Below are 72089 nucleotides of genomic sequence, written 5' to 3'. Positions count from 1 at the left end.
CAATTAATGAGTAAATTTAAACCGTAAAATGGCAGTTGAATATGTAATAAATCATTGGGAATGGTATTTCGAAAATCCCCCCCGTTCTCAGATACTCACTAATAAATTTATTGTCCCGCCAACCCTGTATAAAATTGTGGACCATAATCAAGGCCATAAATGCATGAGAATTATGCTTTTCATTGTATAGTAACAACAACCAGTGCCTGAGAATTAATTGCATCATAATGGTGAATAATGGTAACAAAATGCCGGCTTTTAGGAATCTAGCTTGCAATCTTTGACAATTAACTATCGATAAGCCATCCTGACAAATTACTTGAAAATCGAAAATATATTTTAGACTCTTTTTCTAAGGCTGATTGAAACAAACATTTGGCAAAGAATTTCAATCACAAAATCACATACCAATGTTTTTTCATTAATCACTACATTTTAGAATTATTAATTTGACACGCATACGAGCCGGCGACCTTGCAAAGGGGTAGTGCGTCTTCCAAGTGATCTTGGCACCCTGGGTTCGAGTATGGTTGTTCTTCCTTTGTGCTCTATCTGTGAGGTGTGTGAATGCGCCCCCCTCGGTGTAAAGGGGTTGTGCAAGCGAGTGTGACACATGAAGTGGCTAAGTCGTACTGTTGGCCCTAGTTGGCGCTACTGAAAAAACAAGAGGCGCGCCCTCGGCTTAATCAGCTGACAGATAACTGTCAGCGGGCTTGTAAACTGCCATAAGTCACAACACAACAACATACGTCCGAGTGTAATATTCTGTAGAGTCTGACAAAAAGACTGTCAGATATCCACAGAATTGTTTCAAAATTTCTTAAGAATCTAACATTATGTATTAAAACTTTGAACCAGTCTTTCTTTTCGTAAGATATTTAACTATCACGTTTACATTCTTGCAAAAGTGCAAATAGACAGACGGCAATCATCTTCAGGTATTTGACTCTAAATTTAATGCAGATTTCAGATGAGAAATATATGTACCAAATTTGATCCAACTAGCTTTTTACATTTTGTAGAGATCGTGTTCACTTGCACTCGGACAGCTGGACAAATAGACTTATTCTATGTTGATTTCTTCCCAAATCTAATTGAAATGTACAAATATGGTGTAAACGATATATGCCAAATTTCAACTATCTAGCTCAAAGAGTTTTTTAATTTATCATGTTCAAAAATAGACAATCAGATTTCTTAAAATGTGTTATTCTGATTCAGAGAAGTCTGAAACGTAGCCATTCATCAAATCCTCGAGTTCAATATTTCTAACATTTATTATACTTTCTATATATATAGAATATAATTAGTATTATATTCTATATATATCAAAAGTAGTATCAAAGTAGAAATTGCTTCTCCACAAATCTAAATTAGAGATTGCTCTTCCAGAAAGTCGAAATTGGAAATTAGCCTCCAGCAATCGAAATTAAAAATTACTATCCTAGGTATCAAAATTCTGGAATTAAAACATGAAACAAGGAATTCTGATTTGAAGTATAAGGAACTTCTGGAAAATTACTGTCTTTTACAATCTATACTTTGTTATACAATAAAAAAGGCACCTGCCTTAACTATATTTTTTTCATAAATATTCTTTGAATTAGAAATAAAAGAAAACCTTGAAAACTCTTATCATTACAATCACAACCTATTTTGAAATATTTAGTACAAAGAAACTAACCAGTTTTTTTTTCAGTCCTTTTGACTATTTACCATCGATATTGGGTGGAGATAGTTTACAAATCTCGGTGATTGACCCCTCCTACTGCTTTGTGCTTCTGTACGCTTTTCATGTTTTCATGCTTCACAACAGCTGTTAATTACTTTTTCTTTATTTGCAGTTTTCCAAGAACTATAAAATCCACAGCTCTAAGCTACTTTTCCATTAGCATCACTAGCTAACATTCTGAAAACTCCTTCAATATGTTCACTAAGGTAAGTAGCTACACTATTTTAGCAAAGTTTTCTACTAAAAATAAAGATCTACTAAAAATAATCTCTACTGATTTCTACTAAAAATAATCTCTACTGATTTCTACTAAAAATAATCTCTACTAAAAATAAAGGTGACTGTATGTATGCGAATGTTGATGCTCTATAGGCCAGATAATTTGATCTAGAGTTAATAAAATAGAGTCCTGTATAAATAAAATTTTCATACGCAGAGAAATAATTTAATCATACACTTAAATTTTTAATTGCATTTTCTATTTTCGAAATGCTGTAACATAAAAAAATATATATAACGGGGGGAGGGGTGAAAAACTCACTATTCCAACCCGCCTGAAAGCACACGTAAAAAATTGAATAACACGAGCGCCGCTATAGCAACATTGGTGGGAACTCTAGTTGAGTGTAAAGTGCCATCATGGCTGTGGTGCAACCCTTCCCTTAGCAAGTACGCCCCGTTATCGATAGGAGAAGCCGCACCCCCACCTTTTCGTGTACCCACAGGGGTGACGAGAACCAACCACCATATCGGAAGCTTCTTATCCTAAATTACGAAGTGTCCCCATGGGACATAATCAGGGGGAGGGAACGAAATAGATGTGAAATTTTTATTTACAGTTTTATTTTATTTTATTTTCATTTATATGTGAGTCACTAAGCGAATCGAGACGCATTAACATGCTTCAAATGACTAAAAAAAAATTTATTGTTTAGTGAGCGCTAGAGTGGCCAATTTAAGGTAGAAATATTTTATGCTTTTCCAAATGTCTCCAGACCTAACACCTCAATTTCTAATTTTGGCAATTATATTAAGGGGACTGTGGAATTTGAAAAAAGCAAAAATTATAAAGTGTTTAAATTCAACTAACATAGAATCATTAAATATATTGTTCAATAATATGAATATTTGAAATGCCTGGGGAAAAATACATTTTAATGACTTTCTTTATCATGATGTTGCAGTTCGATTTAAATATCTTTGAATTTTTAATTTTTCTTTATATTTTTCCTTAATTTTTCTTTACATCTTACTTTATATTCTCCGTAACTTTTATATAAATATATTTTAATGTTTTTTAAATAATATATTTCGTTTCAAATAGTTTTTTTAAAGAAATTTGATATATTTTTATTTTAATACGTACGCATAAAAAATTTCAGAATCCTAAAAGAATAATTCACAAAAGTGCCTTATAGAATCCACCGCCCCCTTAAAACCCTTTCAGGAAGGGAGGTCTGTATCCTAAATGCACGGGAAAGGAATCATCCCACAGGAAGAGGGCTTAGCGCTACTAAGTCTAACTACGAATCAAAAAAAAAAAAAAAAAAAAAAAACAGAGATACGTTAAGTTTTTAAAAATATTTCGTTTCCTTTAATTACTTTTATGAAATTTAATTTAAATAATACAAATTAAAGCTATTCAAAAGAAATTCATTGATTATTTTTATCTAAGCGTAATTTTGAGCTGAATTTGAGATCGCCGCTTGAGAAGACAATCTTTTCACTAAACTTACAAGGGGGGGGGAATCAAAAAGTGGAAAAATTGAAATGTAGCCCTTGATTTTAATCTGCTTATGTTCAATACGAAAAGTATTTTATTGCAATTTTCATTCACAAAGAACATGACAAGCAAGGAAATATTAACTTGCTTGAAAGAATATCCAAGATTAAAATATTCTTTCAACAAGATATATTCTTGATTAATATATCTTGATTAATATCCAAGATTAATATATTCTTGAAATCAAAGAATCATATGTTTTTGCATTTATATCAAAAATAAAAGAAAATGCAATAATTAATGAGTTTCCATATATTTATGGCAACCAATTGTTTTATTTCAGATTGCCATCTTCTGCGCTGCCCTCGCAGTAGCACATGCTTCTCTCGTTGGTCCCTACGGATGGGGCGCTCCCGTCTATGGTAAAACTGTTGTTGCTGCACCTGCATTAGTCGCTCCCGTCTATGGTAAAGCACTCGTTGCCGCCCCTGCCGTAGCCACCGTCTCAACCCAGAAGACTGCCATCAACCATATCGCCCCAGCTGCACCTGTTGTTGCCGCTGCTCCTCTTGCCGTCGCCGCTCCTTACGCCGCTGTACCCTATGCCTACGGTGCAGGACTTGTTGCAGGACACGGTTTGGCTGCACCTCTTGTAGGAGCTCATTACGGTCTCGGAATTGGGAAACTCGGTTATGGTTACGGTCTCGATCATGGAAAGGCCATCTGGTAATTTTGTATGTCCAATGTATCATCGATTTATAGTTTTAGCTAAATAAAATTAATTATCAGAACCTGATTTTTTTTCTACGATTTGCAACAACCTTCATTGAGTTAAGGATTTATTCATTTTTAACACGATTTATTGATTGTGGGTTCTTTGAAAATTGCTATAAAAGAAAGAAAAAAATGGCAAGAGAATATCAGTTTTTTAAATAATATTTCGAAATTGTATCATCTACTAATAAATAAAAAGAATGTATGAGAGAAGGGGAAGAGCTTTAACCATAGCAGAACTTAGAATGTCTTATTATTATCACAATTTAACGCTTAAATACTTTTTTGAAAGCTTTATGAATAACATGAAAGTTATGTAAGCAACTATAATTGAGCTCTAACACAATCAATATTCTCGGTAATTCATCTAGTAATATATAACTAATTTGAAATCAAATTGAATGTAGTTTTTGGTATTAAAATAGAAAAAAAAACAGAATTGAAATTCAATTTTTAAAAAACATTTATTAATGTAAAATGATGATAAGGATCAATGATCTATTAATGATGATAACAAACAAAGAAACTGCAGTAGATCTAGCTAAACTAAAAAATTCTGTACCCCGAAACGTTTGGAAAAAGTTCATCATATCAGCAAGATTTATGTAAGATTAAATCCGATTATTTTCTTGAATATCAATCTAAATAGAAATATTGATTAAACACCATTCAATTATAAACTTCTTACATGCAGTTAAAAAATTTATAATTTTTTTCTTACACTTATATACATTTATTGTTTTAAGTACTCATTAAAAAAGAATTAAACGGACTAACAAATTTAAAAAAATCTCAAAAAACTATTTATCTCTTTTTGTTTTAATGCAATGACTTGCAAAAAAAAGGTAAACAGGAATTTCAAAAGACTATTTAAATTGTATTATCAATCTATTGTAAAAGGCGCTTTCATTCAAATTCTACTTTATAATAAATTCTTTGGCTGGTCATCACAAATGAATTCTAACACTGAATAAATTACTGTTCGTTGTTTAAACACCTGCAAATGATAATTTTAGCATTTTTATGATTCTTTGGAAAAGTTGTTACTCCAATACTAAAATTATTTCCATAATCCTCTGCAAAATTGAAAAACAACAGGAAAAACAGATAAAGAGTTTGAATAGCTAAGTCCTAAAAAGGATTTCGTTTGCTTTGTATTTTCCGTTTCCTTTCTTTTTCAATATAAAGTTTAAAAGAGAAAATAAAATCGTCTGAAAAATGGATTTCAAACTTAAACATTCTAAAATACAAAGGTTTTTGTTTTTAAATTTGGAAAAATTTTATTTTTAAGTATGTCTCTGCCAATCAGTTTGTGAACAACATAACGAAAACACAGTAGATATAAATGAAAAAATAAGGTATGATATCTGTTGTAAGTTGTACTATATATAATCTGACAAATTTTGACAACATTCTTCAGTGAAATGTTAGTCTGTCTCTTCAAATCTGTACATTTCAATATTATAATATAGAAACACCTCTCTATATAAAAAAACTTTACATATGTATTTTTATTAACAAAAATGTGGGTTTATATAAAAATTTGTAACAAACATCCGTAAAGTAAAAGCCATCTATTTACCTACATGTGTATTAAAACTCTGTATCTAAAAAAATCGCATTAGATTTATTAATTTTATTATATCATCTTGACACAAACACACAGTGTCCATCAGTTATTCAACGGATAAAAAAATTAAACCACAACATAAATTTGCAAATATGAGTAGATTATTTATATATGTTACCGTTAAAGTATATAATGCAGTTATTTCATAGGATACCTAGTTATTCCATGAAATAACTGATCGTGAAGTGTGTAATATGTTATTAATTTGACACTTTAACTAGTTATTCTATGAAATAACTAGGTATTCTATAGATTAACTAATGAGAGACAGTTAAAGTGCAAAATAAACAATTTATCTAAAATGAAATTAAACTATTAATAGACAATTAAAATGAAAAAGAAGCCATTTATCTAATTTATGCAGCGTTTAAATGGTATTTATTTAAACGTACCGTAAAATCATTTGTTACAACAAGGATTACTAAAATGACACTTGGAATTACAAAGAACATTATTTCTAAAATAAACATTTTTTATTTCTAAAACAAACAAACAAAAACATAAATGCAGTAGGGGAGGAAGGTAAATGTATTTGTCGTGCGAGATATATGATATAGATTATTTTACACTTTAACGGGCTGCAGATCGTTATTCTATGAAATAACTAGTTAAACCATGAAATACAAGAGAGTTTTACACTTTAACGGACACGATCAGTTATTTCATGGAATAACTAGGTATTCTATGAAATAACGGATTTCATACTTTAACGGTAACATATACATTATTTTAGATTCAAAAAATTTCCTTTAATCTCATTCTTAAGATTAATAACAAATTGGCGTGTTTGTTTTTAGATAAAAAAGACATCGTGCGATAAAAAATTATTGTTCATTTTCCGGTTTTTGGAAATGCTGAGTATGCACATCATTTTCATGATGGAACAATCTCAGATTAGGGGATCGGTAGAAATGGGCCATTTCCTTCGCCTCTATATTCTTCCTATAATATACAAACACATTTGACTTCTTTTCATGAGAATGAATGAAAAACCGAGACTATACTGTAGGGTTTCTCACCGTTTAAGAATCTCCGCAGAAATTACTGCTGTGATTTTGCAATTGCTTAGCATTATTTGGAAGGAAATCAAGAACGGCTTGATATTCTACGAATAGCTAATAATGCTTATGTAGCATCATATTAATGAAGAATTTTTTGAATGGATTAATAAAATTAATTAATTTTTTCTATCTCTCTTATTATACAATGTTTATAAAAAATCTACGCTATTCTTATGCAATACTATTGTATAAGTATACAAGAAATCAAAAGGGAGAATACACTCAAAACGTCAATGTTTCCTAAAATTACTTGATTCAATATATAAACACATCATCATAGCGCGTGTAGCATCATATAAAGAATTACGAAACAAACAAAATGAATTTAACCTTTACAGATTAGTACTGTTTCTATCACTATGAAATACATCATGCTTAAAAAAAAGTGTAATAAAAATAAAGCGGATTAGGCAAGAGCAGAACTTAAAAAAGCAGGGGGGAAAAAATTGTACTCAAACATTGTGGATTAAAATTCTAGAATAAATAAGTTTCCTTGTTTACAATATTTCTAAGACAAATAGAATAAAATTATTTCAGATTTTTTGATATCCGGCTATTATTTCGCAATTTTAATTTAAAAATTTATAATTTGTAAAATAATTTGTATGTGATTAATTTTTTACTAAAACCCTGAAGAAAATAAGTTCAGTAAGGTTCAGTAATTTTAAAGGAATGAAAGAAACAAGTTCCAAGTTTATTTCAGTATATCCAGTATTTTAAACCTAAGTAGTGCTTATCTTGCTTTAAACTCTAGGAACTGTCTCCCTGAATTTACGGCCAGTTCTGTTTTCAGTCTAGTCAAACGTTACAATACTTATGTCAATGGCACCATCTGCCAAAGTGTTTTTCAAATACTTAAGTTTGCACTTTGTGCCTCGATGCGGCTTGAATCAAACATTTAGACCAACCTTTGAGTCAAATGATTCGCAAATTGTAGGGACTAGTATTTCTACTACGTGGTACAATGAATAGTTAACTATTTAAAATAGCCAATTGATTGCAGAGGAAAAGTTAAAATTGTTAGTGTAACAGTGATGGTATAGTCTCGTTCCAGCTGGATAATTCAACATATTGAGACAAAAAATGATTATTTGCCTGCTTAATTTTGGCAAATTTATTCTTATTGTACAGATATATGCCCACATCAACAAACAGTTTGTTGTGTATGTTCCTTTGACTCGTGTAAAAGAATGTTGGCAAATTTATTCTTACCACACAGACATATGCCCATATAAATAAAAAGTATGTTATGCATTTTCCGAACTTCCTTTGACTCGTGTAAAAGAATGTTGGCAAATTTATTCTTACCACACAGACATATGCCCATATAAATAAAAAGTATGTTATGCATTTTCCGAACTTCCTTTGACTCGTGTAAAAGACCAACAGTAGTTTTAACATCTTGCAATTAGAATGTTCGAAACGATATTAAAGGCTCATCGGGTAAAAGATATTAAGGAGTAAGATAATAACTTTGATTTGTTAAATTTATGTGATGTTCATGAGAATTGTTTTGATTCATCACTGATAATTTTGAACTTCCAAGATTACCAGATGAGGAAGCACTTCAGAGTTTTTTTAATTACAAATTTCTAAAGCTAAAAGATATTAAAGGCTCATCGGGTAAAAAAAAATGTTAAGGCGTAAGATAATAACTTTGATTTGTTAAATTTATGTAAGTTCATGAGAATTGTTTTGATGCATCGCTGGTAATTTTGATGTTCCAAGATTACCATATAAGTAAGCACTTCAGAGTTTTTTTAATTACAAATTTCTAAAGCTAAAAAGATATTAAAAGTTCATCGGGTAAAAAAATGTTAAAGAGTAAGATAATAACTTTGATTTGTTAAATTTATGTGATGTTCATGAGAATTGTTTTGATTCATAGCAGGTAATTTTGAATTTCCAAGATTACTAAATGAGTAAGCACTTCAGATTTTTTTTATTTACAAGTTTATAAAGGTAAAAAATATTAAAGGCTCATCGGGTAAAAAATGTTAAAGGATAAGATAATAACTTTTATTTGTTAAATTTATGTGATGTTCATTAAAATTGTTTTGATTCATCTCTGGTAATTTTGAACTTCCAGGATTATCGGATGAGTAAGCACTGCAGATTTTTTTAATTACAAATTTATATAGCTAAAAAATATTAAAGGCTCATCGGGTAAAAAATGTTAAAGGATAAGATAATAACATTTATTTGTTAAATTTATGTGATGTTCATGAGAATTGTTTTGATTCATCTCTGGTAATTTTGAACTTCCAAGATTACCGGATGAGTAAGCACTTCAGATTTTTTTTTAATTACAAATTTAAACTCTATAGAGTTTATTTGAATATTTTATATCATTAAAATTATAATTTTGGCTAAAAATCCGGAATTTATTTATTTTTCTCTAAAACGTTTCAATGTAATAAAAAACGTAAATCCTTCGGCTCAAGAAATGTTTATAATATCTTTATACAAAATTTATCAATATAAACCTATACTGCACAGGATAAATATTTGAAAAGAGTAGCTAAAAGTGTTGTAAGCATGCAATAGTATGTATTTTTACTAGCAAGTAAAACTTCATTTAAATTGTAATAAATAATTAGTTCATATATTTAGAAAAATGATACAATGTCAATTATATTATTTAGCCAATCTATAAAGGATACAATGCCAATAAAATATGTCCATAGTGATAAAAAAATAAAGACATCTGAAAAACTCGTTTCCCATTCGGTTGTAGGTACTCATTTTGTTAAAAAGTTTAAACTGAAAAAATCATAATTATGATAAATTTTTCATAATTTCAATGTCCAATCTGCCATAAGATACGAACAAGAAATAAGCCATGGTAAATCTTGTTGTATCGAAATATTTTTCATGCTATTTTATAATATGAGACATAGTTGGAACATCTTAGGCATGAAATAATATATTATCTGCCTCTTCCTTTTCTTATGTGTATCCTCTTTTTTATATTGATATCTTAGGCATGAAATAATATATTATCTGCCTCTTCCTCTTCTTATGTGTATCCTCTTTTTTATATATGTATATTAATTGTTACCTTTATAATTGATATTTTACCTGAGTTGATGTCCCTCTATTTTTACATATTTTCAAAAAAGAAAATGAATGTATAAGAAGAACACCTGAAATCCAAATACTAAAAGCTTTTTTTTTTTTTTTTTTTTTGCAATAGCCAGTAATATTTCCTTCAAGAAGATATAACAAATAAAGTGACGGATAACGATAATATTGAAAGAGTGCAGAACGAATTTATTAGTTTTCAAAACATGCTAGGATAATAAAAAGAAAATATTTGGAGAGCTTGGGGAATTTATATTAAGAAGAAAAGGATCAAGAAAATAGATTTTGTAACAGTTACATTTATTCTACTACTTCCTCTTTTGATAGAGCAGATGGTGTTATCTCATTAACATTAAGTTATATTACCCATGATCCTTCTTGCAGATCATCATTAGATTGCATTTCTAAGTGAGTGTCATAAATTTTTCGTGTCCATGTTAGTTTTGTCCTGTGAAATGTGGAACTTAGAAAATAATTAAATAACTGTTCCTTAAAGTCATCAGTTATTTTCATTTATCCCATAATTTATAAAGAGTCTTGTCCCTCTACAGTTTTATGCTAATTCAGAAATTAATTATCACCCATAAATAGTTATATTTCAAGAAAGTAATATTTATCTTGAGTTCAAACTAATTGTTGATATGGATTTTTTAAATATTATTAAAATTTTATATATCTCTAATAAATAACTGATAAAATCTCCTTATTTGTCTTGTATTTTTTTCACAGAAGCATTAAAATTTGTAAAAATGGAGAATTATTCCATCATTGAAAGTATGCCAAATCCTAATTGGTATAAAAAAGGATTATGAAATGAAAAAGACCAAAATAAATATCAATAAAAAATTTCCTTTAATTTTTATTTCATATTTTGACGAAACTATTAATAAACTCATTTATCAGATGGCCTTTCCAAGACTATAACCGAGCTTTCCAACTCCCAAACCATAGGGAGCTCCAACAAGGGGTGCAGCCAGACTTGGTCTTGCAACCAATCCTGTACTGTAGGCATAGGGAGCAGCAACATAAGGCGTGGCGACAGGAAATGGAACAGCAGCGACAACAGGTGGAGCGGAGACAACTGGGCCGAGGGCTGTCTTTTGAGCTGAAATGGTGGCTACAGCAGGTGCGGCAACGAATGCTTTACCATAGACTGGAGCGGCTACTGCAGGTGCAGCAACGAGTGCTTTACCATAGACTGGAGCGGCGGCTACTGCAGGTGCAGCAACTCCCCATACATAAGATCCTGCGAGGGAAGCATGTGCTGCTGCAAGAACAGCGCAGAAGATGGCAATCTGAAATGAATAATGAATGAGTTGCGGAGAATAAATAGAATATCACTCTCTGTCATTTTTTAATCGATTAGCCTTCATTATTGTTAATATCTCTCTTTTATTCCAAAATTGCTGTGTTTTATTGTTAATTTGAATTTGGATGAAAAGTTAAGAAAAATTATTTTAATTTTTAGCAATTGATTTTAATTTTATATATTCTTTCTAACAAAAAAAATTATATGTATGAATGAAAATAGAAATAAATTACTTAAATGCTGTTGAAACTGTTATTAAAGGCTTCCGGCTTCCATTTCCTTTCCCACGCTTTCTGAAATTGCATTTTGTTGTTATTGTTGTTGCTTTGACATAAATGGTTAAAGAGGGAATTGATTAATTTATTCTTATATGAAAAATTTCAAAGTTTATTCTGCTGAAATAAAAAAATAAATTTCAAAATAACAAATTGTTTATCCTAAATCGTAGTTTCCGAAATGAAAAATCTCGGGTGCGGATAATTATTTTTAAATACAACTATACTAATAAATGGCTAGTTATGAAATCAAACATACATCATTTGTTAGAGATTCACAGAACATTTTGATTTTAAATCAGCTTGATGCTTTATGCTTCTTTTAAATACTAATTCCATTAAAAAATATTTATTCATTTCTCTTATTTATAAAAGAAAATGTTCGAGATATCAATACTACGAATTGAATTTTTTAATTTCACATATACTTTCATATTTTCTAAAAAAAAGTAAAACGTAAATTTAAGAATCTATAGTATTTAGACATTGGGTCGTTTTCTTAATATTTAAATTCATGAAACGTATTTTTTGTTGCTGTTGTTGCTGCAAAAATAAATATTAGTGGATTATTGCAAAGCAATTTACAATAAAAAATTAACACGGAATATATATTTTTAAGCGTTCTGCAATTTTAGTTATAAAAAGAAAAGAAAAACATCAAAGGCAATTTTTTATTAAATCGTTTTAATAAGATCAAAAGATTAAGCACAATTTTAAAATCTCAGGATACTGACTATTTCCTCATACACGAAAAGAAAATACTCAAATTATCAGAAAAAAATTATTAACACTGAATCCTTACATTCAAACTCAGAAATATAATAACTAAGAAGGGAGGAAATATGGTGTATAATCTTTAGATCAAAATCATGCATTTCTATCTAATTATGGAAACACTTTGTTTGTTGGAAAGATCATATTTAACCATTCCTTTATACTCAAGCATGAAAACAAATAAGAATGTAACAAAAACGAGATTTGGCAAGAGATCTTAAATTAAAATTTCAGATCTGATGAAGTATTGGATACAAATTAGTAGGTATTCAATAGGAAGGGGCCAAAAATCCATACACGATTTTTTTTTTCAATAATAAAAGAATTAAACGAAAAATGTGCAATATGGTGAACATTGCAGCAAAAGTAGAATAAGGAGCGCTTCCGCTGGTTAATATTAATGCTAATATTTTTAAATGAATGTTTTAAAGCATGTGATTGCATTGAAAAGTCAGTATGTCAATATTTAATTCAATATGCTTTATTCCCATCTTTTCTATTCATCTGTTCCTTATTTCTTTTTTTATAATGAAGTTAAACAAAAAGCGTGCGATATTGTTCCAATTTTGCCACTGTTAACTTTGCTTTCTTTTTTTGGAAATAAAATATTTGTTATATTTGCTTAACTTACGTTTTAACGCTATTTTATACTTTAAAAAATATTTTTTACATATTCTAAATTTTAGGAAAATATTTTTAACAAATTAAACCCACTTATAAATTAAAATCATCTCAATATTTCGTATAGTAATTCCTCAATACACTCTGCAATCTACAGAATAAATGATCAATTCAGTGAAAAATATTTTTATGGTTATTTGAAGGCCTAATAATGCAAAAAATTAGATTTTCACTTTATTTGTCCCAGTTTTAAATACCGAACTCCAATATTTAAAGACGTGATCGAAACACAATTTATTGCGTAGCACAGAATCAAAGTAATATATTTCTAAAGATACATTTGAACATTTACAATTGAAATAAACATTTAATTTACATTTTGAACTAATCATTTAATAAATTCTGCTTTATACCTCTTTATAGTAAAAACAAAGCCATACTTTCTAAAATTAACCAAACACTTGACTTTTAACTGACATATTACAGTTTCATACGTTGTTTCTCCTATTTATTTTAGCAGACATTCAAACATTTATGTATTTTATAATATTTTTCAAAACTATATGCATATTACAAGAGATATTCAAATGAAAAGGTACGAAACGACATGTGGGTGTAAATGAAGACTTTATCCAAAGTATACACCAGGCCTGAGCACAACGAACCCATTGATTAACGAGTCGAATGATTCCTTATTCCCAGAATTCCTGTGGCCATGACGAGACCCAGTCTTTCACAGCATCCTTGAGTTCGCCGTCGGAGTTGAAGCGCTTCCCTTTCAGATGTTTTTTCAGGGAACCAAACACATGAAAATCGCAGGGCGTCATGTTGTCCAGGCTGTAGGGTAAATGTCGAGCTGCTCCCACTTGAACTTGGCCAGTTCCATGTGTGTGACGCTGGAGAAGTGTGGATGCGCGTTATCATGTAGCAAAACCACACCCTCCGTAATTAGCCTGGTCATTTTTTCTTGATGGACCTGTGTAGTCTTCGGAGTGTCTCACAGTACACATCGGAATTAATTATTCTTCTGTGCTCTAGGAATTCAACAATTAGCGGACCTGCCAGATCAATTGGACGCACTCTTTATAAGAGTTTCAGCTCTCTCCTGCGCATGCTCCGATCTACGCCGGAGACTCCAATCGCATCCCTAGACGTCTCGCTAAGTTCTCCCATAGCGGCATAGATAAATATGTTAACGATTATGTTGTTACGACATTTCGTACCTTTTCATTTGAACACCCCTTGCATATATAATAGGTAGTCACAAGTCTTTAATGTTTAGGTAGAGAGAGGAAAAAATAGGCGCTTTTCCCATTTCAATCATAAATAATGATTGCTTCTCTCGCTCAAACGGCTTTTTTTTTTTTTTTTTTTTTTTTTTTTGTAAAATCGGGAGGGGTTTTTTTTTTTTTTTGAGAAAATATTTAAATACGAATCACAAACTAATTACACACGAATATTTTTCAATCTTACCTTCATATGAACTGTCCATTTAAATAATAAAATCATGAATGCATTTAGTTTGACATATTATTCGAAACAGTCTGGTATATTGCAATATTCATTTTACAGCTTATATTACTTATATTTGAGCATGCACTCAGTTTTTACCAAGGTGAAATCGGGTCCAAAATGACTCTATATGACATTGTCAGCATAAGAGCAGTTTGAAAAAGGTTCTAATAATCAGTAATAAAATAATGCTTTTTCTTTGTGTGTAAAATTGCATTTTTTTCGAGAAAGAAATATTTATAGATAAACTTTAAAATCAAAAATATTAATTATAAATACATAAGAGAGAAAATGAGACTCGAACCGAGGATCCACAACACACGCATCATTCTTGTTATTCTAACCACAATACTGCACTGCACGGATTTCGACGTGGAAATTGAATATACGTATTCTAACAGTTACTTACAAAAACTGTGTGTGTGTGTGTGTGTGTGTGTGTGTGTAAAATCGCTTTTTTTTCAGATAAGTCAGTTATTTCGATAAACATAAAGAGTAAAGCCATATCTAAATGTAAAATTTGTTCCAAATCGTTAGAGCCGATTCAAAAATAAATAAAGAAATTTATATAAACACAAAAATTGCCTATTTGAAGTTATAAGATGTATATATTCAACCGAGCACAAAGCAACACTAATTATTTTTAAAGTAATCTTTTCTTATTAGAGTCCAAAATTTATCCCTGATCAAGTTTAAAATTAGAAAAATCTTTATTGTTTAATTTGAAAAAAAAGTATCAGAAAAGTTCATAAACATTCGTAATATTTTACTACAACTTTAAAACATTAATATCTATTATTTTTATACTACATAAAACTACTAAAATAACATATGTAGCATTAATAAAATTACAAAGAAGCAAATTTTATTTTAAATTTTGCCATTAAATGATAGGATAAAGAAATTAATCAACAGGTATTCGCCAAGAAAAGTTGAAACCTTCTCTAACCTTAACTAAACCTAAGTAATTTTCTTCTTATAAATTGAAAAATCTAAAAGTAGCTGAAACTCAATTAAAGAGAAAAAAAAACCCACAAAACTAATTAACCCTTTCTAGGGCCGTGGGAAGTATGCTTCCCACCAAATTCACCAATCTTTGTATGAAATTATGTAGGTTGGCATAAGTTCTGACAAATTTTTTTGTAAGTCAGAAACTTAGATGCTTCAGTTCTTTATCTCAGACAAAACGATGTCTCTTGATTTGTTACTTAATTATTAATTAACCAAATTAATTAATTAATCAAATTAAATTTATCTAATAAGTTAAATGAATCCTTTTTCTTATTCTAATTTCAAGCCTAAAAATATTTTAACATAATATGACTAGAAAAAAATGGCCCTTTAAAGGGTTAAAATAGATTCGAATATTAGAAAAGAAACAATTACTACTTAAGGCTTAAAAAAACAGCTTAGCACTTACCTTAGGGAACATGTTTAAGGAGGATTTAAGTTTCTTAGCAGATGTCACTGATACAAAAGTGAATCGAAAGCATTGCTTTTATACTAGTCTGGAAAAAATAAATAAATAAAATAATATACATTTGTTTGGACACGAAATCTTGAAACAGCAAAATAGTTCTCGGAAGAAAAGGGGGTCAATCACCGACATTTTTATACCCCCTCAACATTGAGAGTGAAGTGACAATGGGCCAGAGGTGAAAAATATCCGATTTGTTTCTTTGCACCAAATGTATTTATGCATAAAAAGCTACGTCCTATTGTTTACAAATAATGGAGAAAGGGCGAAATCTTAGCTATTTTTCTAAATCAGTATGAGCATATTTATCTGAAAGCGAAAATTTCTCGACAATCCTAAAACATGTTTCAGATCCGTTTGTTTTACTACCCCCCCCCCGCCAAAAAAAAAACCTATTTTCATAAAACAAAATGTTTTTATTTTATTGAGGCTATCATACATTTAATGAACTAACTTTTGATTTTCAGTAAAAGAAACAAAATGTTGGAGTAACAAGATTTGGAGTTTGTAAGTACCAAGATATATATTTCTACTTTTAAATAATCATTTACGACAAAATTTTAGAATTTTTAGCATGAGAAATATCTTCCAAATCATTCACTAATGCTAAAAATTAGATTATATCAAACATTCATGACGTTTTCATACGTGTTTAATCAGAGCTTAAATTATTAATTTCAAAATATATATGCCCCTTTTTAACGTGTGCAAAACTTATAAAAGAAAATAATTTTTTTTTTCGTATTTGAAACGTTAAAAAGATTCGTATGAAGTTTGTAGCACATGAATACTTTAATTTTGACGTTCATTATAATCTTATTTTTAAATTTATAGTGATTTCAGTTTGAAGAATGAAAAAGTACAAAATCTTAGATGAAATAGAAATATTTACCAGAAGAAATATTCTGATAAATACTTTTTATTAAGAGAATTTGATATTAATTCATAAATTCTTATTATTTTATTTAAAATAGATATTTAATGTTTCTTCAAAAATATTAGAGTGATAGTTATAATCGATGTATTATATTTAGGTAAACAATCCAAATTTGGAGAGTTCTTTAATTATTTGTTTCATTAATTTCATTTCATATAGAGTTTATTTAATTAGCATAAATTTTATTCATTTAGTTTAAATATTGTTTATTAGTTAAGCTTAATAATTAGTTTATATAGTTATTTTATATAATTTATTATTATTTAATATATAGTTTATTTTAATATAAGCTTAATTAATGCTTTTGACTAATTCATATGAATGTCAAAAGCATTCATCAATGGTCGTCTGCCTCTTTTCTCTACATTTCGAGATATACCTCAAAATAAAATTTTGACGCAACCCTCAGGTGCCGCAATTTGACCGATTTCGCCATTTTTCATCCCTTAAATGATAATTTCGCCACTTTGAAGAGTAGGTGTTCAATTAGAATGTTCTATAATCACTGTATAGATTTTACTTATGTTTTTGTACCTCTATTTTTATTACAGGATTATTGACATAAAATGCAGTTCATTGAGATCGCTTTTCATGACTAATTTATTTTAACGGCTTCCACAACCTCATAATGATGCTAATATAGTCATGTTGAGCAATTTTGATATACATGCTATCAAAACATAAAGATGGTTTCTAAAATTTTAATTCGTGCTAATATTTGAGCAATTTAATTACTTAGCTATTCTCCCAAAGTAGAGAGATTAATTATCGACAAAAATTGGCAAAAATGTGTTCGATTGTTGAGGTCGAGACCTTTGCCTAAATATATTGGGATATCTCTAGAAAATATAGGCAGAAAGGGCAGATGATATTTCAAGACATATCTAGGAGTCACTAGATGTTATATGAAATAAAAATTGGTGAAATTGACACATCATATATTTTATTTAATAGTTGTGAATGGTAAATTCTGCAAAGAATTTTCAAGATTCACAGAGAATATATAGTGAAGTAGAATGTCTGCAGTTTGTCTTTAAAATGGGTGATGATTGAAAGCAAGGAAACATTGAAGTTGGTGTTATCAACTTTCATAAAAAATAAAAATTTCCGAAATCATTTCCAGTGTTTTTATATGGGCAACTGGTTCTATAATTTTGGCAATTGTTTTAAATATACAAATAATCAGGGAACAAGTGGTCCCTGGAGGTTGCTTGTTGATTCTTTATCGTTTCTTTTTAACTGTTGTTTGGTCGCATGATTATTATTACAGCTTCACCATACAAACAAGTAATAATTATAATTAAATTAACTATAAAATTCTTAATTATCTTTATTATGAAATTAATTACTGTATGTTATTATGACGAAAAATGAAAAAAAAAATTTTTTGCCGTATCGGTAAATTTCTGCCACCGCATCTGTAGTAAAGAATATAGTTGAGAAATTTCCAAACCAATTGAATGAACAAATCAGTCACGGCTTGCTAGAGAATTGATTTAATGTGTGATAAAAAGAAACTTCGTCAAAACTAAAAATACTTTAAATGTTCACTAATTGCTGGAAAACAATTTTATACAACGGTAGTGTAAAAAAATGCAAATATCTTTACGTTATACATCATAATTAGATGATTATAAATATTTTAAGCGAGTATCTAAGCCATATCAACTGCGCATTTTTTACGCCTCCTGCTGTTAAAATTTCAACCATTATATTTATAAAAATTTCAAATGTATATGTTACAGTTAAGACTCGAAACCCGTTAATGTGCAGATTATTTAGCTAATCTGCAGGTTAACTTATTTTTTTTCCGTTAAAGGGCGGAATCTAGAGCTTTCCGGACTTTAACTAGGTAATGTGCACATTTGCGGCTTCTGTACTATTAAAGTTCAAAAGTTGTATACGATATCTGAATTCAATGTTTGCAAAGAGTTATTTTTACTGAAAGACGATTTCCCTGCTATAGAAAGATCTTTACGTCCAACAGCAATAAAATAATGCTTAGTTACTGGGTAATGTTTCCAAAAATTTGACTGCACATCTAAATATACCACAAATAGGTGTGCTTGTCTTAAAAACCAACTACTAAAGTTCAATGTGTCTCCAATATTTAGTTTGTGCTAATAAATAAGCATACTTTTATCATATGTTTCTGTTCCTTTATTGTAATAATATGTTGAACTGTTGCATTATTTGCATTATGGCCTTTCAATTGATTGATAATTGATTTTATCAACTAATGTGTTGTTTGATAGATTGTATTAACCCTTTCTAGGGCCGTGGGAAGTATGCTTCCCACCAAATTTATCAATATTTGTTTGAAATTATGTAGGTTGGCATAAGTTCTGACAAATTTTATTAGAAAGACAGAAACTTAGATGCTTTAGTTCTTTATCTCACACAAAATGATGTGTCTTGATTTGTTACTTAATAATTAATTAACCAAATTAACTAATGAATCAAATTAAATTTATTTAAAAAGCTAATTGAATCCCTTTTCTTATTCTAATTTCAAGCCTAAAAATATTTAAATATAATATGACTAGAAAAAAATGGCCCTTTAAAGGGTTAACTTGATATTTTAGATATAAAAAAATATAAATAAATAAACAATGTTTCATTTAAACGTGCAGAAATGTTGCTATTGTTCCAGAAAAGATCGCATTTTCAGTTTAACAAGGTAATATTTAGAATAACTAGTATCTAGTTGGTAATGTGTAGATTATCTAGATAATTCGCAGATTACCTAGGTAATTTGAGAAATGAAATAATTTTCCACACTTTAACGGTTTGCTCTAGTTAATGTACATATTAACTGGCTAATTTACAGATTAATTGATTTCTGCACTTTAACGGTAACATATATATATATATATATATATATATATATAGTGGTATAAATATGTAGAACATATTTATTTTACGAGCAGATATTTAGCGTTTAAGGACAGATATTTAATCGTAGATCGACAGATTTTTAGAGTACAAGTAGCAGCTCTTGAAACCAAAAAAATCACTTAAAGTATACAAATTAAAAAATAATTCGAGCAATCACAGTTATATTCCAATATGAATTTTGATGAATATGTATTTGGATTATGAATTGACCTATTTTCTAAAAGCCCATTTGAGTGTTTTAAGAGTAACATAATGCGATTTTTATGATTAAATAGTGATAATCGAAACTATTGTAATGAAGACTTTTTTTAAAATTATAGTTATTCACCACATTACCACAGTACTAAGCCGTATAAACAAGGAAACCATTGTAATGAAACTGATGGTAAATTTTGGTCTAATGAAATCATTATCAAAAAGAAGCGCTTTCTTTTGTTCATTATTACTATACTTTCGGATTACAAAAACGTGTGCTTAAGATAAGTAACTACATAGAAAAGTCATCATTTAGTGAAATTTTTAAATCGTCTTTCAATCGATATTTCTAAACAGATTTCTTTATAAAGCTTTTTGAATTTAGTTTCTGTGTTTATTCTTTTGAAAATGTACCGCCATTTTTACATTTGCATTATATATGGATTAATGATGCTTTATATTTCTGAATACTATTTTTTCAAACTCTAAATTTTAGTAAAATTTTCTTATGGAAAACTTTATGAACTTCATATATTTTTTGTTCTAACTTTATTTTACAATTTTTCAAAATATTCAACATTTTCTGAACAACAGAAAAATGAATCTGTGCATTCAAAGAGATTTTACTTTGGTCTTAATGTATAATAATGCTGCAAAAAATGAAGATGTATATCAATCAATATTTAAAAGAAAGCTTATTTCTTATTTAAGGCATTAGATAATATATTTTTTAAGATATCTGCAAAACGTTATTCGTAAACTTCTAAACTAGAGACTATTACTTTATACCTCTTCGATTAAAAACATCTTTTTTTTATTTTAGCTCATTGTATTTTACTTTTAACAAATATTTTTCTTCCGTAGGCGTGTTTTCCTCAACTATTTGCATGAGAAAATTAAAAATATATATATATGCATTTTATCTCATTTAAAAAAATCATTCCGAACCTGCTAATACAGGGTTAACACAGGCTTTTTTTTATAAAAGCAAATTCTTTCTTACAAAATATTTTTAAATATAAATCCTGCTATTAGATAAACTAGAAATTCAAATAATAAAAACTGGCTCCGAGAACTCATTTTTAATTAATTTTTTTTTTTTAATTTACATCTAAATATATTATCAGTGCAATAACAATAACTATTAAAATCAAATATCCCATTTTTTTCATTTTCCTTCATGGTGCATTTGATTGGCATCCCAACCTTTAATTTAAAACATGGTATATGTATATATATATATATATATATATATGTGTGTGTGTGTGTGTGTGTGTGTGTGTGTGTGTGTGTGTGTGTGTGTGTGTGTGTGTGTGTGTGTGTGTGTGTGTGTACGTATATTTTAAAAATCCAATTTAAATGTTAATTTATTCCCATATTTTTTATCTTAAATTAGCCCATGTTAACTTCATTCTAAAAAGTTCTCTTATTTTCTAAAACAATTTTCCACTTTTTATTTAATAAATTCTATACACACTCTATAAAACTACTGACTTCAGTTTTTCACTCTCCCGAGTGAAGGGCTGAAAATTCTCTTTTCCCAACATTCTTTTAAAGATACCTAAGACTCCTTTTCTTAAATTAGCACGTGTCAAAGAAATCCCTATCAAAATCTCATAGCAAAATCACTGAAGGGAAAAATTTCTGCTTCTTTTACACTTGTATCCTGATGTAGACTGACGTATCCCTTTATTTCTTTTTATCTGTATAAATTATGGCTTCCGGATTGAAATAAATAGGTTAAAATAAAAGTTTCTTCTTTTCGGCCGTTCAACAGTTAAAATATGTTCACACACATATATATATATTGATACTTATGAAACTGCTGTAAATGCTGTTTACAAAAATGGAACTAAGCCTAGAACAACATCATATTACAGCACGTTACAAAATTCTATTAAAAAAAAACACTAAACATGTAAATATTTCCAAAAAAATTGGAATTTTTAAAAGGAGATAAAGAAGACAGACATTTCAGAAATTTGATCTTTAAATTAAGAAAAAAGAAAAATCTTCATTGCGAACAACTATATTTGTTTATGTAAAACTTTGAAAAAACACTTTAAGTATTTTCATTTAATTATTTTATGTATTATAAGAAACAAAATAATGAGAAATGAAATTAGAATATGGTAATCATAAAGCTTAATTAGTCTTAAAGCAGTAGTCTTAAAGCATAGTCTTAAGCATAATTAAGTAGTCTTAAAGCATAATTAATTATTTTTTAAAATTATTTTATTCATTTTAATCATATAAATTTTTGAAATCGCTGTAAATTTTAATTTTACAGTTAATTTTACATTTAGTGCATTTAAATAAAGATTCTAGATCATATGAACATTGTTTTCTTACAGGAAAAATATCTAATCACTGGCTTTCCACAGAAAAAAAAAATTGTTGATTATTGTCAAAAAACTCTCAAAAATATAAGCTGATAACTCTCTTTGAGATCAGAATACAATAATACTGAGTTAACTCTTATTAAATTAGATCACAAAAAGAATCAGCGACCTGATTGTTCGAATCTGGATTCAGATCAAATTCTCAATCTTTCAAATTCGAAGTTGTCCTTGCGCTTATTTTCTGGCATTTTTGCATATTCTGCTTCAGAAAGGTTTGCCCTAAATGCCTTTGTCTAGTTATTTGGTAATAGTTAATGCATTCACAGGTACTGTGTTAGTGGGTGCGGTATTTTTTTTCCTTTCGAAGCGAGCCTCTCTTCGAAAGGAAAGAATAAAGGAAGAAAGGAAAGTAGTCCTAAGTAAGAAAGGAAAGAATAACTGATAACGAAATCGATTTACTTAAACTATTTCCATAAAAAAAAGTTGACCGCTATTTCGGAATTATTTACCTATCGTTTCTGCATGTTGAAATATCCTGCGCATTTTTTTTTTTTTTTCATAAATGTATTTCCGTCATTTTTTTATTGTTAAAATAGATCTATACATACATTTTCGAAGATAAATGAAATTAGTATTTATGTGCAGACATACTAGTTTAAAATTAAAAATGAAATCGGAAAAATATTTGGGAAATCGAAACGAATGAAATAACTCTCATACTGTCTGACCTTAATTATATTTTCTAAATTTTAATGAGAAAACTAATTTTTTTTTTCAATTTTTTCCCTTTCTATTTTTTTAATTAATTTTTCCTAACAGTAATTCAGGAGTTGCATGAGAAAAAAAATTTTAAAATAAAAAAGGGAATTATAAATCATAGAATAAAAAAAAGGATATACTTAAAAATTTAGGAATCGCTATGATAATGTTTTCATGCGTAACATTTAGAAAAAACTATTTCTGATACTGAAATTATGAATGACTTTCTTAATCTATTGTGGATTGATCAGTAACTTACTCATATTTTGCGCGGCATCAGTTTATGGACAGATCTAGAGATAACCCAACTATTTTTGCACTCCATTTTTAAATACTATTTAGTGTGATTTACCTTAAGATCGTCACTTGTTACGTTTTCACAGTTCTTTTATATAAAACATAGATGCAATTTTACAATCACCAAAAATTTCAATTTCGAAATTTTGATGAATATCCATATTTCAGATCTTTCTGAGTTCGAAAAACACATTTTCCGCATTCTATCTTTCTATCTGCCCTTCTGACTGGGAATAACAAAATGTAAAAATGCTTGGCGCTAGAATAATGAAATTTAGTATGTGAGCTTAGGATCAAATTTGTAGATTTCCTTCAAATTTCGAACGAAATTCATTCATAGAAAGTCTGTTGCCTGACTATTCGATTAAAGTGAACTCGGAACTCTAAAACGTAAAGAACTGGATCCATAAAACTTGGCACACATGTTTAGCGTATAAAATACAAATTCTTATCAAATCCTTAAAAGGAATGACTATCTATCGGTATCTACTTTTCTACGCATGTTTTATCTCTTCTTGTTTTTATATTAGAGCCAAAAACTTGAGCCAAGAGTACGACTTGACTACTTACGCATTACTCATTCGCTTGCACAACCTTTTTTTACAGGAGGACACATTCACACTTCTCACAGATAGAACAGGAAGAACAACCATGCCGAAACCGGGACTTGAACCCGGGACACCCAGATCAATAATCAGTCTAACTTATGCTTGTGATTCTATAATTAACATCGGTAATTTGGAGAAAAAAATACTTAGTTTCGTATGTACCAAAAGGAGAAATCTTGATTTCTTACTTCCTCATATCAAAAAATGTAAAAAGAATGTATTGCAATCATTTTAAAAAATCGACCACTGTATTTTGACAAATCACGTTTCAGATTTTTTTTAATCCAAAAAAAAACTTTCGAAATTCTGTCAGTAAAAATAATGACTGAAAAACGGTTTGAGCTAGAGGGATGAAATTTGGTATGAGTGCTTTACACAAATTTGTAGATTTCTATAAAATTCTGAACGAAGTCCACTCACAAGAGATTTTTCTGTTCATCCCTCCATACTCAAATGAACGCCATAATTACAAATCGAAAAGAGCTAGATGAATTAAATTTAATAGTTTGTTTTTACATATAAAGTGCCAAAACTTATCAAATTTTGAATTAAATCAGTGAAGTGTTTGATAGTTTTCTGGTCTGCTAATTCGTATGCATGTAAACACGATAAAATAAAATGGCGTAAGAACTTACCATTTGGGAGTCTGTTGCTAGACCGATTAACCCATTAACCGCTGGTGTTGCATTGACGCAACGGTCAATATAAAAAAATAACGATTAAACAAATTTTTGAATAAATTGCAGTTTTACGTTAAAGAATAGCACTACTAACAAATCAGTGAAAAAATTGACTTAAATAAATTATTTTACACCAAATCATCAGTGTTTTACTTTAAGCATTTTTTTTTTTGTTCAAATTTTCAAACTCATTTTTTCTTAGAAAAAATAAAAAAAATAAAAACAAATTGGGGTTTGGTTGTGAAATACATTAGCCAAGGTCACTCTTTGTCAGTACATTCCACAAATCAGGTGTTTCTGTGGGGGAGGAGGAGAAAGTAAAAACAGGTGCTGTGTTCGCGCAACGTCAGTGGAAAGGGGGTAGACTGTTATCTTTCTTGAAAGATTTCATTTCAGTACTGTGCGTCTTATTGGTAGAAACATTTTTATCCTCTGTGGTTTAAAATGCGTAGAACAAGATATCTTACGTTAGAAGAAGCTTTTGAAAAATTTTCGAACAAAATTCCGATGACGAAGATGCAGATGAGACCGATATTGTTGTCGTACCTCCAGAAACAGCAGATGCTAGTGATGAAAAAGAAGGAAATGAAAATATTTTAAATAACGATAATGAAGTTTTACCTAGAGATACTGCAGGAGAAGTTGAAGTTCATGTAAAGAAAAAGTTAGATCCTCCCAAAAATTTTGCTAAAAAACAGAAAAAGGAAGAATTACAATGGACAAGAAAAGAACCAATTTATAGGCCTCAACCAAAAAATGAAGAAAAAGCTTCAATTGATCGTATGAAACAAAGTATAGAAGATAAAACTAGTGTAGATATTTTCAATCTTTCTTTCTTTTTCTTTTTTTTTTTGTCAGTATGAAGAAAACAAAAAGATACTTGTTCGGTGGAACGACAACTCTGTTGTGACAATAGGGTCAACGTTTGGAAAAACTGAATCACTAGAAAATGTTTCACGATACTCTAAAAATCAGAAGAAGAAAATATTAGTAGCCCAACCTCACTTCATTGAGCAATATAATCAGAAAATAGGTGGTGTAGATTTGTGTGACAATTTTGTTTCCAAATACATAATTAGAGTCCATGGCAAAAGATGGTGGTGGCCGATATTTTCAAATTTCATCGATGTTGCTCTAACAAATGCTTGGAGAATATCAAGATTTTCTGAAGAAGGAAGTAAAAAGTCACTGTTGGATTTTAGAAGAGAGGTTGTGCTTCATCTGTTACAGACGCCCTTGGATAGTGAGATAAATAAGAAAAGATTAGCTACAGGACGTCCGAGCAAATTCAGCCTTACAAAACCAATATCCGAAGAACATTTTATTGTTACGTCTACCGACAGTAGAAGACTACGTTGCAAGTATTGCCACAGCCAAACTATTTATCGCTGCAATGTTTGTGTAGTTGCTTTACACCACAATTGTAGTGTAGCATACTTGAAATTTATATCACCTTATTCTTACATAATAAGCTTGTCAACTACATTTATTTGTTAGTTTTTTAATAAATTAAAAGTTTCAAAGAAGTGTTTTGACTATTTTACACCCTTTAATAAGATCACAAAAATTTCTAGTTTTTAAAACATGAAGAAGATTGCTCTGTGATAACGATCAACATTCGTACTTCTTTTCCGCTGACGTTGCGCCAACGCAACACCCTATATTTTTAAAGATAAGAGGAATTTCCTTATTTTTACATTAAATTACTATTATAAGTGGTCAAAATAATAACGTGTATTGTTTGCATCGAAAACAAATAATGATTTTGAGTTTTGGCGTTTAATGGGTTAAAATAAAAATATGCCGCATAATTACAACCTATGCATTAAGATCACATACCACATTTCATCTATCTAAATCATTGTGTTTTTTGTTACGTATATGCGAAAGCGCAGGCCTAAAGGCATTAAATATTTCGACTTTTTTTTCAAAATAGATTAGATGCTAAATATGTATACAAATTTTATACATTTAGTTCTTTATTTTTCGTAATTCATGAATTCACTTGTATTCACACAACTAAACAGACAAACTTCCTTTCAATAAATGTAATTCAAAATTTGAAAATTTGAAAAATCTATATTTCAATTGTTAAATTTGTGTATCAAGTTTTATTCACCTAGCTTTTAATGGTTTTATTGTGTTCATATGTAATTGAGCCAACAAATAAATGCAAACGAGATCTATTCAAAGTATGGATCCAGAATGATCCATCTTTTGAATGGATTTCGTTCAAATTTGTTAAAGATCTACAAATTTTGTGCATCGATCAAACACGTAACTTCCGTAGTTTGTTCAATGCATTTTCTGTTTTAGTTATTGTGGTTACAGATTAACCAGCAGACAGAGATCTAATTCCGAAAAAAATGTTTTTTCAGATTCAAGGAGGTCTGAAATGTGAAAATTTCCGAGTTTTGACTATTTGAATTTTTTTGACAATTACAATATTTTCTTTTTATATATTTGTACACGTGAAAGTAAGAAATCTCTCTAACCCTTTTCCAGTTATTTTAATGAATTGTAGGCTTCAGTTACAAAGAAATAATAACATAATTTGCTGCTTGTTATAAAACATCAAAATTACTATCTAAATTTTGTTAAAATATTTAATTGGATATATCTAATTATAAACACTTGTTCACTAACTGCAGCCTTGCAGCATTCTGATAATGAATTGCACTAACAATGCTTTCTTCTATATCACTTCTTAAAGTCTTTAAACAAAGCAGTTTTTAAAATTTCTTCAGTTCTATCTTTTCTTCCATTCAGTACTTTTCGTAGCGCATTTAATTTTAAATTTCGAAATTTAATTTATTTGTTATTTGATAAATGAAAATTTAATACATTTCTCTATATATGGAATATTTGATCTTTTAAACTTCTGTCATAAACATTATACATTTTCTATGAATGAATCTTCATTTAAGAAAAATATTAGTGCTTTCTGTTTCGCATTATTTTTTCCTTTCTTTATGGTTCATTATTGTAAAGTATTAAACCTCAAAAGATTCATAAGCATTAGCGTTCTCTGAATTATACTATCATATTCCAGATTTGCTGCCTTTTTCAATCAATTTATTCGTAGAGAATGCAAGCTGTATCCATCCCTTTAAGCACAAGTTAAAAGATTTTCTCTTTTATAGAGCTGCAACTCCTTTTTCCTTTTGTACGTAGTATAATGTTCCTTATTCACTCAACAAAAAAATTTATAAGATTTTAAAGTCGTATTTGAAAAACAAAATTCTACCTATATAATTTCTTGTGCAAATAAATTTTCATAACAGAACAAAAAATTTGTAAAGGATAAACCATTGTAAAAATCGCTAGGATTTAACTATCCTCGAACCAAAAACAGAAATTTGTGTGAAAAATATGCAGAAATATCCAAAAACAAATTGTATGAAAAATATGCTGAAATATCCAAAGTAACATTTTATGAAAAATATGCAGAAATATTCAAAGACAAATTGTATGAAAAATATGCAGAAATATTCAAAGACAAATTGTATGAAAAATATGCAGAAATATATAAAGACAAATTGTATGAAAAATATGCAGAAATATCCAAAGACAGATTGTATGAAAAATATGCAGAAATATCATGTCTTCATTGGGTACATATTTACTACTCAATAAATGTTTTTTAATTGCAATATTTTTTATTAACATTTAATCATTTGATTAACACTTGATTAACATTAATATAAAAACAATTGCTTTAATATATATACATGTTTTTGATTTATTGCATTATCTTATTAAATTGCTTTGAAATAATTATTAAGCTTCTTTCCTGAGCTCTGAAAATATCTCATTGCGTAATATTTAATACTATACATTTTATCCATAAACGCAATGTGTGTTTATGGGTTAATCAATCTCTGCAGAGTGTTTAAGGGTTAATCAATCTCTACTATAAGTTTAAGGGTTAATTAATCTAGAACCGTAAAGAATATCAGTATTTCCTGTTGACATATTTCTGCTCAGAATTTCTCTTTCAAAAACCTTTCAGCATTTCAAAATGTTGTATTAACATCAAAAACATTTCTCAATACAACTCATGAAACGGTTTTCCCTTTTATATAGACAACAGCAACAACAAAATCCAACTTGTGGGTACTTGACCTTCCTCGTATGATTTATGAGCTCATTTCGTTTCAATGTCGAAAAATAATTATGAATTCTATCCACATATTTATCGCGACTTGCGTGTGTGACTGAATGCAGATTGAGAAATTTAATTACCTTTTGACACGTCGTAACTCGATCTTTAACAGCTTTCTGGGAGTTTGAATCAGTATATTATCTCATGTAATGCACATTAAATTCGTGAGACATACGGTAATGAAAAGTTGTTTCTGCATAACAACGTTGTGAATTGCTGTAGAAGTTGCATTAGAATCAATGTAATTCAAGCGATAACAAACTACGATAAGCTAGTTGTTGTAGTTAAATGTTTAAAGGTTTAAATCATTTCGTTTGGAACAAGGTAATGGCAATCTCGCAAATCTATTTCACGTACACAACAACTATGTTTTTCTAAAAAGAAAATGTATTGTTATCAGGTAACTAATATAGTGGTGTTTTTATTCTGTCCAGTTTTTAACAATTTAACTCAGTATTTTAATTTTTTTTAATATAGGAATTACACAAAGATAAAGCATTTTGATTTTTAAAAGTTTCGAATTAAAATTTCTTCACATTTTAGACTTTATTCTAAAAAACATTTTTGGACGCGAAAAAAATGGAAAAAGAACATTTTAAGAATGACCTTTTTTTTTCTGTTTGTTAACATGATAACTCAAAAGTTTAATGAGCTAGAAGTATGAAATATGGTACATGGATTTCATATCAAAATTGAAACTTTCGACAAATTTTGTCATACGGAAGATATATGTCACTCATTCTATATATATAATGAGATATGATATTCATATGTCATTACGTATATAATGACATATAACATTCACATATATAATATAATATGACATTCGTTATATGTCACATGGTAGCCTTTTAGTCAAATGAATGCTATAATTCACCCAATGGGTTAGATTAATGAAATTTATCTTCACAATTGCAGATGATAATCGAATTTTGATCCAAATCTGTCATCAGGTTGTTTATTGGCAAAACTATTCCTGTACATATGAAGGTAATGATTCATAACTGTTACAGATATAATAATTAAAATTTGGTTTGCGGTTTCAGTTAGAAATATTATGGCGCTCTACCAGATAGTAGGCCCAATCAATCAAATGCAAAATTCGGAATGCTCACTCAATTTTCTTCACAGCATAAGACTAAAGACAAAACAAGCTTTATGACTTAACATCAGATATTTAAGATCAATTCCCACCACTTCAATGGAGTGGTAATCTATCATCAGTGTTAAAACCATTTTGTACAACTTTGTGTGGTGTGGTAGATTGGAAATGCAGGTGTGAAAGGAAGAAGCTTGGAATATCTAGAATAGGGTTTTCAGGGCTCTCCAGCAAGAGTTTCAGAAAATGGATTGGGTGAACCTGATGAGTGTACGTCAGGGGTCGGAAACCTGCAGCTCGCGAGCCGCATGCGGCTCTTTTGACGTAAAGTTGAGGCTCTCTAGTTCTATACGAAAAATTAATAATTTACTATCAAAATCCTTAAAAAATAAGAAAATATATTTTTAAGTACCTAATCTCTTAACAGCTTCTATTGACATAATCGTTAATTACAAATAGCTACTCTTAACATGAGCGAAATGAGATAAATTTGAATTATTCTTTTGTTCTTAGAAACGAGACTCCGTGACCATGTTTATCTTTTAGCCGATTGCATTCCATTTCTGTCTCATCCAAACAGCCACCGTCTAGAAACTAGACTCTATATGTGTTGTCAGTCAGTTATCCTAGGATAACGCGGTCGAACTTACATTGCATGTAAGTTAATTTCATCGCTTGCAGTATCTGTGTGTCAATTCGATTGTTATTGCAAGACGAATGCGATTTAGAAACGAATTACCTTCTCAAAAAGTATGCACGCGCATAATACAATAAAATTAGTAACAGAATTGGATTACATATCTGAAGATCGTGTTAACAATAGAATAATGGTAATTAAATTGTTCGTCGTTTTAGAGAACTAAGTAAAATTTTAAAAAATCATTTTTTCAGCTCCGCCCCAGCATGGCATCTGGAAAAAAAAGAGAAGAACCGAAGAAGAAAACCGAGAATTCAATCAGAATTGGACCGGAGTCGTTTGCATTCATATGCAACACAGATGACCTTTCCATCTTGTTTCATTTGCCATGAAAAACTCGCACACAATAAAAAGTCAAATTTGGAGAGACACTTCACAACAAAATATACACTGTACATGGATCTCAAATTCACATCTCTGCAAACATTTATCATTCTATTTCAGTTGCATAATTTGGATTGAACAGAGGGGATGGGAGAGGCTAGGATATCAGAAAGTAGGAAAGCTAGTAGTGTGTTCTAGTAAAACTTTCAGGAAGGTGGATTAGAAGAAATTGATATTGTGTGTTCGGAAACAACCAATTTATATAGATGGACGAAAATATTGAAGGGTGTGGAGGGCTAGATACCATTGACACGGTCTGGTGTGCTCTTGAATGGCTGGCTTACGTGTACAAAAGAAAGACATCCCAGTTAGCTAATTTTTTGGAAGAATTCATTTTTTTCATCAAATTTTAAATTACTAATAATTTTTTATTTTCGAAATCGCTGTAGCTTACCAAAAGGATATAAAGCCGACAGGAATCAGTGGGTAGTAAAGGGACTGCCATTCATCACCATATACTATTAATATTCCATTAGTGATCTATGACCTACTTATAATGTACAGTAGATAAGATACATAGCATAAAAATTACACAGTAAATCATTCCTAAATATTTATATGTTCAATTATGGCTTTAATAAATGATAAAAATAATTCATTTTACCTGCGATTAATGTTTATAAATGCTGATGTTGTTTCTAATGGCACTTGTCATAGACAAGCCCGCTGGCGAAGTCAAAGATTTTAAGCCGAGAGAGTGTCTTTTGTCAACAGTACGTCTTAGCTACTCCTGTGCACTGTGAGCACCCTTTTTTACGGTGCAAACTTCATTCATGCATTTCATTCACTCATCCAGTCCCCAATCAGAGAACGATTACTTATGAACCAGTACTCCCAGTGGTATTGTCTTCACATGGAGGACTTTGTGACCACAACAGATTTATACATGCACCAGCCACCACATACACGGGGGGCAATTCATTAAAAAATTAAGAAAAAGTCTTAAATAAATATTATACTTAAAAGAATATATTAGATATTTCTAATGTTACAGTAAATTTCAGGTCAAATCAGATAAGCTTGAGAGGAGTAAAATTGTTCTTTAGCCAAACAGATAATTCTTAAAAGAAATAAAATCATGGCATAAAAAGAAATCATTTTCTCTCTGATTCATCTATATGTAGGCAATTAAACGAATAAAAAGTCTTTGAAAAATGTCAAAGTTCTTAGTTAAAATCTAGTATTTTAACGAGAAAGAAGCGATTGTTAAAACTAATTAATAAATAAGAAAGATTTTTCCAGTTATTTTGATAAAAATTTTCCATTAAGTTGTAATCTCAGACAACAATAGACATGTAGAAATTGTTTTTAAATCTGTGGAAATACTAGATAAAGATAAAAGGGAATAGGAGAATGAAAATTTCTCTGATATTTTGTTTCAAATTTTGCATGCCCTCCGTTATATAATTCTTATCAATAAGTCTTAATAATGGATTTGATTTATGCCTAACCACAAACTTAGTACTCCAACCTGTCTCTAAGGCATTATGGATTAAATCTGACTGACAAGCCATCTTCTGCGGTGGCTAAGGTTAAGTCCTAAGGTCCATCATCGGCCATGGTACAGCCCTTCCCGTGTGAAGCATGTTTCGTCATCGTAGGACATAGCCGATCCCACCATTTCTGTAACCACCCAGGTAGCGGGAACCAACCACTACACCGGAGATACTTATAATCATATCTGAGGTGCCCCCCCCCTGTGGGAGATGGTTTATACATAATCCCAAATTTGATTACTCCGATCAGTCCGATGGCATACGGATAAAACTGAATGGCCAGACCACCGCAACAGCAACACTGGAGGGAACTGTGGCTGAGTCCTAAGGGCCATCACTAGCTATTATCATAGAAGGTAGTTGACCACGACCATTTCTGCACACATCAAGGTGGCGAGAACCAACCACCATGTCGGAGGTTTCTCATCCACATATCTGAGATTCTGCCCACTGGCAGTTGATTTATGTATAAATATTTTCTCCACTACTAACAAAAAGAATGCTTAAAGGTACTCTAAAGGACAGACAGTTTTATGTAGAGATACCAATTTTGGCTCAATATATTTTGAAGTATGAGAAAGTACACCCTCGGAGATAATATTGAGATTTCAGTTAGAATTTTGTTCAGTTAAAATTAAATAGAGTTATTTTTTTAATAAATTGAAAATATTGTTGTAGAATTAGAATTATTATGTCTTTTTAAAATGCAAATAAATTATCTTTTTATTGATACCAAATTATTTGTTGAGTAATCATTTTCTGAATTTTGACGATGTTTTGAAATATTATTTTTATAATCTTCAATATTATATTTTACTGTTGCAAATCAAGTTTTTTTATATTGTTTCATCGAACACTTAATTTATGAGATTTTTTTTTTTTTTTTTTTTTTTTTGCATTATTGAAAATTAAGGCAAATTGATTGCGTTATAATTTTTAGAATTAACATAAAGCAACGGAAAATGAAATCAACACTGTAAAAGACAACGAAGAGTTAAATTTGAAATAGATTGTCGAAATAGGTTTTAATGGACTATGATATCATGGATATCGACTACTTAAGAAAGGCTTGCATATACAATTAGAACTAGTTTAAGAAATTTAAAATAATATGGCTTCAATATCTAACAATTTGATACTTAACAATTTTTCATTGATACATTAAAGAACATTGAGTTATGTGTTAGATATTTAACTACGTTAAAACAGGACGAATATTCTCAATGAACCAGCTAGTCATCAAATAAGGTTTGTTCAAATCTAAAGAGGAAAAAAATTCAAGATATCTCATGAAATACGACACTTTAATTTCCAGTAAATAACATTTTCTTTGAAAAATATTTTAAGTTTATATACTTGGATCTAAAACATATGCATTTACATAGAGACAAATAATCACATAATTAAAATGATTGAAGTATTTTAATAATGTCAATCTCACTATAGCATTAATGAAAATATATTTAATTCTGAAATTAAGCCAAATTTTTAGAATCAAATAATCAAAAATGTCACAAGAAAAATATATACTTTGAAATATTTCACTCAAACATTGTTATAGAAATTGTCATCTAGTGAGTACTAAAAAGTTATTTTATGTGTAATCGAAGCGGGAATAATTGAGGCTTTGTTGTAGTTTTCACTTAAATTTTGAATTTGTTTGTTTTCTTTACTGCTGAATGCTGACGACTACGGTTGCATAAAAAACTATTTCCAGACTACATTAACCCTTTCTAGGGCCATGGAAAGTATGCTTCCCACCAAATTCATCAATCTTTGTATGGTATTATGTAGTTTTGCATAAGTTCTGACAAATTTTTCAATCAGACGGAAACTTAGATGCTTCATTTCCTTGTCTCACACAAAATGCTGTGTCTTGATTTGTTACTTAATTATTAATTAATCAAAATAATTAATGCATCAAAAGAAATTTATCTAATAAGCTAAATGATTCACTTTTCTTAAGCCAATCACAATCCTAAAAATATTTTAATATATAATTACTAGGAAAAAAATAGCCCTTTAAAGGGTTGAAAAGCTGCAAAATGCAAATCTCCAAATGCTTATCTCCAAAAATGCAAATTTTCTTTTATTTGATATTCTTAATGTTTCAACAAGTTTCTTAAAAAAATTACAATTTGGTTTCTATCTTTCGGGCAGTTACACTGTTTTATTATATTCGCATTTGAATACGTTTTAATGCTATTTTGCATCTTTAAATGCTATTTTCTCAAATTCTAATTTTTGATAGAATTTTCTTACGAAAAACATCATGAATTAAAATCGAATGCATATTTTTTGCTTAAATTTGGAATAATTATTTCTCAATATGTTCTGCCACTCATGAACTATAGTTTAAGTAATCTATTCGTTTAGAAATATTTTATAGTTCCGAAAATATTGAAAATTTATGAAAAGAAATTGAAAATTTCATGTTATTTATCAATCGAACTCAAATATTTAAAGAATAGATAGAAAGATAACTTATATTTTATCTCAGGAACTAGATAATATATTCCTTAAGCAATATGCAAAATTTGAAGTAAATCATTTGATGAACTTCTAAATTAAAAGATTTATGCTTTATACATCTTTTTTGGCTAAAAACAAGCTTTTTTCCAAATTTCTGAATTTCTTCCAAGATGTTTGTTTCAATCCCTTTTATGCATATATTCAAAAATATAACTACTTTCGGACGAGTTTTTTTTTTAAATTCATCCCGAACGTAGTCACATACTTAACTTTGGTCTTGAAATTTTTAATCCTTAAACTATGCTTCATGATTATTTTAAAATTATGAAGGATAGTTTGCTTATTTACACCACTTGGGCAAGACGTTAGTTCTTTACATATTCAATATCAAATAAAATTACTATAGATTCCTTTTTCTTGCAAAAAATACATAATTAAAGGTTGAATACTTTACCGGTGATATAATAAGCTTTACTTGTTATCAAAATCGTAAGTAATAGACATGGGTGTGTCTTGCCGATATTGTTAAATATATTTTGTCGACAAAATGTTAAAAAAAAATGATTCCCGATCTTGCTCCTAGTTAGCTAGGCCTCTAAGTAGGCCAAGGGTAAGTCACACCCAAACGAAATAATAGATACCATTTACTTCCGCATTAGAAAGTCATTGAACATTACAGGAGTCAAAATAATCTCGTTTCGATATCTTTCAGACATGTAATTAAAACACAAACACAAAAAAAAATCAAAAACACAAATTTTAAAAATGTGTAAAACACGTGTATCCCGCTGAAGGAAGCTTACTGTTTTGGGCAAATCCAGAAGGCCACCGATCTTTTGCTTTTTGTCATCTTACCTTATTGATTCCTGGGTGGAGCCGATAGGGTGCATTCTTCAAGTAGTGGGACATTTTTTAAGTGAGTATAATACAAGGGGGTGCGACGTTTGGCCTTGAGAAGCATCTGTATATAAACACTTGTTGCATCTGCTTTAAACATCGATTCAGATTCTAGCGAAGTGAATCAGTCTTCTAATTGCAACATGATCGCTAAGGTAAGTATCGTTCATACTAGTGTGGGTTTAAAGCATGTTATTAATATTTACCTTATGTTTGGTCAGGAAGACCTGATTTGATTCTTGTACCAATAAATTCTAATTTCGCAACCCCATTCTGTCCTAATATGTTATTAAGCATAAAACTTTAATTTACTAAAAATACTATGGATAAATTATATAAATAATGAAACTTAAACAGATCTAAGTTGTTCTCTTAAAAATTAAAGCTGTTCTCTTAAAAATTAAGTACGTGCATTGATTTGATTCGTTACTACCAATAACGGCATCTCGTTTTATAATTTTCTATATATGAAGAGAAAGTAATGTATCAGAAATCCAGACTCGATATTTTGATGAATCTTCATGATTCAGATCTCCTTGAATTCGTCAAGAGATTGACCATTATGTTTGCCGTATTTTTATAAATTTTAAGCACAATAAACGCTTCAGATAGATAATTGTAATTTGGTACATAGTTCTAGCATCTAAATTGCAGACGAATTTTATCGAATTTCGAATAGAATTCGTCAAAACGCTGACCTCTGACATTCTGTACATTCTCATGCAAGTAAACCCAATGGTTTAATATGCAATATCTAGTATACATGCAATTTGGTATAGAACCTAGCGACTAAAATTGTAACTTTGTGTCAAATTTTGGCTTTATTCGGTCGATAATAAAAGCGTTTGAAGTGCTTTATTGGTTTTCTTCCCTATACTATACAGTAAGAAGTCTGTATTTCCATCTATCAGGCCTCAGTTAAAATTTGAGCACCCGTGTTGTTCACTTCCTCATCAAAGATTCAGTATTTTATAAGTGAGGATAGAGTGGTAACACCTTTCTTAGAGGCTATTAATCCATCTGGTTTTTTCTCATTAAATACGTTTGAATGGGTACATAAACCAGAAACAATTATATTAAGCAGAATTATTCTAGTGAGAATTATTCTGCTTAATAGATATGTCCGAAGAAATTTTGAAGCCAGTTTTGGTTATATTCTGTAAAGGATACTTTAAAAAAATTCAATAACTGGTGCATTATTGTTTAAAGTTGTGAAATATCTACCTATGATTAAATTATTTCAATCTACTAGTAGCTTTTCGAGTAATTTAAATTTTCTAAAGGAGCAAAATACTTAGAATAATCACGATTTAAGTTAGAATAACAAAGATTGATTTTTTTAATTAAATCATAAGTTGCTGGCTACTCCAAACCGCTCTGAGGCACACGGAAAAATCTGAATGACCAAACCACGGCGACAGTTTGGGCGAAGATTGAAGTTGAATCTTAAGAGTACCATTATCGGTCACAGTACAACCCTTCTCCTGGAAAGCACGTCATCGATGGGTTGTAGCCGACCCCACACCATTTCTCTTCAAAAGCTCTCGGTATGATGGTGAGAACCAATCATCATCCTCATATTAGAGGTGCCTCCCTGGCGAGTCTTTATAAATCAAATATAATCTGCTCAATAATACAAATATTAGGCTGCAAATTCAACACTGCAAGAAATGAAGAGAAATAAAATGTTGATTTCCTGTACTACAAGATATGATAATGATTTGACCATGTCCATTGTTTGAGGCTGCTTTATAAAATATTTCAAATTAATCGTCTTTGGAGACTAGCTGATTAGCGGGAAGTATAGTCGTATTCAATTTCTTTTGAATCTTTTTAGGATAAATTGAAATTTCTGATTCTCTCAACTAAGTATTTTTAAATATCAAAATGTCATAGACAGAAGGGTTGCTCTATTTTAAAAGCCTTTCTCCTGTTCTGTTTTAGATGCATATGAACTGTCCTAGTTTAATTATTATTAAATAATGCATCTGACCAAATTATCTGCTTTTTAAATGTGTATTGTCTTTCACTGTAATAAAATTTCCATTAACAGAAAATAATCAGGACTTTTCTACTTTAGCTTTCAATATTAAAAGAATATCTTATGTTAAAATATTTGAAATAATGAAAATAGTAACAGCTGTTAAAATAACAAGTGTTTTATTGTAAAACCATGATTCTTAAAACAGTATTTCAAATCACATTTTGTTGGAAAACTTCTGCACAATTTGATAATTTGGAGTTTCTTCTACGTTATAAATCAAAAAATAAATGATTGATTGGTCGGTTCATAGAATTTTTTTTCTGTTGCAAAGACCAATACTGGCCAAGAAGTGCCATACTCGTCTCAAAAAATAAACGGAGAAAGTCAGATTACTAAAATGAAGTTAAATAACATCAATGCAAAATAAAAGTTATTTTCTGAATTTTTCATTTAGTATTTCATTATATCAGTTATTTCATGCATTTTATTTTCATGACATTAGGTCGCCATCCTCTTTGCTGTCCTTGCAGCAGCCCATGCATCTCTTCTTTTGGGACATGGTGCTCTACTCAGCACTGGAGTCAGCAACAGAGCTCAAACTCAAGATGTAAGTCCATGTTGATATACTAATCATTGCTCCTAAACTCCATGATTGAATTTAAAAAATTTAAATACGTCATTAAGTTTCCCTTCGTGATTAGGATTAATTTATTTTCCTTCGTAATTAGGCTTTTGGCAACTACGCTTTCAACTATGGAATCCAGGACGGTCTTGGTGCCAGCAACTCCCGAGCTGAAGTAGGAGATGCCCATGGAAATAAGAAGGGAACCTACACCATTGCTGACATCGACGGACGAGCCCGACGAGTCGACTACGTCGCTGATGGTCTTGGATTCCGAGCCACCGTCAAGACCAACGAACCTGGAACCGCCGCCAGCGCCCCAGCAGCTGCCCTTATTGCCAGTCCCTACGCCGGACCCGTTGCCCCAGTCGTCAACCATGTAGCCCCAGCTGCTGCCGTAGCTGCTCCATTGGCTGTTGCAGCTCCTGCTCTTGCTTATGGACACGCTGGTGCATTCGGACTTGGATATGGCCATCTTGGACTTGGATACGGCCATCTTGGATTTGGCAAGGCTCTCCTCCATTAAGGTTATCCATATCTTATGTAAGTATTGCTTATATACTGGTATTTTTGTCATTGGCAGAGTATGTATCAACTATTACAATGTAATTGCCAACTTAAATAAGCATTCTTTAAAATTTTTCCCAACTTAAATGTTACTTGAATTTACTTGGCAATTGTTACTCCCAATCTATAATTCTAATATGAATTGCACTTATTGGAAATTTTGTTTTCTTTTAAATTTCCAATACTGATGTAGAAAATTAGACATCTTTCGTCTTTGTTATTAACAGATTTTAATTATTATTTTATGAGGAACATTTTTATTATCTAACAGTTCATGTTGTGATAAGATATTACATTATCTTATCTATTATCAGTTATAAAATTTGATGTAAAACGCATTGTAATAAAGTACATTATATTGAATGAAATGTACCTATACTAAAATTCTACTTAAAAACATATCAATGCTCCATATTTTTGGGTTAGTTCACCACTATTAACCAATGGGAAGTCTCCAGACCAATTTTATTTACAAATAACAAATATAAAGAAAGATTCGGTGAAATTATGTTTAGTTGTTTTATTGATTTCAACAATAGAAAGCCTAATCTGTTTATTCCCTGAAGGAAGCATATCTAAGAATAAAAATAAGTTGTTGAGTTTGATTATCAATCATATGGATAAAACAAATTTATTATCACAATGAATTTATATGAAATGAATTATGGAGTAATATGTATTGCTTCTTTAAGTCATTTAAGTCATAAAGAATCAAATTTCAGTAAAGTTGTGAAGCATCTCATCCTTTTCTATTAATTGGCTCGCACACTATAAGCAATATAACTCTATTTTTATATTCCTTAGTATATGCTGTAGACTTTGCAACTCAATTATATATGCCTTATTAAACAATATAGACTTAGTAGCTCTATTTTTTAAACAAAGTTCTTATACTTCACACATTTTACACCTTTTTTTATATTCCTTATAATACACTATAGGCATAATAGCTTCATTTTAAAAATCATCTATTTCTATTCTCTATTTCCAGCTCTAATTCTATTTTTATGACTTAGAATGAAGTATTTGTCATTCATATTACAATATTCTTTACTATACAGTATAGGTAATGTTACTATAATCTATTTCTGTTTTCATATCTTGTAATAAAGAATTTGTTAATCACTTTCTAATATTCTTTAATTTATTACTATGTTACTATATACTATGGATAATGTTGCTAATATTACATCCATGTACATTTATTTAAAATGATTTTTTTATACTTGTTTATATACTTTTCTAAACAAATTTATGTTCACTTCTTGATGCATTAGATTTTTGTACTATTACATACTAATACCTTCTTGACTTTGCTCTATTGAATTGCTTTTATAACTTAATTAGGAATTATTTAATTAAATTTTGTTCCCATATTAGTGGCACCATCTGGTATTGAATCTGATAATGAAATAATTTCATGATCCCATAATACTTATAAAATTAAAATACATACTTATGGATAAAAACGAGAAAATAGTTAAAATAAATATTTATACTTTTTTGCAATTAATAAAGTGTGTTTTTTGCAAAAAAAAAAATATTTTACTTAATTAATTTTTTTATTATTCTGCTTAATCGTCTTCATTATTAGGAATACAGTAAAGATTAAATTAGTTTTACCAATCATTTACCAACAGTTTTGCCAACAATTCTCATTATTGTTCTTTTTTTATTTCTTATTCTTTCTCATTATTCTTTTTTTTCTCTTATTGTAGATTTTGGCAAACTGAAACTGTGATCTAAGCGCTCACTTCCCATCATTCTGTACAAATATGTGACGATGAATCTCTATCAAGAAAATGGAAAAAAAAAGCTTTCTACTTGTTTTATGGCTTTTGCAGTTGGTTTCTTTTTTCTTCTTTATTTGCGTTTTAAAAACTCTGTAAGAGAAAAAAAAATTGAATGCTTTTCGTGCTTATAGTTGGAAAATATTTTGTTCTTCAGGGCACTTATTACTTTAATTTATTTGCATGGAACTTAGTGATGTAAATAAAAGATTTTATATCTATAATTGTGTTTCACCTTCATTGTGTTCATGAGATGGATTTGATATAGTTCATTTTTGAAGTATAAAACATATGATATTCTAAAAGATTCCCAAAAATATTTTTTATAATCTTTGCTGTGAGCCATGAAATTACTCAAAATTTTACCTTGTAGATTATTTTTTTACATCAAACCTAATTTTAGAAAAGTCGTAAGCTTCAGTGAGAATATAATTAATCGAAAAAACAAAATACAAAATGGAACCTTAAAGAGGAATTTCTAACTATTCAGACTAGAAAAATTGGTAGAGTTTGCGGGATATAAAAATATATAAGCTTAAAAATATTATTAATTTTATAAATAAATAAATAAAAAAACAGTAAAAATATTATAAGTCTAATTATCAAATAAATAAATTTGTAGGAATTACTTATTTTTAAATTATAAAGTATAAGGATCATAGATATACACTAAATTGGAGGCAACTCAGAAATAAGGAAGATAAACTTCCTATATGTTGTTTCAATCTTGACACCTGGTTCAGAAATGATGAAGATCGGCTACCTCCTGTCGATGACGGGATATGTTTCACACAGGAAAGGTTGTACCGTGACCGTGATGGCCCTTAGTTCTCGCTTGCTGCCTCGGTGGTCCTGGTCAATCTGATTTAATCCAAAAACCTTAATTATGCGATGCGGAGTAACCAGTGTGGTTATCATATATTAGAATATTAATTATTGTCTATATTTTAGTCCCCCTTACAGGTCCTGTAAAATAATTTTTTATATTATATTTGTTTCAATTTTATGATTTCTATATAATCATTCATGATAATTAATTGGTATTGTTAGAAAGGGAATGTTTAAATAGTAATTATCGTAAATTATTTGAAAAATATTCATTACTGTAATTATTTTTTCCATAATATACATATTATAAAATATATATTTTTGAAAAATTCGTGAAAATAAAAAAAATTAAATTAAATAAATCATTAACATTCCGATTAAGTTATATGTTAAAAATTGAAAATAAATTGTTCAGTTATTGAAAAGTAGACTTATGCATTATTTGGAGCTGCAAAATGTCTAATTTCCCCGATATAGAATATGCTATCACTTGATCAATTACAGATTTACTATTTAAATCTACACCTAGGTATGTGTAATCCCTCATCCAAAATCAAACTATTTGTAGTCTGTCCACAACAGGTAATTCACGATACAATGTAATAATTAATTAAAAAAATTATGCAAAATTATCTGAACCATTCAGTCTTATTTTCAAACAAAAAAAAAGATAAGAAATTTTTAGAAAAGGAAAATTAGGAGTTTAACTTTACTTCTAGTTGAAATCAGTCTCTGATTAAAAATGGAATGTTTATTATTTTAACAAAGCTTTAACAAAAAGTAAAAAAATTCAATAGTTATTAATAAAGAAAATTATTCCTAGAAAAGTTTTCAGATATTTATTTATTTAATACAGAATTGAAAAAATTTATGATTTATATTTTGTCTTATAATCTTTTTTGGTAGGTTAGCAAATTTAGCAATCTTAGAGAACTTATTCAATCATAAAATGAATTCTTCAAAACGTTAAACTCACTATTCTCATAGAAGTAAAGTAATAATCTTAAAACAAAAAATAATTATGTGGTTTCTAAATAAACTAAAGAAATTAATTTATACAGTAGGATATAAAATTTCAAAATTTGGAAAAAGAGGTTTATTTTTAGGAAAATGAAATCCTAAATAAATGTATATACATTTTATGCCAAATGCATACATTTGTTTATTTTCTAGAATACTTTTTTTAATTTAAAAGTTTGCTAGATCTTGATATTACCAGAGGTTGAACTTGGAAGAAAAGCATTTGAAGTTCCTAAATTTTTTAATGTATCTTTGTCAGTAAGAAAGATTTTGGGCTCGGAATATGGATAAAATTTATCTTCATAATCACAAATGTATCTTTTACTAATTCTCATCATAAAGGCGAAGATAATATTTCGGAGTGTGAGTGTTATCTTTTATTTTTTTTTAATCAAAACTTTTTGTAACTTTGAAACAATGGCCTATAAATCTCTGTTAATCTATTCTTGATGATTTTACTTAAATGTCGCGATAAAGTTCCCTGGAAATTTGAATACCATTTAAATTCTTAAAAGAATTCTTACTACGCAAAATTTAACCTGCATATATGAAAGAGGTAAGAAAATCAACTTAAATTATAAACACGACAAATTCTGAAACAACTTTTTAACTGCTTTTCGATGTTGAAAAAGAAATCTTTAGAACACTCATAAAAAAACTTTTAGAACTATCCTCTATGAATTGAACTTGTCCATTATGGGTAATTCTTGTTCTTGTTCATTAGGAGTAGTTCTTCCCTTTTTAGAATAATAAAGTAAATAATAAATTTGTAGTAATAAATTTGTCAAGTAAAGTGTAAACTCAAAGTAATAAATTTGTCAGACATTGCTTTTATTAACTATAGGGAGGTGCGGGTTGCAGCATAATTCCCCTTTTACCACTGCTCACCTTCGTATACTCTTAAAGTAAAGGTTTTGAATGTGTATATACAAATCACACATTTTAGTAATTAGACCTAACATAATGAAGCATATCTCTACGTCCATCTTCGATGCATGTTTTGGCGCAGTATGACCAGATATGGCTTTTGCGCCAAAAAACACCACAAAATCAAACTAAACCAAATCGATGCATGTTTTAAAAATTAATCACACTGGAATTAAAATAATTATTAAATTTAATTATTTATTGACTATCAATACTAATCATGATAATTAGTATATTTAATAATTATATTAAGATATAAAATAATTAATATATTAAAATATTCTCCAAAAATTAAATTTTTTTAAACTTTATGCCAAGACCGGCAGGCTTACATTTCTGAATATTTACTTTAAAATTACCGTGATTAATAATAAATTAGAATGCATGCATGTATGTATGTATGTGGTGGCAGTTTCTATAGAACTACAGTGCTTTGAGTTACCAAATTTTGATATAGTTTTAACAGAAGAAAAATGCACCTTGGAGATTTCTTTGAAGAGCTAATTAAATATAAAATGGTGTTTTCCTGCAATAACTCTTTAAAACATTATTATACAGTTTTTACTCCATTTTAAAAATATCTTCATAATGATACATTTAATTTAATATTAAAAAATTTCAACAATAGTATTTTCTGGAATTTCATTCACATACATATGGTTTGATAAGCAAGAAATTTTTTTCTGAATTTTGCCAAATTTTTAAAAATATGTTTTTGATAACTTTAGATAGTATATTTCATTGCTACAGTCAAATTCAAACTATTTTCATTTTTTTTATTAAATATTTAAGCCCGAACCCAAACATTTTTTTTTTTTCTATAATTTCCAAAATATCTTCTTTTTTGAAGTTTAATGTGAAATGTTCAGAAATTTTACGTTTCTAGGAAATTTTCTTTTCAGAAATTTAAAGTTAATTTTTTTTAAATTTTCTTTAAAAATTACTTTTTATATAAAATCCTTCTTCTGCCTCAATTTCTAATATTTTCTGAAAAAAAATTTAAAAGAATTTTTTTAATGAATTTAAAGGAATTGAACATCCGATTTTGGGTACCTAAATTTGTTTCAAAGTAAAAAAAAAATATTTACATAAAAGTTTTGTGATTTGGAGAAAACTATCAGATTGTTTTTTCACTTTCCCAATTTAAAAAATAAAATTCCAATCAAAATTTTAAATTAATCAAATTAATCAAAATTTTAAATAATCAATGCCTACTTAATTAACTTGATATTTCTGAATTCACAAAAAAAATTTCAAGCAGTTTTAATGAAATATTTTTGACTGCTATCATTTTATAGTAAACATGATTTCAAAAAAAGGTTTAAAGATTCTACACAGTAATAATGCACCTAATGTAGGGTACATTAAACCAGTTATTTTTCTCAACAATAAACAAACATTTTTAAACAAGAATGTAAGATTTTATAAGATTTTATTGTTTTTATAATTACCAATTTCTTTAATTTAACTTAGCTATAATTTGAAAAAAAAGATAAATTTAAAAAAAAAATATTTATTCACATGTTTTATAGTCACAGTATTTAGGAAATTATTCTTTTTTTTTGCATCAATGTGCATTAATACTTAATAATAATTGTAAATTCATTTAAATAAAATATAATTAAAAAAACATTTGAAACAAACAGTTTCTTGAAGAAATATTCGAATATGAATAGACTTAAAAAAAATCTATAAAAATTTTTTGATCACTATTTTTTGCATCAAACAAAACTGTGTTTCAAAAAGTAGATGTAAATTAACCTCTGTTAAAATTAAAATTTTTTAGTGACACACACACATAAAGTCATTAATTTCAGTGCCATTTACGAATCTGACAATTCATTTGACGAATCTTATTTACGCCATTCATAAAAAAATTCTCTTACTCTTGACATTCACAAAAAAAAATAATGCGTATTTCTTTTAAATTGTGGCATTTTCAAATCTATCAGAATTAAAGTAGGAAATACATTATATTGCAATTTTGAAAAAGCTGATTTTCTTTTCAAAAAATGTCCAAAGTTTACGGGCATTTAACAAAGAAAGACTAGTGGAATTATCAGATTTTCAAACGAACATTCAGTTTAGTAATATTGAATAATGTTTCCAGAAAAGTCCTTTACTTTTTTGAAAGTAAAATAAAATTAGCACCTTTTCAATAAAAATATAAAATAAAACTTTGAAAGAGTAGGGTGTGGCTCTAGATATCGCGTCTGTAGAAATGAGTTTGTTTTTCGCAAAATGTCTGTCGGATCCTTTTGAAATTTTCCGAGAATTCAGGCAGAAGTTCAGAGATAAATTTAAAAATACAAAATTCAAAAATGTACATTTTCATCGAATTTAGGTTATCAAGTCCCCCAAAATGCATAACTACAGCCCACTGTTGAAAGCTATGGATATTCTACTTCTAAATATTCTACTAATTATTAAGAAACAGAAGATGGAATTTCATTACCCGAAAAGATAACATAGAATATCAAATAAATTATTTAGACATCTTAATTGAATTATCTTTTTAATAATGACATCTTGGAATTCCCTTAAGAATTTTAATATACACAAAAAAAGGTATAAATTAATTAAAATAACACAATTTTTATGAATTTTCACAATTTGAAGCTTAAAATTATTTTGCCGACGGTATCACGAGTAATTATAAATAAAATATTTTATTGAAATAAAACAGAAGTACTTTTTTATATGAACGATCAGGTTGTCAAAGTCGCTAAATATTTATGGTGATTTTGAAATCTCTGTAGTAAACAATTTCAAGAACCGGAAGGATTATTATATTAAAGGGAAAACGTCTAGATCTTGACTTTTCAAAGTCCAAATAAGTCAAGGGTTTCATTCCTATTTTTTTAATACTTCAGCAGTAAGACGTGTTTTGCATTTACTATTTTAATCACTTTGAGAATAAAGTATGCAAATTGGATTTTCAGTTATTCATTGTTGTTGTTCATCTCTGGTGGATTTTTAACTTTCTTTTTATTTTGAAAGATCTGAAATCTTTTTTTGTTATCGATATCATTTTATTTATCGATACGAATATATGTAATTTCGGTATCAAGAACTCACATCAAATTCTATTTTTCTTGTTCGCTGTATTTTGGAATCGTATTCACATACACACTTCGCCGAAGTTTTTATATAGATTTGGAATATTTGAGTAAAAATCACATTGCAAATAAAGCGTTCATTGCTTTCGCAGATAGCAAAACTTACTAAATATGAAATTCTAAAAATGTTTCTTCGAACTTGCAGAAGTATAAAATGCAGAAATTTTCAATCAATATGTAGTCAATTTGAGATCAATCAATGTACAGAGATTAGTCAATATAAGATCAATTAATGTGTAGAAATTAGTCAATATGATATCAATTAATGTGTAGAGATTAGTCAATATGAGATCAATCAATTTTTGGGAGGTTATAAAGTTTTTTTTTCCTTCATCAAATGAAAGAAAATGAGAGCAATTACTCGTTTTTTCGCATATCAAACCTATCTTTTGTAAATAATACTGTAATTAAAAAATGATAATTAAATTAAATCGTATAAAGAATAATGACATTTTATGACGACAGATCAAGATTCTAAGAGAGATAAGTACTTTTTAATGCATATATAAAAACGCAAATTTGTAATCATTTAAAATGTGCAGAATCTCGTAAAAAATAGAGTAACAAATAAAATCTTCCTATTCATAAGTTGGGAAAAGCTGGAAACAATATTAAGAAAAGGCCTGCATTTAACATAATCAATCAAATATTTTTTTTAAGTACAAAGCAAAATATAAGTCAGATTAAATACCTTTATTAGTGTGCCACAAAAGCTAAGAATTAAAAAAAAATTGACAAAATAATGATTTCGTTTCGCAAGTCCATTACAAAACTTGACTAATCGTTTCCTGCAATCAACTATTCAATTCTAATAGTTAAACTTAACGTCCTAATCTATGTCAAATCCAAACCTACAGTTTATTTTATACAATTTCATCATCGAACTTAAATTTTTGAAACGGAAATTACTCGTTTAATCCATTGTCTGAAAAGTTCTCACGAGAACATTCTAAATCAAATTCAACTTAGTGAAACACATAATTTTAAAAAGCAAAGAAACAAGCGTACATCTGGCTTATTTGGCGATCCAATTCTAACAACATTGCCAGGTGTTTTTTCTTGAATCACTTTCTGCTTGAAGTTGAATAAACTCAACAACCTTGACACGGTAGCTTGTTTAAGCGCTGTTTTGAATAGAAAAAGAGTTAATAGTATCAACAAAAACGAGATTCAATAGATTAAATAATATATCAGTGCACATTTCGTAATCTACTTACTTACACGTTTTCATTGTAAGCAAATAATCCATTTTGATTAAAAAGAAGGATAGTAGTAACTTTTATTTAATTCGTTTTATATAAATAATGTTACTCTTTCATGTTGAATTCTTTATTCGCTACAAAAGAGATATTATTTGAAAGATTGCTTTAAAATTCTTATTATAGTTTTGGCATCATTATACGCCTGAAAACGAAATAGAAAAGTTTCATTTATTCACGCAACATCTGGTAATTTTTCTAGACATCTGGAAATAATTCTTACTAGTTCACGCTCTGTTATCATTTGGAAAAAAAAAATAATAATGATGATTTTTAATTCATGAAAACACCCATTCAAAATATCAATGCGAGAATAGAAATAAGTTGAAAAGTCCAAACAGATATCCCTAAAGTAGAATCCGATGCAGGAAAGCTACAAAGAATGTTCTAGTAATAATCGGAAGCATATTTTGAAATATAATATAGTTTATTTCTAGTAAAACCACTTTCAGTATATCACTTGTTGCATAAACGTATATTTCACAGATAATGGTTAAACGTTCACCATAAGATTCCTAATGGCATGATAAGTGTAAGTCAACCATCTAACTCTCCCACCCGCCATGAAGCCACACGGATTTAAACCATAAAAACTCAATGACCGGACCGCCGCAACAGCAACATTGGCGGGAACTGTGGTTGAGTCCCCCAAGGAACTCCCCGAAGGAAGTACCGTCATCGATGGGAGGAGTCATATCTACCACCTATTAGTGTACCCACCAGGGTGGCGAGATCCAACCACCATGCCGGAAGCATCTCATCGTCATTTCGAGGTTCCCCCCCCCGGGGGTCACATGATAAGTGTAAAGAAATTCCTAAAGAAAGCCAGAGGGAGTGGTCTCTCCGTAATCTTCTCGCATTCTCTCTAATAGATTCATCATGGCATTGGCGTACAATAGTTACGAAATATTAACTTTTCGTATGAATTTAGTATGTTGCTTGAATCTTCCGTGCCAACTTTTGCGCGTTTTGGGTGGTTAATACCTGGCATGTGGTAAAAAGCATCCAAAATCTGAATTTGGATTTCAATTGTATTATTCCCAACCCGATTGATACAAAAATATGACACAAAATTGCGCTTGTAGTTACAAAATCCAGGATCAAATTTGATATATTTAAGGCAGTGCATTTTTGAGTTATCGCGTTTGCAAGTTTTCTGAAAGTAGGTACAGATTGACAGAAAGTCAATTCCTTGTTGGATTTCGCTAAAATTTTGATAGGATATCTATGTAGCTCTCTTTGTTTTATAATAATCGTGTTAGCTTATATTCGAACAGGACTTCCTCAAAACAGAATTTTACTCAAAATTTAAAAGAAATTTGCAAATTTGGTTTAAAGACCGTAAACCTAATTTCAACCGTCTAGCTCAAAGTGTTTTTTATCTTTGTCACAAACAGACAGAGGGACATTTTCCTGAAAATGCGTTTTTCGAATTCAGGGAAATCTAGAACGTGGAGATTCTTCAAAAAGAAATTTGAATTTTTTGACGATTACTATACTTTCTGTATACTACATATATGAGAAAGTTAAAATAATTAGAGACTGAGAAGCAAAATAATGATGGATAATATAACAGTAAGGATAGGCGAACAGATTTATTTATTATTTGCTAAGTAGTTTGAACAAACAATAATTCTTCACTTTCCTCTAATCAATAGTTATTCGTAGAAAATATCACCACAAATAGTATATTTTCATAAGGGTAACGGGAAAATGGATCTGACCAGCATGACGATGTGATCAAATCCGTACGAGAACTACGTCATTCTTAGGTACGTGAGAGTAGAAAATGTCCTACTTCCTCCCTTCAAGCTATCATTAGCCTTGGAAAATTCCCGAGGATTAAGAACACGTTCCAGTCCATTAGGCAATAAATTACTTTGTCTCTTTTTAAAAATATGGTATGAAATTAAACGAAGAACAAGGTTTCAAATAATTTTTGGCATCTGTCATAAAAACGTTTGAAATTTGGTTGTATAAAAGCCTTTAAAACAATAATTTACAAAATATATCAGGGTTTTTTTTGTTTTGTTTTTGGAAGGAGAGGGGGGGGGGAGTATAAGATGTAAATAACGCTCGGAAATTTCATTAAAGATATTATTCTCTACAACGGTTTAAAGTTGCATAGCTTGATTTTTTAACTTAAAAAATTCTTAAATTTGAATACTCTCGATGTATTTTGCGGGAGAGATTTCAATTATTTGCGAAAGGGAATATTTGCGATAATCTTTCCATATGCGTCAGGAAAGATTATCGTTAAAAATTACATTAAAAATTGAGTAATAAGCTACAATGTCATATTTCATGAAGTCATTACTAATCCTTTTTTTTTTATCTGAGCAATACTTTCAGAGGAATTAATTATCTTCATGACACAGCAATATAACAAAATATAAATGCACTAATACTATTTCGAATTACAGTTGCTACAGCAAGGAGCTTTAATAAGCAAACATTCAATCGGTCATTCTGATCCTATCTTTTACTATATCATTTCATTCCATATTTATAAAAGAACAATTTTGTAAAAGAATTTTATCAATTTTTATCAGTAGTTTTTCTTTTGTCCAATTTTTCTTATATCAGTTCTTTCGAAATACACTGAAGTTATTACCCAAAAAAAGTGAGTTCGAGTAACTTTGCGTATGAATATGTAGCGGGTTATTATGTGAGCGAGGATAGAACCTGGGACCTTGTGGTTCGCAGTCCAGTAACATGACCACGATACAAAAGCAATTGCTCGTGCAGAGTAGCTGTTAACTGCTTTATAAGCTTTCACCACAAATAGTTGAAAATTATAATTTATTAGTTGCAAGGATCAGAAATATATAAATATTTAGAAAAAACATGAAATGGACGCGTTGTAATGATGTAAGTCTCTTTATCGCTGGTATAAAAAATTATTCAGTTTGAAATTGTAATCGTTGTACGGTTCATTCGAAAGCAAAACTTATGTTAAATAAGTGTCTAGATCATCCCACTTCAAAATCATAACATTATCGCATGTTAGATCCTAAATTTATTATATTATTTTTTATGTTATGATAATATCTGGAAAATAAAGCAAATGTGAATTTTAGCACTCAATCTTTGCTTTATTTCATACATATCGATACAATATATTTTATAACACATTAAAAGTGTTTCAACTAATGTGTTAATGCGATGTGGATGGTTGAATTTCCAAAAAATTCGTTTGACTAAAGAATCAGTGATTCGCGATTCCAAGACTCCTTTAATTACTTTTTAGAATGAATCATTCGAATTCAAAAGTTTGGTGAATCTCCAAGTTTGAAACTTCCCTTAGTCCGAAATACACATTTTTGACACATTTGAGAATAAATCATTCGAACTCAAGAGTTTGGTGAATCTCCAACTTTGAAACTTCCCTTAGTCCGAAATACACATTTTTGACACATTTGAGAATAAATCATTCGAACTCAAGAGTTTGGTGAATCTCCAACTTTGAAACTTCCCTTAGTCCGAAATACACATTTTTGACACATTTTAGAATAAATCATTCGAACTCAAGAGTTTGGTGAATCTCCAACTTTGAAACTTCCCTTAGTCCGAAATACACATTTTTGACACATTTTAGAATAAATCATTCGAACTCAAGAGTTTGGTGAATCTCCAACTTTGAAACCTCTCTTAGTCCGAAATACACATTTTTGACACATTTTAGAATAAATCATTCGAACTCAAGAGTTTGGTGAATCTCCAACTTTGAAACCTCTCTTAGTCCGAAATACACATTTTTGACACATTTGAGAATAAATCATTCGATCTCAAGAGTTTGGTGAATCTCCGAGTTTGAAACTTCCCTTAGTCCGAAATACACATTTTTGACACATTTTAGAATAAATCATTCGAACTAAAGAGTTTGGTGAATTTCCAACTTTGAAACCTCCCTTAGTCCGAAATACACATTTTTGACACATTTTAGAATAAATCATTCGAACTCAAGAGTTTGGTGAATCTCCAACTTTGAAACTTCCCTTAGTCCGAAATACACATTTTTGACACATTTTAGAATAAATCATTCGAACTCAAGAGTTTGGTGAATCTCCAACTTTGAAACCTCTCTTAGTCCGAAATACACATTTTTGACACATTTTAGAATAAATCATTCGAACTCAAGAGTTTGGTGAATCTCCAAGTTTGAAACCTCCCTTAGTCCGAAATACACATTTTTGCCGAATTATCTGTTTGTAAAATGATAACTTAAAAACGAGTTGAGCTAAATGGCTGAAATATGGCATACAGAATTAGGACCAAATTTGTAAATTTATACCAAATGTTGAAAGAAATCCATTCACAGGAAATTTATATGACTGTCTGTTACAATATAAGTGAATGTGATAAGAAAAAGACGCAAAGAGCTAAGTAAAGAAAAATTGGTACCCAGTTTCAGCTCTAACATGTGCAAACAAAACCCCGACCCTATCCAGAGGTCATGCAGGAAACTTGATGAGGCGCCGTAGAGCAACTCTATATATGGCGAATAAAAAAACGATACTTGATGATATTAGACACTTTCAAACAACTAAATGCACTCCAGGGAGAACGTATAGCTCTAACATGCAGCTTGTTATAAAGTTTTCAACGGGTAATCATCTGCTAATCTGTAATTTCGTATGTATATAAACGCAATGATTTAAGTCAATGAAATTTCGTATTTAATCTTGTGATGGCAACTGTATCAAATTTTCGTTTCTTTGGCTCCCAAAAAGGCACTCAAAATACAAATTTGCATAAATAAATGATTCAATAAAAAAGCTAGATTTACGCCAAATATCTAACTATCGTTCGCTAATGCTTTACAAGATATTCACGACTCTACCTAAAGTCCCCAATTTTAGGAAGTTGGCTGAGACATTTATACTGGAAAGCATGCTAGAAAGTATCGGGGAAACCACATTCGCTGGTTTTCAATTAGTGATACCTAATGGAAGAAAACGAATATATATAAAAGCAGATGAGTTTCCATTGTTATAGTTGGAGAAGCTACATCAAAACTAAATAATATTTTGTGAGAAAAGCTAAAAAAAAAATATCGAGAAAACAAAAGTTAATCTTGAGAGAGAGAGTAAATGAACGCATTATTCATTTGGTGTTTTGGATGTCAAACGGTAGCCAAAATGATAAGCAAAATGCATATTTACTTATATTCGCAATAGATTCAGAAAAATGCTAGATTCAAACAAAAATCTGTATTTTATAGTAATTTTTCACTAATATCACGCGAGCTATTTGCGATATTATCAAAGGTTCACAATTTTATGCAAATGAAGAGGAGTAAGACAGTTTTTGAAGACTACGCAAGAAAGTTTCGAAGAGAAAACTCCTGCTCGTTTTTCACAGAAAGATTCTTCAGAGCAAACAAACACATTTTTAAAAAAAATTTCTTCCATAAAGTGACAATAGATTTATCAGTAGAATTTATTATCCCATAAATTTATAACTTAATTTCGCTCACTTTGGAATATATCTCAATTATATCAATTTGAAATATATTTTCTGGGAAATGAGCGAAGGAGCAATTAATTTAAAAGACTGTTTTAATCGTCTTCATGATTTTAGAAAAGTTTCAACTAACATATACTTCTAAAAATTCTTGTCAGATCCATAACAAGGGAAAGATTCACCCAAAAGTGCAAAAACATAAAACGCGAAAAGAGATCGTGCGAACTCATTCAGAGCTTATATAATTTTAGAAAGGAAATTTTTCTAAATTTAGCTAAGCAAGTATTTATTTAGGTTTGTGCATTTCACGCAGTACTGCAGCGCGATTTAGGAAATTTAAAGTTACAGGAATTAGTATCTGGGAATTAAGATATCCCAGCAATTTATAAATAAGTTCATAATAAGTTTTGTAAGTTCAAGTGGTTAGAAAATAATTAATTTTAAAAACGTAGAAAATTCAAATATTTACACATTATATAAAGGTTTGACTCGATACAATCAAGTAAATATTAAATTTCATATTCCATATTTTGACTCATGGAAACCATAAAGCTATGTGATATATGCTTATTTAAAAAGTAAATAGGCCGATTAACATCTAAAATTATTATAAACAGACAAACTAGCCTTTCTTGTGACCTAAAATGTCCCTAATATGTTTCCAAGAATAAAAATAAAAACTATCTTCAGAATCGCACCCATTCTCCATATTGACAAAAAAGAAATAAATTTATAAATTTTTGTTCGAAACCGCTAGAAACTAATATGTAAATTTAGGCGAAGGTCACGCTACCAATGTAAATACACCTTCCTCCAAAAAAAAATTTTGCTCACCTACTTCCGCATGTGCTCGCATTTCAGACGCGTATCTGTTTTACTTTTTCATTTAGTCTTTGTTAAATCGTCGTCTCTTGCATATAAGAAAGTAAAACAAAAACCAGCATCTGGGAGTGTGTAGTAAAACAAAAATTATATCAGACAATATGTAGCAAAACAGCGAAAAATTTGTCAGAGAATAAACGCTAAGTTAACAGTCATTGGAATTCGTGAGAAAGGTTTTCTCGAAGGCGAGAATGATATGAATAGCATGTGGCTCAATTTCCTTGTAAATGGGTGTGGTTGGTCGGAATACTTTCAACAATATGCTTAATTTTTAAACTGGTATGCCACAGAATGAGATGGTGATGTCCTTGGGGAAGAAATATATATAAAGCGGAGATCTCTGTTCAAGCCATCACAGTTTCTTCAGCTCAGTTTCTTGAGTACAACTAAATCTCTCTACCAACATGATTGCTAAGGTAAGAGTACGATTTATTTCTCTGTATGTGTCTTAACCAAACCTGATGAGCTAACTTCGTTTTAAGCATAACTTAAATTCTGTAAACATTAAACTTTACCATCTATAAATTCTGCGATTAATCTATGAATTTATTATAACATTTTTACAAATCAGAAATTTATAGGCTGAACTCTTGAAATGCGGAAAAAAAATATTTTTCAATATTTATACTTAATGTTTTATGTCACTATAGGAAATATTATGTTGAAAATTGGGAACACTTTTTGTGTAAATTTAGTGTTTTAGTGTTACTTATGGAAACTTTTAAAACAAAATCTACTAAAAAATGTTTCTAACCCTTGAATTCAGCTCTTATATTGACTAAAATGAACTTAACATGTTGAACATTGAACATTGAACAGAAACATTGAACTTAACATTGAACAGAAACTTAAAATGTTGCTTTGTATGAATTTCAGCTTCGTATGAAATTTTTCTCTACTTTCTAAAGAGCGGCTGAGTATCGAAATTTCAGTTTCTTTTGCTTCATTCGAATCGAAAATATTAAAAAAAATATATATATAAAACTTTAGCTTTGCATGAAATACTTCTCTACTTTCTAATGAACGGCTGAATATCTAAATTTCAGTTTCTTTTGCCTCACTCAAACCAAAAATATTCTAAAAATTATATAAAATTTCAGCTTCATATAAAACTTTTCTCTACTTTCTAATGAACGGCTGAATATCGAAATTTCAGTTTCTTTTGACATACTTGAATCGAAAATATTCTAAAATCGATTCGTTCCATTTCACAAATAAGATATCAATTAAAATCAAAATGTTTTTCTTTATATTTTCTTTACAAATTTTAATATTTAACAGGCATTGTGAAATATCAGTTCGTTTCTGAACATTTGCTCTCACATTAACAGAATAATATATAAAAATATGAATGAAAAAACTTTTTTGAAAATAATGCGATTTTTACATGTTTTATGTCTTTTGAATAAATGAGTAAACGTATTCCTTAGGCAAATTATTATTTTTAAATAACAACTTACCAAATTCCGTGACCTTTATATATTCTGATTTCATGTTAAATTCTCTATTTTCTGTGGTTGAATCAAATACAAATATATGGATAAAATAAAGCTTTGAATGGGCATAATTTCAGCCACATTTGCACAAGCATTAAAGTTAGTATTCAAAAGACATTAAAAACAAGATTTCTGAAAATAAATTTGGAAATTTGCATTACTTCCCTAAGCCTCTATCAGTATTGCATTTCTTCAGGCATTCAAAAATCCATCATTGAATATAATTTACGCCATGCTAAATCTATTCCCATTTAAATTGCTTACATTTCTGGATGAAAACTATATCACTTGAGATGCTCTAGTTTTATTTTCAACACTTTGACCAATATATTTAAAGAATAAAAAATAAATCAGGAATTTTTTGAATATAAGTAGTTAAGATTCTTACTGAAATGCATTGATAATGGAGATATCGTATAACTTATTTTCTAAAAAGGAAGCGAAATAAAAATTTCTAAATATCATAAATAACATTAATAAAATTGATAGAGAAACCATCCAAAGATTTTAAATAGGAATGTACTAATAAAATAGAAATATACTTCTTAAAAGCAATTGAAATGATCATCAAAACTAAAATGTAATGCATTATTTCAGATCGCCATCCTCTTCGCTGCTCTTGCAGCAGTCCATGCCAGCGTACTTGGACACGGTCATTTGGTCAGCACTGGAGTTAGCAACAGGGCACAAACCCAAGACGTAAATATACATGAAAATACTTCTATCCCAAAATCTACTATTCTGTTACAATTTTTGTCTTATCTTAAAAGCTATATCTAATCTGCTATTAATAATTTAGGCATTCGGCAACTATGCTTTTGGTTATGACATCAAGGATGGTCTTGGTGCCTCCAACTCCCGATCTGAAGTAGGCGATGCCCATGGAAACAAGAAGGGATCCTACACTCTTGCTGATATTGACGGACGAGCCCGACGAGTTGACTACGTCGCTGACGGACATGGATTCCGAGCCACCGTCAAGACCAACGAACCCGGAACCGCTGCCAGCGCCCCAGCAGCCGCCCTCATCGCCAGTCCCTACGCCGGACCAGTCGCCCCAGTCGTCAACCACGTAGCTCCAGCTGCACCCGCTGTTGTTGGACACGCCGCTTCTTACGCTGCTCCTTTGGCTGTCGCCGCTCCAGTAGCTTACGGAGCTGCTCTCGGACACGGAGCTGCTTATGGTCTTGGGCACGCTACTGCTCTTGGCCATGGAGCTTATGGTCTTGGACACGCTGCTGCTCTCGGACATGGAGCTTATGGTCTTGGACACGCTGGAGTTCTTGGACATGGAGCTTATGGTCTCGGACACGCTGGTGTTCTTGGACACGGTGCTTATGGACTTGGACATGGTCTCCATCATTAAGCAGTATTCTTAACTTCGGTAAGTTTTTTTTAAAAACCTTTTCTTCGTGTTTTTACTGATTTACGTTTCTATTAGTCCATCTTTCATTATCATTAATTAAATTATGTACGTGCATGGTACTCTCTATTTCGATACACTGAATATAATTAGCTTCTATGTTGAAAACATAATTGTTTTCTCAAAAAAAGGACGTTGAAACAGCTTTATGCTGTCATTATAGAATTGTTCGCAGTTTTTTTCAAGGAATTAGTTAGGCAGTAGTTTTAAATAAAATAAATTAAGCAATAAAATAGGCACAAATTATAAAAAATAATATTTGCTCCGTTCTACTATTTTATGATGTTTGAATGCAAATATTCCCAAATCAAGGAAATACAAACGATGAATATTTTTTTATTTCAAAAAGTCCATGATACTTATTATAATAACAACTAAATTCTGAATACAAAAATTTGGAAAACATTTTCAATGCACCATCATGAAATACACTTTAAGAAGCTACCTTATAAAGCAATGAGCTCGTTACAAAATTCCTATAATTTAAAACATATATTTAGAGCAATTTAAAGTGAATCTAAACCTAATTTGAATGAACAGTTATATTCACACTATTTTTTATGCAATAACATTTACTTACTTATTATTATTTGTACGTTTAATATTTAATAAAAATAACTTATTCTTTATTTTAGATTCAAATGCCATTTAATAAAAATAACTTATTCTTTATTTTAGATTCAAACGCCATTTAATAAAAATAACTTATTCTTTATTTTAGATTCAAATGCCATTGATAACTACGTCCAATCACCGACAATCAAGTCACATAAGTCTTGCCAAATGCTTTCATCAAAACTATTTATTCTTCTTCTCTGCATTTTCTTCTGGTGTGCGAACTTCCATCTACGATATTCTATTGCTCAGGTGTTGTCTATCTCCAGATACAAGGGATTTTCTAGAATCATCTATTCTCCTGCAACTAAATTGTATTTATTTATTTTTATCAAATTTCAAAGCAATTATCTGTGGTAAAAAAATGTAGACTTCCAGTGTACACTTCATATATATCTGCAGGTAGCTGTTACTGTTTCGTGAATGGTGGAAAAAATTTATATATGTCAATTTATATTTCTGCATGGAATTTATGTGTGAATAAATGTTTTTAGTTCAAATGCAATTTCTGTCGTCTTCAGTTATTTTATTATTCTGCTTTTTGCTACCTTCCTAATATATCTTTAAAATATGATTCATACATGTGATTCAATAAAATACTCAATTATTTTAATTCGTGTAATAATAAAAATTAGAAAAAAAAACATATTACTGTATCTTATACCGCTACTAAGATCTCACGAGCCCAAATTCTTTCAAATCCAACTTTTGTCGTTTTCAGTTATTTTATTATGCTACTTTTTACTACCGTTCTATTATATCTGAAAATATTATTCATACATTTAATTTAATAAAATACTCAAGTAATTTAAGTCGTATTGTACTGATAAATATTAGAAAAATAAGAAAAATAAAATATATTTTGTATGTTGTATCTCTACTAAGCTCTCTTGAGCCAAAGTTCTAATAGCTTTCAGTGCTTAAAGTTTTTGTAGAGCATTCAATGTAGAGTTCTAAGCTTATTTTGGATAGGTATTCGTCATCTTATACATTTAGCACTGTTAATCGTGTTCAAAAAATTTCTTTTTAACTTCTATGAAGCGTAAATTTTTATATTCAATTTAATATTTTAGATTTTTTTTTCTATTATTAGCATTAAATGAGCAAATTTTAAGGGGTTTTTTTCTCTTATGACAACTGCAAACACAGAACTCGTTAAAAAGTTTATATAATATGCTTTTTTTTTCATGAGGAAACAATTCTTTATATCAAAATATTTTGTTCATAAATAAACAAGTATCAAAAATTGTTTGAATAATGTAAAGTGTGCTAAATATTGCATGAGCAGCAAAGTATAAAAGAATAAATTAAATTTCGATGAAATAAATCAAAAAAGAAAAAAGTGGGAAAAATTCAATTTTAAATTTGAAGTGACTTAATAATAACCAAAACTAGATCCATCTGGTTTTATTTCATATAATCTATTGCGTTCAGCGTGTGATTTTTATCACATCACCCAAGTTAAAGAAATAATGCCACCTTGAAAAAATTATCATACAATTAAAAAAAAATTCTAAATTTTGGAATAAATACATCATAGCAATTTCCGAGCTCCAGTTGCGGAATATTTCTAACCGCATTTTCCATGTGAGTTTAGATATTGTCGCAATGAAAACATGCAGTCGGCTCTCCATGGCCGAATGGTCCTAGCGCTGGTCTCACAATCAAGAGATCGTAAGTTCGAATCCCGCTAGAGACAATGCGGTTTACTTTTGTGTAAATATTTAATTCATTGACTTTAGTTTTTCCTTTATTTCATGTTCCAACAGATTCTGGAACTTTCTTTAGTTTACCAGATATGTTCTGGACTTTTCTTACTGTCTCCAGAAAAGTATTCTGGAACTTTCCCTGTTAGTATAAAAGCAGAATATCTGTCAGTCACTGTGTTCTGAGTTCAGAGTTGAGTTAATAAATTGGTTTAAGTCTACTTCTTGTGTGTGTCATTGAGTTCCACGCTAAAATACCTATGTGACGATATTGCAAAACGGCGATAGATCCCCCTCCAATCAGACTGTGATTGTAGAGTATTATAAAAATTATTATTCTAGAACTTCCAGATGCCGTCAAAAATAAATAATTTTTTTAACGAACTGCAAGGTTTCTCCCGTTTCCCAGTCCTAATATGCAAACCAACTCTGTAAATGAATAAATATAACTCATGTATTTTTATATCAGGCATTTGTGATTCGATTTTGATTTTTTTTAAACATGTTCGTGTATTATGGAGCACTCAGTTATCTTATTTATCAGGTGACATAGCACGAGTATCTAAAGAAAAAAATAACTAGTAATGAATATAATGGCAGAATTCTAGGTTGTACAAACGCCTCCTTGACAGATGTGCTCGCTTCATTACAGAATATATTTTCAGCATGCAATAGTGTCACGAAAGCGTTTACATTAAATTCTTCTTGTGAAGCGAATATTTTAGGTGTGAGTGAGAATCCGTATGTAAAAGTAAAGAAGGTTACCCTGAAGTACTACAGTCATAATTGCAAGTAGTTCATAAGACTAATGTGCTGCATTTACACATTACACAAGGTGATTAAAAATTTTTAAGACAAACTATGTACATAGGTCAAGGAATGCCAAAACAATGCAGTTTTTCAGTGGAACATAGAGTATCAAAATTGTAGAATTCTAGGTTATACAAATGCCACCTTGACAGATGTGCTCGCTTCAGTGCAAACTATATTTCCAACATGCGACAGTGTCACGAAAGTATTTAGATTATATTATTTTTGTAAAGTGAATATTTTAGGTGCGTGTGAGAAACTGTACGTAAAAATCTAGAAAGTGTCTCTAAAGTACAACACTAGTTATAACTGCAAGTAGTTCATAAGGCTAATTTGACACAAGTACACATTACACAAAGTGATTAAAAATTCCTGAGACAAACTACATAAATAAATCAAGAATACAGAAAAAATGCAATTTTACATTGGAACATCGAGTGTCTAACCCAAAGCACCATCACTCGAGAGGTTTGGTTACCCTAATGAATTCATTACAATAACAAAATATATATACTTATAAAAAAAGCAGTATGTCAGCAAGATTTAGACAAATCTATTGCAAATAACGAAAGGAAATTCAGTTTAGAGGTAATTTTTATAATTTTTAGGATGTTTAATACCCCTGGATGCCTGACTTTTAAATGAAATATTTTTCAGCCTAGAAATATTTCTAGGCCTATATATTTTGAGGCCTAGAAACATTTTTAATATTTTGTGATGTTTTAGATAATATTTTGCATTATTTTCCCATATTATCATTTCTATTATAGAAAAAAATTCGCACCGAGAACGAATACAAATTATTATCGTTCTAAATTGTCGTTTTGTATCTCTAATCGCCTTTTCCGAAGCTTGAAAAGTGTTTCAAAATATTTAAAAAATTAAAAGTAAAATTCCTGAATAATTCAAACTTGGTTATTCTTTTTAAAAAAATTTAAAGTTATAATTCGAATATTTCTCTCTAATTTAAAATATAAATGGTCAAAATAATTTTTATTATTATTCAATAATTCTTTTTCTAACGAGTTTAACCATTTTCGGAGCAGGGAAGAAAGCCATGAAGTGCTGTGAAAAACAGAGAACCACAGAACGAAGGTAGGAGAAAAAAGGCTAATTTAAGTAAATGTACAAATTAGCCATGGGTTTACGATATTTAAAAAAATGCTAGAAATGAATATTAAAAAAAAGAATATTAAAAAAATGAGAATATTAAAATAATTCTAAATATTAAAAAATATTCAAAATGCTAGAATATTAACGAAAATGCTAGAGCTTCAATCAGAATAATCGAATATAATGACTTCAAATACAAATATTTTTAGTATAAATCACATATTGTACATATGGAATCTTTAAGGAAGCCTTGCTATGGCAAGTTATAGAATGTAACCAATTTCCATTTTCGAAAACAATATTTTAAATTCCTTTATTCACTTTCAATCAAATTCGAGAAATAAAACTGAAAATAAAATAAAGTTTGTCCTGTTCATATACTGCAACTTTAGGATTTAGACTGTTCAACCTAAAAATGTCACTTCTTTTATATTTCATTTTATTCTAGTGTTTATTTGTATTTTATATAAATTATGTTTTATTTTATCATTAAAGCTTATTTATTCATTTCAAATTTCATTCTGTTTCTTTTTTAACATTTTATTTATTTTGTTAGCATTTATATTAGCATTATTATTTTTAAAAAATAAGTATTTATTTCCACTGAAATTATTCTATAGGATGGTTTGAATTCAAAATTATTAATATCATTAAGAGTATTTTTATTCAAGCAACGTGCAAAGATACTATTTTTTTTCAGTTGAATCATTACTCCATTTTAGGAAACGAATCTACTGGTTGTTTTAAGAAACTTAGAAATTATTTTATTTGATGGATTGAATTCAAAATTAGTAATATCATTAAGAGTATTTTTATTGCAAGCAACATGCGAAGAAACTATTTTTTTTTTCAGTTGAATCATTACTCCATTTTAGAAAACGAATCACTGGTTGTTTTAAGAAACGTAAAAATTGTTTTCGAACGACTTAAATTCTAATTTCATCAGGTGCAGCAAAAATGTAATTAGTTTCTATTTTTTAAAAGTCTATTCTTTTTTATTTATTATTTTTTAATTATTAATCCGTACACGATATCATTAGTATGAAGAAAATTAACCACAAAAAAGCAGCATAATTGTTTTTATTCCATTTTTATAAATTCGTATTTTTGTGATTTTGATTTCGCTAATATTCATTGTATCATAGACAACGCTGTGCGGATTTTCAAAGTTCCACATAAAGTGTACAAGGTAGATTTAATACATTATAACAACATCACAATAACGTTTACAGAAATATTAAAAGTTATAAACAGACAAACGAAAAATTAGAAGAATAATCAGCAATAAACATTTGAGGTATTTAAATAATCCATAACCCAATCAAAGAGTCCATAACTTCAAAATTCTCATAAGTAATTTGCATAAAGCATAATTTTACCCTATTGATAGACCTAGTGCTAGAGGAATGTACAAACGACGAAATATTTTACAAACGATGCCAAAATTCCCTCAGGATATATCTTACTTGGTGACCCAAATTCGTTGTTATAAGCCAAAATGCTAAAATTTACGAATCAGTCATTACATTTATTACGAATAATCATAACGACTTAAATATTTTTTAATTTGCGTTTAAATAAGGTTCTGTATGAGAAATATTTAAAGAAGACTCTTTGAATATTTCAGGCAAAATGTATAAGGTATATTTTTAATTTGTTTACTGTCAAGAAAAAGGGGTATAGGGAAAGGATAATGGGCCAGGATAAGAGCTTGAGGTGAAGACTGATGCACTTTATGTACAAGAAAATTGCACAGAACAAATCTTCATCCATCCAATGAAATCGATGAAGAGCTAACACGTGGACAAGATGTAACGAAAGCATTCTTTCAAAATGTGAGCAAGAGATTGTCTTCTTGCTCGAAAACGAAATTTCTTGAAAATTTTCTAGCAATAACAATACAATATAACGAGTACCATATTAAAATATGAAAGTTAAGGGGAAAAAACAGAAATTTTTATTACTAGATTTTTACAACGACATAATCATTTCACCAAATACTCTCGGAGAATTATTGTCTTAGGAATATATATTTGTATCTGACGATTTTAAAAAGTAATAAAGTTAATGTGATTAGTGTTAAAGGTATTAACAATTGCAAAGAGGAAACATTTTGGAAAAACTGAATTTTCTGAGAAAAGAAACGACAAAGCTCCGAGTACAGCAAAATTCGATTGAAAAAAATTAAATAAAAAGAAATTATCTTTCATCTCAACCATTTCCAACTGCTTTTTACTCATTTTGTGTTCCTGAGACAGCTCCAGCAAGTGAAATTCTAATACGTTGCAGCTAAAAACTAATGAACGGCATTAAATCAGTATCACATTTCTTTAGGTAAACTGAATTTAAAGTCATTGATTTAATAAAAAAATATGACCCCACAGATTTTATACAACTTGCAGAAAATGTAACTCCTTTATTTTTAAAATATCTTTATACCTTTTATTCTCAAAGTACATGAAAGCTATTCAACCCGCTTCTTGTTCTTGTTTCCTCCTCGGCTCAGAATTGACATTGCACATTGTACTGTTATAAAGGATAATGTATATCCGTTGCATCTAATATATATCATTCTTGCATCTAAACATGCCAAGTTGCATGATCAATAAATTAAATGTGGCATAAATAAGCTCGGTAATTAGAAATGTGCGCATAGGAGTGATCATTAAAAATTATTAATTAACCCTTTTCGTAGCCCTTTTCGTAGTTTCGTGAAATATTTAATCACTTTTCCCTTATAGTTGAAAGCCAAGAAAAAAACAAGATATCTTCTTATTATAATTGCAATTTATATGGGGAACCAGAAAGTGAAATTGCTTTATCTCTAAAGACGGCCTTCACTCAGAAGAAAGATTATTTCGCAGATACAGAATTCTAATTAATTGAAAATTAAGTGAAATTTGTGTTTTTACGCTATAACTTCCGAAAATATTACACCACAAAATTTATTTTTTCATCATATTGAAGTTCTAATATTTACTATTACCTTGACTTATAAATTAAATGTCTATTTTTAATGAATTAAAAAAATAATGGAATCATATTATTAACAATTTATTTCGCACAAAATAAAAATAAAATTTAATCTGTACGAGCACGTTGCATGTAAAAAGTTAACTTTTATCAAAGCGTCACATTGACAAAAGCTCAAATCTATACTTACAATAAAGCTCAATGTGTATGTGTGTGTTGACGCTCTAGAGACCAGTCGGTTCAGCGTAAAGCTACCAAATTTGGCACGTATATACCTTGGAGATCGGGTATATATGTGCCAATATCACGTATATACCTTGGAGTATGCACTTTGTAGCGATTTTTTTAAAATTAGAATTTTAATTTATTAATAATTTAATAAAATTTCGTAGTTTTTTAGAGATAACTTTCAAAAATATTATCGCAAAAAAAAACAATTTTTACATCAAGTTAAACTTTAAAAAATTATCGTTTTAACGATACTAATGTTTCAACCTATAAATTCAATTCCTTTCTTTCAGGAATTTTAAAAAAAATATTTTAACCATATTTTTCAACAATTTATTTCGCACAAAATAAAAATAAAATTTAACTTGCACAAGCTTGCACATTTCGCTTGCATGGGGGGAAAAATTAGCTTTCATTAACATGTCGTAATCACATCGATAAAAGCATCAATTAGAAAATAAGTTAACTGTTAATGGAAATTAAATCCAGAAAATTATAATTTTTAAAACGCCACTGTATGAAATGAAATAAAAAAGAAATATGATATTTTAAAAAAAAAATAGATGCAAGACAAAGTTTTCTATGATTTTTACAATATCTTTATTAATTCAATAAATCAACTTTATTTAAGACAAACAAGATTTAATACATGTAAGCATATAATTTTTATTAGCAGAAGGCAGGTTTGAAGAAACTTTGGATTTTTAAATTTATTTTAATCCATCCCTGGAAGGCAATTTATTTACAAGCAGGCGCGGACAGAACAACACACCCACAACAGCGTGGAACAAAAGCAGAAGTAAGGAAGGGATGAAACAAATGATCACTAGTCTTATATAACATGGGATTACCGACCACGTGTCAATTCAATATACGTGTTGACCTTTGCGTGTGACAAGGGCAACTGAGGGATCATTTTCACTCGCCACGTGGAACTGATGGCGCATCATTTTTACAAAGCTTCAGTTGAATTAATTTAACAGAAAGTGGGATTGGATCAGGAAATAAGAAAAGGAAATTACTATGGGCTAAATTAAGATAAAGCTTTGGAAATTAATTTGGTTTAAATTATTACATATAAATCCTTTCAATTGCGGCCTAACAGCTAATTTTTAGACTTTTAATAGAAATAAATGCAAGTGTTAAAATGATCTAAATGAAGTAAATAATCACATTTCACGTAATTTCAGTCAGAAAGTGCTCTTATAAATTAGGAATGTTTACCTTTTATTCAGATCCTCAGCATTGTGAATCATATTTAACAAAATATTCTTGAGACATTAATATTTTAAATAAAAAGGGAATCGAATCAACTAAATTAGTCACTAAAACTAACTGATTTATGATTAGCCCACTGTTAAATAAAGTGGGCTATTTTATACTACTTCATCGACAGTCTCTAACATGATACTCCAATCAGCGTCCATGGCTTCTCAAGACTGATTGGTCTAAGATTAGGAAAATGTTGATTCATCTAAACTATTCTATTCAAAATTTCATAAACCAATCAGATTTGATAGCAGAAGCTAGGAGCGTTCATTTATTTATTTAAAAGTTGAAGTGCCAAGACTATTTCGTAGAATATAATTCCTTAGGGCCAAAGGATTGAATAAAATTTAGACTTCATTATTTTTTGAAGAATATTTATAGACAATTAAATTATTCACGTCATTTAAATCCTTTTGAAAATAAAACTGAAACCTGAATTTTATGATGAATCTGAGAATTTTTTGTTGAATAATTCTTGAGATAATAAAAAAAATTATGAAAATAATTTTATAGTACATATAAGATTCAAATGCCGAATGATTCTGTTTACAATACTCATATTTTTAAAAAAAGATGAATAGTTTCAGTAAAGAAAAAGATTTTTTAATTGCAGCTTAATCACTTCCACTTTAATTTAATATTGAAATATTACGGGAGGTGAAAGAAAGTTTCAGAGATTAGTACATTATGGCTTAAGGCCTTTAAAATAAATAGTACGAGTGAATTACTTGAGTATCAAAATTTTAAATTTAAATGTTTGATGAAGAAGCTATAAGAAATTACATAAAATGTTTAATTGAAAATTTTAATGAGTATTAAATTTGCCGAACCGGCTGGTAGCTACAGGCGGCTAGTTAATAAATAAGTTAACTATCATTGCAATTAAACATATAAAAGTGTAATTTTTAGAACGTGTTAGTATGAAGTAAAATAAGTATGAAATATGATATTTTCTGAAAAGTAAGTGCAAGGAAACGTTTTCTATGATTGTTTGATATTTGCATTACTAATTCAAAGAAACAGTTTTATTTAAGGCAAATATGGTTAATATCTACATCTACTCTAATCGGAGCTCAACAGCTAATTTGTAAACTTTAGTAATAGACATATATCTTCTTTAGTAATAGATATGCATCTACTCTAATCGGAGCTTAACAGCTAGTTTGTAAACTTTAGTAATAGACATACATCTTCTTTAGTAATAGACATACATCTACTCAAATTGGAGCTCAACGGCTAATTTGTAAACTTTAGTAATAGACATACATCTTCTTTAGTAATAGATATGCATCTACTCTAATCGGAGCTCAACGGCTAATTTGTAAACTTTAGTAATAGACATACATCTTCTTTAGTAATAGACATACATCTACTCTAATCGGAGCTCAACGGCTAATTTGTAAACTTTAGTAATAGACATACATCTTCTTTAGTAATAGACATACATCTACTCAAATTGGAGCCCAACGGCTAATTTGTAAACTTTAGTAATAGACATACATCTACTCTAATCGCAGCTTAACAGTTGTTTGTAAACTTTAGTAATAGACATACATCTTCTTTAGTAACAGACATACATCTACTCTAATCGGAGCTTAACAGCTAGTTTGTAAACTTTAGTAATAGACATACATCTTCTTTAGTAACAGACATACATCTACTCTAATTGGAGCTTAACAGCTAGTTTGTAAACTTTAGTAATAGACATACATCTTCTTTAGTAATAGACATACATCTACTCTAATCGGAGCTCAACAGCTAATTTGTAAACTTTAGTAATAGACTTACATCTTCTTTAGTAATAGATATACATCTTCTTTAGTAATAGACATACATCTTCTTTAGTAATAGACATACATCTACTCTAATCGGAGCTCAACAGCTAATTCGTAAACTTTAGTAATACACATACATCTTCTTTAGTAATAGACATACATCTACTCTAATCGGAGCTTAACAGCTAATTTGTAAACTTTAGTAATAGACATACATCTTCTTTAGTAATAGACATACATCTACTCTAATCGGGGCTTAACAGCTAGTTTGTAAACTTTAGTAATAGACATACATTTTCTTTAGTAACAGACATACATCTACTCTAATCGGAGCTTAACAGCTAGTTTGTAAACTTTAGTAATAGAATATATCTTCTAACAAAATGGTCTAAATGAAATAGATAATTATATTTTATGTAAACTGAGTCAATAAGTGCGGATGAATTACGAATTTTAATTTTTTACATATATCGTCTGACCTGTGAATAATATTTAAAAAAATATTCTTTAGACACTTATATCTTAAATAAAAAGAGTTACATTCCAATTAACTGAATCAATCACAAAAGCTGACCTATTTCTGAAAATTTAAATATCTCTATTTCATGAAAACGGCCGATTTTAGATTAGTTCAACCAACGTCTTAAATAAACCAATCATCTCCCAAGATTTCCCAAGAATGATTGGCCAAGATTATGAAGAGTTGATTGTTCTAATATTGCAATATTCAAAACTTAAAAAATCGGTCAGATTTGATCGCAAAAGATAGAAACGTTTATTAAAAGTTGGAATGTTAAGAATATTTTGAGAATTTGATTCCTTGGGACCAAAGGACTGTCTAAAATTTAAATTTCATAAGTTTTGGAAATATATTTATAAACATAAAAAAATAAAGTATTATTATCGACATCATTTAAACACTTTTGTAAATAAAACTGAAAAACTGAATTTTACGTTAAATCCAAATAATTCTTGCATAATAATAATTTTGTTGAATCATTATCTAAGATATTATAAATTATGAAAATTACATTGCAGTACACATAAGACTTCGATGCCTAAAGACTCAGCTTTCTGTTCTCATATTTAAAAAAAGATGCGCTTGGTTTCAGTAAAAGAATGTCTGTAAATTAACTGCAGTTTAATCATTTCCACTTTAATTTAAAATTGAATTTTACGAGCGCTGATAGGAAATTAGAGAGAGATGCGTACAACAATTAACAGAATGGCTTAGTACTTACATAAGAGTTAGGGATTGCAATATCGGACCAAAAGTTCAATACCGGTATTCGGTATTTTTAAGAGCTTTATACCAGGATACCGGTTTTAATACCGGGTATTAGAAATTTTAGAAAAAGAAAGAAAACACAGGTGTTTCTTTGTTTTATTTGCTAGTTTTATTAGAGATTGTAAATATCATAAAAATAATTTGTAACTTATACATTGTAACAGTATATAAAGAATCACAAAAAAGTAAAGGAACATCTTATTTATTTAAATCCCAAAAAAGCGTAAATATCACTATTAAGTCTGTTGTACTATTACAAATTTTTGAAATGTGATCTTAAAAAACATAATGCATCAATTGTACTGTCATTAAGCCTGGAACGTAATTTTGTTCAAAAATTACCAGCTGTCGAAAACGCTCTTACGGCGGCTACAGTAGTTGGTGGTACTGTTAGCAATGCGCGATATACTTTTTCCAAGTATTTACCTCTAAATCCCTCATCTTCAAAGAAATCGATTTCTCATCAGATAGTTTTGGATACAGATAATTTCTGTATTGTATTTTGGTTTGTTGAAATTTTTTTTATTTATCGCTAATTTCTAATTTTTGTTCTAATTCCTTTTCACTATCGACATTAGTGTCATCATAATCTTCGATAACTGTACCGAATTCTTCTGAATGAGGATAGGTTTGTGGGTAAAAAATTTTACTGTAAACTTGATCAGATTTGAATTGGTTAGTCTCTTTTCTTCTTTTTCATTTTCATTTTAAAAATCATAATAATTATGTAAATACCGTAAGACATTTTCTATTTCGGTATGCCTTTCTTCTGTGCGATTTTTCAATGTAATACATAATTCTTCAGACAGTGATGTGTGCTGTTCTTTCAGTGACTGCCACATTAAATTTATTGTTGCATTAGCTATTAATAAATTAGAATCTCTCCGACATAATGCCTCAGCAGTCAGTTTTATTGGAAATAGAGAAGATACAGTTCTGGATATTAAGAGCTGATGATATTAAGAGCTAAAGAGCTAATTTACTATCTGAAAAATTAATTTGCAGGTTTAAGACGATTATTGCTTTTTGGATTAAAAACCGTTCCATTATTAGGAATAAATTGTTAGAAGTAAATAAAATTACTAGTAAATACCGAAATACAGTATTTAAACTTGTGAATACCGGTATTACAAAATTGTACAAACTGCCCAAAATACCTGTATTCGGTATCCCGGTATACCGGTATTGCAATCCCTAATAATAGTATAAGAAAATTAAATTATTTCAAAATTTGAAATTTAAAAATATTTTACTGAAAAGCCTATTATGAGACCAAGTTACATAAACTATTACTCAAATATTTTAGCGAGCATATATATATAATATTTTAGCAAAGACGGCTAGTAATAAATAAATAAAACTGTATATCAATATATTCAAAAAAGTAAAAAAAAAGTACTGGCGATATTTTATATGGATAGTTGGCATAAAAAGACATATAAGAAAATGTAGGGCTAAAAACAAAAAATCTCAGAGTATAAAATTACTTCTACTAATGTTTTCTTAAATTTGTAGAAAATAACTATAAAAGTTTTCTACATTTAATGAAGAAAACACTCTCTTCATATTACAGCAAATAAAATTCTAAAAAATATAGAACCTGATCCTGATGGAGGCAGCTTTCTAAATATCAACATTTTAAAATATTGAAAGGGACTTGTGAAAAAGCTCCAAAAGTATGCTAAGTAGAATTTTGTAAAAATATGACTGAACATTTCTCTAATTTTTGCCGATTCACCGATTTTATTAACGACAACATGTTTTGAACGAAATATGTCGAAAGTAAAACTATTTTTTCTGCACTTTTGAACATGGTAGCTCACATATGCAACTAGAGAAAAAATATGTGTTGAATTGCCACTACTTGCTATGCAAGCTAAACTGTAGCGATCAACACAACCCACTATGTTTTCTAGCCGGGTTAAAATTTATCTCAGCTGAAGAGAGACTACTATTTTTTCTTTTTATTCTTTTATTCTTTTTATTCTACTATTTTTTCTTTTTAATTTTTCTTGTTTTCTTTTGTACATAAAATAAATCTAATCTTGTTCTTGTTAAAATTTAGTTGTTGTTGTTTTTTTTCGAAGATCTCGATATTTGAGTAATTTCACCAATCCCTTCAAATATTCGAAATAGTATTTTATTATCAATCTATCAATTATATAAAATGTTTTAGATCCATGCCACCATTTTTTTCTGTTTATCTATTCATATCAATGCTGACATAATAATGGGTCGCGGTGACCTGGTGATAAGGTCTCGGCTTGTGAGCCGTAGGGTTTCAGGTTCGTGACCCGATTCCACTGAATAACTGTCGTGTAATGGGGTCTGTTGCCAGCTCAGGTGTCGTCCTCGTCATCTGACCGCGGTTCAAAATTATGAGGTCCGTCCAAAAATAGCCCTAGTGTTGCTTCACAACTGGGCGTTAATATAATTAAACTAAACTAAACTAAAGCTGACATAATAATGCGAAAACTTATCTCAATTAGATTCATAAATTGTTACATACAAAACTGTCAATATGGAAAGCGTAACGAGCTGAGATTTCATTTTTGTTGCTTCATAATATTGCAAAATATGATTTAAGGACAGTTAAAATTTATTCAAAATATAATTATCCTTTTCAATGTCTGCTTTCGAAATTTTAATATTTTGTTTATTAAGTTAAATATTTTCATATGGGCCAATTGAATATTAAAACGCTAACAATTGAGAAAGGTCTCAAAATATCTACATCATCAAACATATTGGATAAAAGAATAATGACGTTTTAATAAAAACTTGAAATAATATTTTAAAGAAATTAAACTTTTTAGCACTACATCACGAAAAATAACAATAGATTTAAAAAAATGGTGCATTCCTATTGTTAAGCTCTCTAAACTTTTATAATCATATCGGTCTTATTTTTGTTTAATATAATATTTAATATGGCGAGTTACGGTTTAAAAGTAGGTTCAAAAAATGCTGGTGCCATCCTATTTTTAATTATAAATAAAATATTGTCTATAAAATGTCAATTGTCAGAATT

The 72089-nt window shown here is 29.3% G+C and overlaps 4 protein-coding genes across 5 annotated transcripts; 3 read left to right on the top strand and 1 right to left on the bottom strand.

The window, feature by feature from the left end:
* The first annotated feature begins 1915 nt into the window (after positions 1–1915).
* On the top strand, positions 1916–4185 carry LOC129971873 (cuticle protein 63-like). The gene is made up of 2 exons (XM_056085851.1): positions 1916–1938; positions 3799–4185. The coding sequence occupies exons 1-2, from the start codon at positions 1927–1929 to the stop codon at positions 4183–4185; spliced, it is 399 nt and encodes a 132-aa protein (XP_055941826.1). The 5' UTR covers positions 1916–1926.
* Positions 4186–10903: 6718 nt separating this feature from the next.
* LOC129971872 (cuticle protein 38-like) lies at positions 10904–15927 on the bottom strand. The gene is made up of 2 exons (XM_056085850.1): positions 15916–15927; positions 10904–11299 (listed from the first exon to the last, which is right to left on the bottom strand). Exons 1-2 carry the CDS (start codon positions 15925–15927, stop codon positions 10904–10906), a joined length of 408 nt encoding a protein of 135 aa, XP_055941825.1.
* Positions 15928–35986: 20059 nt separating this feature from the next.
* LOC129972575 (adult-specific rigid cuticular protein 15.7-like) lies at positions 35987–40874 on the top strand. Its single transcript, XM_056086767.1, has 4 exons — positions 35987–36053; positions 38385–38489; positions 38611–39047; positions 40790–40874. The coding sequence occupies exons 1-3, from the start codon at positions 36042–36044 to the stop codon at positions 39028–39030; spliced, it is 537 nt and encodes a 178-aa protein (XP_055942742.1). The 5' UTR covers positions 35987–36041; the 3' UTR covers positions 39031–39047; positions 40790–40874.
* Positions 40875–54697: 13823 nt separating this feature from the next.
* On the top strand, positions 54698–58401 carry LOC129972556 (adult-specific rigid cuticular protein 15.7-like). 2 transcript variants are annotated; one of them, XM_056086734.1, is made up of 4 exons: positions 54698–54778; positions 56456–56557; positions 56658–57242; positions 58003–58401. In XM_056086734.1, the coding sequence occupies exons 1-3, from the start codon at positions 54767–54769 to the stop codon at positions 57222–57224; spliced, it is 681 nt and encodes a 226-aa protein (XP_055942709.1). In that variant the 5' UTR covers positions 54698–54766; the 3' UTR covers positions 57225–57242; positions 58003–58401. The 2 variants fall into 2 exon arrangements, with proteins under 2 accessions (XP_055942709.1, XP_055942711.1); XM_056086736.1 differs by lacking the exon at positions 58003–58401 and adding an exon at positions 57917–57929.
* Positions 58402–72089: the final 13688 nt, after the last annotated feature.

Source organism: Argiope bruennichi, chromosome 6 (assembly GCF_947563725.1).
Source record: "Argiope bruennichi chromosome 6, qqArgBrue1.1, whole genome shotgun sequence".
Classification (NCBI taxonomy): domain Eukaryota; kingdom Metazoa; phylum Arthropoda; class Arachnida; order Araneae; family Araneidae; genus Argiope; species Argiope bruennichi.
The sequence above is the reverse complement of the archived record's forward strand: the minus strand, read 5'-3'. Positions and strand labels throughout refer to the sequence as shown.

What these genes read in the sequence shown, in the direction of transcription:
- LOC129972575 (XM_056086767.1), top strand. An exon ending in ACAGAGCTCAAACTCAAGAT is followed by an intron (nt 38,490 to 38,610) that starts GTAAGTCCATGT and finishes CTTCGTAATTAG; the next exon opens with GCTTTTGGCAACTACGCTTT.
- LOC129972556 (XM_056086734.1), top strand. An exon ending in ACAGGGCACAAACCCAAGAC is followed by an intron (nt 56,558 to 56,657) that starts GTAAATATACAT and finishes TTAATAATTTAG; the next exon opens with GCATTCGGCAACTATGCTTT.